At 43.6% G+C, this 72089-nt stretch overlaps 2 protein-coding genes across 3 annotated transcripts in view; one reads left to right on the forward strand and one right to left on the reverse strand.

The window, feature by feature from the left end:
• The first annotated feature begins 19952 nt into the window (after positions 1-19952).
• Positions 19953-57424, forward strand: ppargc1b (peroxisome proliferator-activated receptor gamma, coactivator 1 beta). 2 transcript variants are annotated; one of them, XM_030765686.1, is made up of 12 exons: positions 19953-20033; positions 48180-48365; positions 49699-49902; positions 51944-52066; positions 52851-53778; positions 53982-54027; positions 54583-54647; positions 55288-55864; positions 55963-56035; positions 56185-56303; positions 56822-56952; positions 57251-57424. In XM_030765686.1, exons 1-12 carry the CDS (start codon positions 19953-19955, stop codon positions 57340-57342), a joined length of 2625 nt encoding a protein of 874 aa, XP_030621546.1. In that variant the 3' UTR covers positions 57343-57424. The 2 variants fall into 2 exon arrangements, with proteins under 2 accessions (XP_030621546.1, XP_030621547.1); XM_030765687.1 differs by lacking the exons at positions 19953-20033; positions 48180-48365; positions 49699-49902 and adding an exon at positions 49956-49984.
• Positions 57425-63419: 5995 nt separating this feature from the next.
• Positions 63420-72089, reverse strand: part of pde6a (phosphodiesterase 6A, cGMP-specific, rod, alpha) — a 13409-nt gene continuing 4739 nt past the window's right edge. Inside the window, exons 7-22 of the mRNA XM_030766174.1 lie at positions 71940-72006; positions 71660-71707; positions 71228-71377; positions 69608-69751; positions 69340-69405; positions 69082-69228; positions 68671-68778; positions 67995-68104; positions 67430-67517; positions 66991-67091; positions 66730-66837; positions 66125-66188; positions 65460-65534; positions 64998-65081; positions 64240-64411; positions 63420-63502 (exon numbers count right to left, since the gene is read on the reverse strand). Of these exons, the coding sequence (XP_030622034.1) occupies positions 63453-63502; positions 64240-64411; positions 64998-65081; positions 65460-65534; positions 66125-66188; positions 66730-66837; positions 66991-67091; positions 67430-67517; positions 67995-68104; positions 68671-68778; positions 69082-69228; positions 69340-69405; positions 69608-69751; positions 71228-71377; positions 71660-71707; positions 71940-72006 (1582 nt within the window). The 3' untranslated portion in view covers positions 63420-63452. The remainder of the gene's footprint in view (positions 63503-64239; positions 64412-64997; positions 65082-65459; positions 65535-66124; positions 66189-66729; positions 66838-66990; positions 67092-67429; positions 67518-67994; positions 68105-68670; positions 68779-69081; positions 69229-69339; positions 69406-69607; positions 69752-71227; positions 71378-71659; positions 71708-71939; positions 72007-72089) is intronic.

Consider the following 72089-nt stretch of genomic DNA (forward strand, 5'->3'; position numbering starts at 1 on the left):
AACCATCCCAGCCCATATGACAACACTCCAACGCTCCCTCTGATATCATATTCCGTGCTTTGATTTGATTGGGTCTTAATTCACTTGGGGGAAAAAAAAAATGATGTATGTAATTCGTGTCTATCTGTATGGGAGTCCCTATGAATGGTCTCTGATGTATTGCTGTCTCTTTGCCCTGAGGGTGATCATATTGCCTTTACAAAGATCTGAAGCTCACTGGGCTTGTGTTGCTATTAACTGTGTGCAGTTCTAAGGTAAATGCAAAACATCCTCTGACTAAATTTAGGCCACATCTCCCTTTCATTAAACATGAGCCTGAGTCTCAGGCGTTTCACCAGCCAGCTTTTCTCCACGCGTCGCTTTGAAGAGAGCTGCATTTAAATCTGACATCAGTAGACACACCACCAAACCACACTCAGCTACAATATCCATGTGATAATTGACGTAATCTACACCTTTGTGAGCATGTGCACACACACACACACACACACACACACAAGAAAAAGCTTTAGATGGCTGGCCTCTGTATAAGATTTACCATATATGCCAAACAGTGCGACACGCTGAAATTTCAAAATGAAATTTTTACTCAGCTAGAGGGAAAATAAATCAAAAGTATAATTGCACTTATCAGTCTAAACCATCAGAAACACTTTTCTGCCTTTCAAGGATCTTAACTATAAACAAACATTTAATATTTGTGCTCCTGCAGTCAGTAGGTTTTTTTTTTTTTGGTTGTTAAAGCATTAGTGGCCGATGAGAAATAAACTCTGTCTGAGACAAGGCCAAGTTCGGGATGATTGCTCTATCAATAGATTGGCCGGCCGACTCACAGGATCAATATTACACAGTTTCCCAAGGATCATTTACCGATGGTTGCAATTCAATTTTGTGTTCTAGTAACGGTCCAGGTCTTTCAGACAGAGAGTGAAACACTGCTGTTACCAGAGAGGATGGCGTGCACATACGTGTACGACCAGCGGAGACAGAGAGTTGCGTGTGTTCTGCAGTGGATCCGCAGCTCTACCTCACTGCCGAGAGAGAGAATGAGATTCGCTCATCTCGGATGAGCCCTTAATCCCGGGAGATGGAGCAGCCCACCCCCAGCAGCTGAATTATGGATGCCGAGCTGAGCTTTGCCTGCTGCCTGTTCTTCCCAGAGTCACTGGACCTCTGTACAGCCAACCCACTCAGCCCAGCTCAGCAAGGACAGGATGGAACAGGACGGCACTCACCACTGCTCCATTCTCACCTCTGTACTCAGGGGACAGGGGACAGAAACGTTCTGACTGAGCAAAATCACACAGCCTGCTCCAGGTTTTTCTGGATACTGTTTGATGTGGCCACAGTGTACACAACAGAAATGTTACAGAGCTAGTCTAGGTAGTCATGTCACTTACATTCACACACTCTTTGTAAGCAGCTAACAGCAACTAGATGAGTTTGACAAAGATACTTTTTCACGTGTAACACAATACTGACGATCCTTGTTTGTTGGTTTTATTTAATACCATACAGACATTAAATTGTATTACTGAATGTGCAGACTGTGTAATGACACAATGTTTGTAAGTGTTACTAATGAACAAAAAAAACTATGGCAGGTCACTGCAGAACCACAGAAGGTCAACACATTACCCTCTATACGCTGCTTAAATTCTCCACTTTCCCGTTATCAAATCTTTACCCCCTGCTGCTGACCTCTAATCTGATAAGCAAGCATGCAGATGTTTATCTTTCCTCATGTGCAGGGCCAGCTGATGCAGAACATAATCCCACTGATTCTATTCTGTCACCACATACAGCCCTCGCATGAAGCTTTAGCTGTGACTCAGGAGCGCGCAGCAGTTCACGTTCTTTAACCGTAAGCCGTAGTTTACAGAGAGATTCTCTTTGATATTGGAGCTATACGTTTTTCTAAACAAGAGGCCATTTCTGTGAAAATCAGTAACCTGAAAAAAAAGGATGATGGTTAATGTTTGATGCCTCTATTGTTTTTCCTTTCTCTTTCGTTCGGACGCAGCGTGACCTTCATGCTAACGGCCGTCCACTGGTTCAGACTGGTTATTTGCTTACGGCAAGTCTTGACGCAAAGCAAACCATTAACAAGGAGTTAGACTCCTACTCCAAGATAAAGACAAAGTCTTAGTAACCCTTCCAGCAGACTTTGTAAAAGATTATTTCCTTAAGATAACGTTGACCCTCCCGCTGATAAAAGTCATTGTCAAGGAGAGTTTACAATTAGCTCGGGGAAATAACTTCATTGACATTTTAACCTGTAGAGGACTTGTTCCAAGTGAGGAAGTATGACTAGAAAAGACTAGCATGTTTTATTTCACCTCTCACACAGTTAACACTAACACACCCAAACCTTTTTACTACAAGGACCCTCGGGGAAAATTCTCTTCAGTGAAAACTAGGCAGTCTATCACAACAGACAGGAGTCGCCCCAGTCTCTTTGTCAACAAATGGAAACGAGTTCTAGATTGGTGCTTCATCAATGGGCTGCCCCGCCTATACGCTGGATCAATCCAATGTTCTCAACTGCTCAGTGACAAAACACGGCATGTTTGCATTTCACTCTGGAGCTCTAACGGCATGAGTCAGTCACATTCCTCAGGGGACGGAGTGAGAAGTTGTGTGGTTGCTCTTGCTCCTGTTTGAGAGCACTGTTTTGATCCTGTGATTGAGATAGCTGTGGGAATGTGTTGGTTGAAGAGAGCTCTGTGGCGAGGCCAGTGTGTGTTGAGTGCCTGTGTGCGCTGACTGCTGGCTATTGCTGCCTGTGCCATTGATGTGACGACCTCTGAGCTGTGGGCCAGAGCAGGGCTGCTTAATAATACATGCCTGCACTCTGCTGAAAAATGCTTCAAAGTTGAGGCATTTCCACGCAGAGCAAAGCAAAGTTTGGATAGGATGCTTTTTTTAACCCCCCCCCCATCCCTCATCCCTCACTCCATCTCGCGTTCTCTTTTGCTGTTTTTTTTTTTTTTTAAAGGTTCTGAGCCCATAGGTACATTAGTCATGTGCATTTACATTGGGAACAGCTTGCTTTTTATGGTCTATGAGTCATGGTAGCTCTTCCACCCACTTCAGACATACACACATACACACACACACACACACACACATACATATGCACAAAAACACACGAATGCACATAACATGGAAACAGAGTCTTCCTTTTCTTTCACTCCCCACCGGACAGGCATATGACTCATCAGTAAAACTTAAGACGTGTTTTAAATGATTGTCATGTCTCAGGTCTTAAGGCATGTCATTTAACCACTCTACAAAACACACGTCTTGATTCTCCAGTTTAGTGAAGCGTCCGTCTGGTGTGCGCGCGCCTGTGTGTGTGCATGTGTGTGTGCGCACGCGTGTGTGTGAACATGAGCACATGTTTGTGTATTCTCATCTCAGCAAGTCAGTCTATCCATATGTCAAACACAAGTGACAATGCAGCAGGATGTTTTGCAATATGTCCTCAGTGGCTCCTGCATGTGAGACTGTTACTTTGACTGAATGAGTTACATAAATAATCCCCCCCGCACACACACGCACACACACACGCACTCCCACACACACTCCCAAGACAAGAAGTTCATATAGATTTGCCTCTGTCATTCTGAGAACTACAGCATTGGCTGAGTCGACCAGATCACACATGCCCTTTAATCATTCCTGTAAGCCAGTTTCAAAGTCACTCACAGACGACACACGCATGTAAATTTATATGGACAGTGAGTCCAGACAGCATGAAATGATGTTCCGAGAAACAGGTGCATTAAACCCCGGCATACTGACAGAGAGGGAGTGAGAGGAGCTAGTGCACTGCTCGTTTTGCCCAGCTAACTACGACAGTGGCACAGAGAGCCAAGGTAGGGACACACTGTTCTGGGACTGGCAGGTCTCTCAAGGGGGAGGCAAGATGACTCCTTGTTTCTCCCCTCACACGATGACATTAAACTCTGAAAAACACTTTCCTCACACATGAGGCTCGCTCTTTGAACATCTCTGTCTTATCAGTGAGAACGAGAGCGTGGGACTTTTGCTGACTGACAACATGAATCTTTCCATTACGACAAATGTCGAGTCTGTGTATGGAGTTTCAGCTGTAGCCTTTGCAGAAGCCTTGACCGTGGCTCACCTGGACAGAGGGTAGCATAAAGGGGAGTTAGCAGTTGTACTGCTCCACTGAAACTCTGGTTGTCAGTCAGTTTGTGGCAACTACAGAAGAAGTTAAAGCACTGTCTGTGTATGTGTATGTGTATGTGTTTGTGTATGTATATGTGTGTGTGCGTGTGTGTGTTTGTGCGTGTGAAATAAGCACTCATGCTGCAGAAGAACAGTGTTTTTCTCAAACTGAAACACACAAGCAGAGAAAACTAATAAATCATTCAGTGCCAATGCCTATTCTCATCCTCAACCTTCAACCAGTCACTGAACTGACCCCATGTCCCCCCGCCCCCCCCCCCCCCCCCCCCCCCCCCCCCCCCCCCCCCCCCCCACTCTCTGTCTCTCTGTTTCTGTCTGTATGAAGGGTGGATGGTTGGAGTGATATTTTTGGGTCTCTGAGGAATGACATGAAATAAAATTGGGGGGGGCGCGATGTGGAGTGGGGAGCGAGGTTCACCTCTGAGAGTTGTATTTCCACCATTCCAGTGAGAGCACTCATATCTGTTCCCCTTTTGTGACAGGCGGCTATTTCCAGAGCAGATCACATGATGACAATAGGCACGTCGTGTGCCCCCCCCCAGTACTCTGTTTAATAACAGCCAGACCAGGGCCGCCCAGCATCCACTTTGATGTGTTTAAATTTTAAACAAATGCTGCTTGTATGGAGTGTGTGCAGCGGCTCCCGTGCCGTAAACAGCAGACTTCACCCACGCTCTTCCTCGCGGCCTAAATCTAGTGCATATTTCTGTGTGCCGTTTTGTGTGTTCAGTGTCCCTGCACGTCTTGACGTGACTTCAGTGAAATGCATGCGGCGTGTTAATGCTTCGGTCTCCTCATGTTACCTGCGAGCATGCTGCTGGGCTGCTCTAACGGGCCAGCATCTGTTCAGACACACCTGCTATGTTTCCCCTTTATTATTCTGTTTTGTTTTGTGTGTGTGTGTCTGTGTGTGTGTGTGCGCGTGTGTGAGAGAGAGGGAGAGTTTGTGTGTGTGTGTGCGCGCGCGTGTGAGAGAGAGAGAGAGAGTTTGTGTGTGTGTGTGTGTGTGTGTGTGTGTGTGAGAGAGAGAGAGAGAGTTTGTGTGTGTGTGCGCGCGTGTGTGAGAGAGAGAGAGAGAGAGAGAGTTTGTGTGTGTGTGTGTGAGAGTTTGTGTGTGTTTGTGGCAGTTGTGTTCTGTCTACAGCAGAGCGTTGAAGGCTGAGAGACTCTTTACACAGTGGGACTGGGACATGTAAATAACAGAAATCTTCTACATTTCTGAGACAGATTATACTCAGGTTGGTCTGGTCAGCCTCACATCAAGACTTCTCCTCTGACAGACACTCAGGGCTGAGCAATGGACATTCTCCACTTTCGCTTTCCTGAGGAGTCAGTCATCATGACACTGTGGAAAATTTATGACACTAATAGTTCAACAAACTGCTGGTGATTAGGGAAAAAAAAAAGACCAAACTGAAATTTAGGGCCAGAGTTGAGGACCACTGGTTTATAGTCAACACAGTGACAGAACTGAAGGTCTCCAGCCTGGACTGTGTGCGGGTTTTTTTTTTTCTGGGGGGGGGGGGGGGGGGGGGGGGGCAGTGTGCATGGAGATACACTGCAAGCACAGCTGCTCTGGGTGCCTGTCCCATGCTAAACAGCCACCATAGTGTTTGCCGACACCTGCAAAGGGTGCAAGACCATGTGAGAAGCTTTGTTTTCCTCCATATCATCCTTGTGTGTACGTTAAACAAACAAAGCTGGACTTAACCTTTACGCTCAGTTATGAAAACAAGCCGTGGAGGCGCGCAGCTGAGGGGGAGTGGCACCCAGCGGGCGTGGCCAAGGGTCCAGTGAGAGGACACCATATTCTTGTTTTGAATTCTGCTGTTCCAACTGTCCAAATATCCCAGTCACACACACAGGCCTGGGCTGCAGTCACTGCAGGCAGGAGAAGTGCAGCTGTGTGTGTGAGAGAGAGAGAGAGAGGGAGAAAAGCAGGGAAAGGAGGGAGAGAGAGGGAGTATGACACAGAAGAGTGAAATAGTATTTCACGTCTCTTTAAGACCCCGTCAGCCCAGAAAAACCTGTCAGAGGCAGCACGCCCTGAAATCTCTCAGTTCTACTTCCCGCCCGATTCCCGTTTTCACAGTTTGCTTCCTTGTTGGCCTTCCTTTGAAAACAGAAAAAAAAGCAAAACTTATTTTAGCTGTTACCTCACTGCATGGGAATGCATATTGATTTCAGAAGGGAAGCTGCATTGTAGGAGAGGCTAAACGTCCTTGAAATGGCCTTGCTTTGTAATTAGATGGGAGCTTATCACCTCCACCGCTCTCTCCCTCCCCTCTTTGCATGGCTATCGATCCATAGGCTAACAGCAGTCGAAGGCTGGGGTTGTGGAGATCCCCCTACTGAGTGGAGGGGAGAGACCCTTCCCAGTCCCCTTTCTCTTGAGAGCAGCACTGGAGCCACTTAAGGTAAAGAGGAAGTCGCCTTCAGCCTTAGCCTGCCTAGAGACTGCTAGGCTGCATTTGAACTCACAAGCGTGTGGCATTTGGATGGAAATGGTGCTTAGAGGTCACCCTGGCCAAGCAGCTGACTCTTAGATGTGGAGCGACACCTCTGGAATGTTTGGCCACTCATGTGAGACTAACCTCTACCAGTGGCTCTTGTCCTTGAATCATGAGAAGGTGCCGTGTTCGTCCGCTGACAGATGCTTTTCTCACCACACCGTAAGAACCGACCGAACGACCTTTGACCCGCTTCAGCCTGCAAGGATTAGTAAACAGATAAAGAGGGAAAAAACCTCAGTGTTTCCTCCAACTCGGATCAATCTTTTCGCAGCTAAGGCACTATGACAGCAGTGATTAGCTCTCAATGTCTATACAACTGACAGTGAGCCAGGACAAGTGGTCATTTTACTGATCCCTATGAGAGATTAATCGTTTTACGAGGGGGAAAAAAAACAGTGATGATGATCATGAGGATTTGCCAAAATCAGTCCACCTGCCTATGCTTGTTTTGGGTGCATTTATTACGAGAAGATTTGAGTTTTGAGAGCGCCAAAGCAAACAGTCACACCTCATTGTAAACGATAGAATTAGAACAGCTGTAAATAATTATTGGTGTCCTTTAGACTTCAAAATATGGTCCAGTTTCTGCCACTTGAACTCTGAAAGAGCCAACATTTATGAGCACGCAGCTTCTTTGAAGAGCGGTAACGCGATTTAGAAAATTTCCTCGGAAGTCTTATCTCTGAATTGATAGAGTGGCCAAGATAAGATAATGTATGCAAACATTTCAAGTCATCACCATTGCACCGAGAACGTGGCACCGGGACCTGGCTGGCTATTCGTGAATTCCACTGTTGTGGGCCAATGACATACAGTGTCCTCGGTTTCCCCTGACAGAGCAGTGAATTAATGACACGGCCTAACGACACTCAAACCAGGAGTCACTGATCCACGGCTCAAGGACGAGGAAAGAAAGCGGCGTGTCTGCCCCCAATCCCTCGCTCTTGAAGCCTCTGGAGTAGAATGGAGGCTAAGAGTTGGAGACTGAGAGGCAAAGAGCGGTAATCTTTTAGTGTGAATTCAGTGCCAGTTTTCACTGGGCTCATCCTGGTCCAAAGCTCTGCCTCTCCCCTATCAGTGATCACACCATGTAAAGCTATAGGTGCAGCCCTGTTAATACTTATTCAGTGAAAGTAAGATATTTGCATATATTGATTTAAGGTACATTGCATATACTCTCACAGACACAAATCACCAAGCCTGTATAAACAGAGAGATACGATCCTATCCTGACGGAAACGATAATCTGTCTTTCTCCTCTTACAGAAATAAATCTTTATCATCTTTATCTTTTAGTCTTTTTCCTGGTATTGGCCACTGCGCTTTAAAAAATGGGCGTTATATGTCTAGAAATATAAGCCTGTCAAATTTCACCATTTTTCCAGAAGGAAGTAAAGGAAGATATTGTGAAAAACTCGCGGTGTGAAACTTAAAGAAGGAGTGTCTGCTTTTTCTGACTCTTGTCCCCAGGCAAGAGTCCAAGGTGAGATGAAGAGCATTGTAATTCTCCTCTGGAATTTTCCTGACTTCAGTTTGATCAATACATGTGGTACTACAGAGTGATCCAAAGGTCACGTCTTCTCTCCTCATGTCTCTGTGTCAAACTTTCAACAGAACATTAACAGACAGATAGCAATAACACAACTTATGTTCAACATGAGCTTTCACCTCTTCCAGTGTCTCCAATCTGCACAAAACTGACAAGATCTCTGTGTAATTCATGGTGTTAGACGATTCACTTTTTAACAAAACAAAACGAAACAAAAAATGTTTCAGTGTGCTTTGCAAAGTTGCTGATGGTTACAAAACGTAACCAAACCCCCGAATGTAAAGAACGCTCATGACATATGAAGTGGATTCACTTCCGCCCGTGAGGGAATGTGTGTCAGAGACTACAGTGCTGCTACTTGTTCTCTTCATGGCCCAGTTGATTCCTGTATTGGCCTGGAGGGGAAAGTCCCAGTTTTATACTTGCTGTATGAAGTAGAAATACTTCAACCCCTAGTGAGGCTTCTTCTTCTTTTTGAAATCACCAGATCTTTGTCTGATGAGGTTTTGCAGAGCCGCTCTCGCACGTTGTTTTTGGATTTGAAATGAGATAGGGTCACATGCTGTATAATCTTTGAGTAACTGCCAAAGATTCTCCTGACAGTTCAAAGGCACTGCTGGTCTGTTCACTGTGCCTGCACTGGGAGTATGAAGCTAAGGCCACACAATGCAACTAATCTCGATCCAAAACAAGTTCATTTCTGTCTCTCTGCCTTATTAGTGTTTCCTTCTTCTGCTAACCTCATCATGAGCCTCTTCTTCCTCTATTTTTTCTGTCTTTCTTTCATGTTCCTCATTCTCTCTACCTCTCTCTCTCTTTGACTCAGCCTCAAGACTCCACATGGACCTGAAGCAGTGAAAAATAGGAACTGTGGAGCCAGTCGGTAGACTCTCACAGATCAGCATGTATGTATCATTTGCCTGATGATGAGAAGGGTGTTTTACGGTCAGCTCCACTGTCAGCTCCTCCCCCGTCCCCAGTCACAACCATGATTACTCCGAACGGACCGGTAAGCTGGTGTTCTGGTACGCCTCCAGGAACAGCTGTTTTGGAGAGACATAAAGACAGAGAGAAAGAGAGAGAGAGAGAGAGAGAGAAGGCTTAAACCCGAACAAATCGAACCAAGTTAAGAAACATCTCTGTTTTTTTATATTCAGTTCAACAAAGCAACGTGTTCACCTCCTCTGTAATACACACTGCAGCATGACAGTCACCTCTCCACAGACATGCTGTGCACACAGGATGGATCCTGATGGTAAACCCATTGGTTGACATTTTAGCCAGTGGGGTGTGACTCATTTACTTCGATCAGTGTACCAGCAGGCATATTTGGGGACTGAAGGCGTGTGCTCTCTCAGGGCTGTTACTGAGAAACTAGCACCGGATGAAAACACAGACACTAAGATTGCATACGCGTGCATGCGTGCGTGTGTGTGTGTGTGTGTGCGTGTGTAAGCAGAGCAGAGTGCACCATACCAGCCCTCATATTGGCTTAACAGCTTTGTTTGGTCTGACAAGGATTATCCCGGAGTCAGTCACATGGGATGATCATTTAAAATATGAATGTTGGTTTTGACTGATTTTTCCGGTCAAACTGATTCAAGTAAAAAGCACATGATTGGCTGACTTAGCCAGTTATCAAGCAATTATGTTTCACTGCAGGGAAATTTAGACACAATGTGATATTAGCAGATTCCTGTTAGCCACAAGGGCCTTTGCATACTCAAATCTTTGAAGAACACTTTGATGTGAAGGACCAAAAAAAAAAGAAAAAAAAGAAAGATCATCTTTAGTTTGGGCAACTTATGTAATGCTGTTATGAAAGAATTCATGTTTCTGCTTCGATATTTTGTGTGAAGAGTGAGTAATGCTTGCATGTGAAAAACCTCGGCAGTCGGAAGTGTGATGTTGGCCTTTTCCATCGGAATAGCAGCAGAGATCCTGCAGCCAGCCTGTGTTTATATTTAGCTCTCTTTTCCCCCTTTAAGTGCACAAGGTGGAATAGAGAGTGCTGCAACTGTTGTATAATCTCCCTATGACTAACTGGTGCAGCTCAGGGACCAGCATCCAAGCTTCAGAGCCAGGCTGTAAAGAAAGGAGATGTGCTGCTTAACTACCCATGAAGCTTTCTGAATACTTCTCCTGACTGTGCAAATGGCCCTGAACACAATGCAATTACCCAAAGGGTTCAGTGGTGAAGAAGGAGTGGTGCACATAGATAAGACAGCCTCCGTTATCAGGTCCCGCGTCTCAGGGCACGGATATGCCCCTGTAGTCCTGTGGTGCTAGAGGGTAATGCTCTCTCTCTCTCTCCCTCTGTGCGTGAGACATAGAGTGACACAGAGAGAGAGGGAGAGAGAGAGAGAGAGAGAGAGAGAGAGAGAGAGAGAGAGAGAGAGAGAGAGAGAGAAGAAGGGGAGTTGGATCTATTATTTTCATCATTGTGAGTGTGTCCTTTTGTAGTCAAACATTTACATAATTATTTGCGATTGTGTGGTACTCAGAGCCTGAGGCAGTGAGATGCGATGAGTCATAGACACTGCAGGGTTTATGGCAGTTTCTGGACGGAATCTCTCTGTGTCCAGATCCGGGCGGTGGGACAGTCAAAAGTGTAGTCTCCTCTAGTGCTCTCTCCTGAGCTGTGCTGCTGATACCTCCCCATCATGGAAATGCCAAACATCTGGGAAGCTCTCCAGATATGCCCCTGGGTTTATGTGGAGTGTACCAAAATAAAACACAAGCCATCTTCCCTCTCTCTCACCCTCTCTCTCTCCCTCTGTCAATACACTCTCAAGAGTACCACAGCTCAGAAACACAAGACCCCCCAGGTGAGACTGAGTCCAGAGGGTAGTCCCGCCTAATGTCCTTCATTCTCAAACAAACACTCATGTTCCAGTGGCTGGCTGAGTTTATTCTCTCTCAGGGCTGTGTGTATGTGTGTGTGTGTGTATGTGTATGTGTGCGTGTATATGTGTGTGTGAGTGTGTGTGTGTGTGTGTGTGTGTGTGCGTGTGTGTATGTGTGTGTGTGTGTGCGTGTATATGTGTATATGTGTGTGTGTGTGTGTGTGTGTGCGTGCGTGTGTGTATATGTGTGTGTGTGTGTGTGTGTGCGTGTGTGTATAAGTGTGTGTGTGTGTGTGTGTGCGTGTGTGTATATGTGTGTGTGTGTGTGTGCGTGTGTGTATATGTGTGTGTGTGTGTGTGTGCGCGTGTGTACACTCCTGTCTATTCTTGCGTGACTCGGCATGTAAACAGTTGTGAGCATGAAAGTGTATAAGTGAGTGCACATTGGGGGAGGGGACTTCAGCATGCAATTGTTTTAAATCCCCTTGAATAGGATCAATGTTCATTAAAACACCTCTTTAACGTCACCTCACTACCGTTACAGGGGCTACCCATCAGAGACAGTGAAACAGGGCTGACAGGAGTGCGATCTTGTGTCCTTCCTTGGTGCTTTGGCCCATAAGTCAGGCTCTCTAAGGGCAGCCAAAGACATAAAACACAGGCCCATACACGGAGCACGGAGGGGAGGAGCGCTACAACGCACTCTGCCTCCAATACCAATCTGGCCCAGTTTACCGCGGCTACATCTGGCAGTGCACTCAGCACTTCAGCAGGTGGGCCATCCGCGCAGACTCCAGCTCAACCTCTCCCATGCCCCGCTAACACTGGATCTGGGAGAAAACAAAAGCCTCCAGCTGACTCAGAACCCACAGTTTTAGATTACCTCAGAAGAAAGCCAGCCGTTTTGAAGGGTAGCATGGTGTTTTTAGAGTAGGTTACAGAAATGAAGAAAGTCGTAGCAGGTTCAGACAACTCGATTCTGACATCTCATGTGACAGTCTAGTTTTGTCACAATATGGATGGTTTGCTTTGTTTCAGTTGCCCTGGGGAAGTAATACTCTTTCAGCTTAGTGGTTTCATGTTGAAATATTGTCTTCATAACCTTCTCTCTCCTTGGCATCCTGGCCACAAAGCTACAAAATTCATACTGCAAAATTTCTCTGGCCAGTAAAACTGGCCAGTAAATACTGATGTTACAAAAATTTCACAGAAATCTTACATGACAAACGTTCCGGTCTGAATATGTCTCATACACCCACTCTGTATAAATCAAACAGAGCCTTATGCCATAAGTAGTCCAACCGACTACGTCTGGGTATTCACACGTATACAGTGAAAGTGGCATTCTGAAGAGTGTACAGGATGACTGACGCTCTCTGACCTTGTGAGGAAGTGAGTCCTCCAGCAATGGTCTCAATTACACACTTTACACCTCAAGATGGGCCTAACCATTTCTACACCCATGATGGTGTGACCAGTTTTCAGCTGGTTTCTAAGGGTGATGCCGTTCACCTCTAGGAAATTACAATAGGAATGATAACGAAAAATAGCTGTGTTTTCTATTCCATCTGTAAAGAGCTATGAGGATTAGTGGAGGCATGCAAGGGAAGAACTGATGTAAGTCCCTGTTCTTTTTGTGGAAAAATGCACTTCTAAAAAAATCCCTGTGACAACTGTGCATTTTCCCCTTTAAGTGCCTATATGTAACATTACGTGCAATAATGTACGCTTTCTTTTGGTTCAAGCAGAGGTAGGTGTGTTTTTGCAGGCTTCCTGAAGACCACAGGCGCATGGGCGGGAAAACACATCCATCCAGTCACACAACAAAGGCAGGAATGACAGTGGTTCAGCTCTGTACACACATGCATGCATGCGATGACTGAGATTCATTCACTCTGAAGTCACTGAACACACTCTCACAGGTCACTTGACCACAGACCTCCGGACAGAAAAGGCCTCTTTCTCTTATACAAACAAATGCTTTGTTTTCATAGGTATGGCCTGCTGGAGCAATCAAGCATTCCACTCCAACCATGCATCTAGACAGCTCGGGTCAAAGATGAAAATAAATTGAGGGGACCAGAGGCTTAAGCCTCTTGGTAAGGAGGGCGTAAACAACAGGCATAGTAATTCCTCAAATCAGCTCCATTTGAACTTTCATCTGCACATGGAAGGAGCATACGCCAAAAATTGTGTCAAAGTGCCATTGCTTCCTGTCAGGTTTGTGTGTGTGTCAGAGAGTTTGGCGGGAAGAATATAGGTCAATCTCATAATTCAACATGCTCCTGCAGAGAGGTGTGTATTTGGTCTGGATTAGTCTAAATTAATGAGGAGATCCTAGATCCTGGATCCTTAACGTTAATATTCCATATACAACTGATTCTCATATTCTCAAATGCAAATAAATTATAGCAAATATCACATTAATATTTATTTTTACCCCCTATGGGGGTCAGGGGGTGTGTACAGAAACGTCCTGCCTGTCACTACCGATCTCAAACTTTACTCCGTCCCGGAGTGTGTTTGTGTAAGATCAAACGACTTTGAAACCTTTTATCACCTGAGCGACCGTTCACAGGCGTTTGTTTGACTAGCACGACAATCGAGAGGACTGTGCACACTTGAGTGGCCCGCACTGTAGGAGAGCCTGTCATGTGACAGACAGGCACGTGTTGGCTTGGGTAAGCAAATCTTCAACATTAAAACAGCCCAGCATTGCCTGGCTCAGTCACTCTGTCTCCTTCTCTCCCCACTCAGATACAGAGGCAGACCTAGCCAATCACGAGGCGCCCAGCTCTGCATGTTTTGCATATCACTAGTGTGCCTGCTCTTTCCTCCAATGAGAGCGTTGCTCTGTCTGAGCCATGCTTCCCTGTTTGATGTGCTGAACGCTGTTATATATCACTATAGCTGACTGTAACTAAGTTCTTTGAGTGGTTAAACTTTATCAGTCAAGTTACTGTACACACATATCTTTGTAGTTAAATGGTCTGGTAGTTTTGTATATAGTTCAGCTTGTCCTCTGGAGGAACAATATAGTAAATTCAGGTACAAAAATTTCTCATCAGCACCTTGGAGACTCGCAAACAAATGAAAAAAATCTGCATTGGTTACTATCAGAATCATGAATCCTGATGTTATATCACAGGGAGACACACACATTAATACATGTATTTTAGGCATGAAATTTAAATGACAGTTTGAAAAGTCTACATCAGATAAACATCAAACAGAAGGATTTGAAGGGATTAAATCTCCAGTTATACCGGTCACTGCAGTGCTTACCAGTCCCATCCACACACCCACACAATCCAGTTTCAGCTGCATTTACACACTACCCTGCACCATATTTCAGCAAATCAAGAGCAAAGCAACCCCTAAAGAGCACTCTCTATTCCTACCTCCACATCACCATTACTCACTGTGACCAGCTCTCTTCCCCAAAACATACACTTACATACCAGACATGGATCAAATATTCCTCTGAAATAACCTCATGTTAAGTCTGATTTCTTAAAGAGGTGAAGGAGGCAAAGCAATACAATGCATAGCACTGCTTAGCAACCAACAGCACTGGAATAAATACTAAAATGACATTATACGCTCCGATAATCCATTTATCAGAATGTTCTCATTAAAGCAGCATATTTCGATTATTTATTATTTAGACAAAAAAAAAAAGAGCATTTAAGATTATTGGGATGGGGGATTTGTTCATCTTTAATTGACCCAGGTCTGGTTCACTTAAATATATTCTGCTTAAGGATTAGTGGTTAATTTTGGCTGTTTTGTTGTGGTAAAGGAGCTTGCTGGGGTCACTGTTGGGACTTGCTGGCTAATTTGCTCTGTTGACTGAATCTGTATGAATGCCTCCAGTATGATGTTTTGCCATTTCACATTATAAGAGATAACGTCTGATCTCAGTGATGTGCGGGGCCTGGTCGTGACCTAGCCTTCAGGGCCGATATGGGACATCCTTGGTCGATCAGTACTTTGTTTTGACTCACACAAATGGATTTTCGTTTTAATTTTTCTGCTGGGCGGTTCTATGCTTACTCATATATGTAGGAAATATCTCTCTGGATTAGTCTAGTCCAGCAGAGTTCATTTAAACACAGCCACACTAAAGGTAACAACACATCATTAGGATCATGCCCTTGAGATAAACACCATCAGCTGAAAAGAAATCCTGCTCTATCACCCAGGACAAATAGGGAGCAATTAGAGTTTAAAGGCAATGGTGCAATAAAACTGACGTGCAAAACAAGACAGTCTCATTATTAACTTAACTTAAGGTTAAGAAATAGCGTTTTCTCATTCTGAAACAGGATCTAAGATTTCCCTTTTCTGGTTTAAGAATGCCCATATTTCCAGCACATGTTTTTAAGACTGCTTTGGTAAACCTGGAATTTTCTGATGTGCAGTGCACCGAGTTAGACACACAGTTGATGTGGGTTGTCCAAGATCGTTCATTGATTTATAGCCCTTCTCCATGTTCTGTACATCCACACAAGAGAACATTAAATCATCCACGAAGGCGACGCACAGCTCAGCGCGTGTCTCTGGTCATTTGACAATGTTCAGGGGGAACAACATTTGGTGCTCATTACGGTTCCATTGATCCCACGAGAAGGAGAACACTCCCTGTCCCCCAACTCAAACAGTGGTGTGCAAGCTTCTGCCACGGAAAACAATGTGTGAATTGTATTGATTGTCGCCCTTGAACAACTGGAGCTGAACGAGTAACACTATTGACCTCTAAACATCAGGCCTTCCCTGGCTAATCAATGAGATGATAGGGTTGATGAAATGGGGCACTCTGCAGACTGATGATCAGAGTCATCCCCACCGACGGCTGTCAGAAATGCCATGCACCCAAGGCCGGGTGCTCGCTCCACTAACCTTTCACACCGATGCAGCAGGTGGGCATGTGAGCTGGGGCTGTAAGTCAGACACGGTCCCATGTCCTGTTTGTTGTCGATCCAGTAAAAAAGGAGACAGAATGTCACTGGGCTTTAGTTCTCTCTGATCCCACTGTATAAGCGAAAAGACGAAATTCAGTCCTGATTTTCCAGATTGTGATCATGCGTCCAGTGTTGATGTCTATCACTGTCTCTGGTCTCATCTGAAAATAAGAGATAACCATGGATGTCTGTACCACACTATAGACATGACAGGCCACATGCCGGGTTGTTTACATTCAAAAATGAAACAAGATGTTTCAGTAACAGTGTGAACGTCATCTAGACACACACACAAACAGCTTTGACCATATGTCAGCATAACGAAATTCCTCCACAGAACATCTTGATTGATTTTGACAGATCATTTATGATCATTTCTCTTTTCAGGTAAACACAACCGGTCTGCCATGTCAGCGGTGGAAAATGGAACTATTTGGCCTGGCCTTCCAGCACATATTAAGACGACATACTGTAGTCACAATTCAGACTTGAACTCCATAACAGTATCTACATTTTGTTTTCTTTATTTTTTGAGTCAGTAAAACATGAGGACAAATGTAGCTGGTCTCATTCAGGGATTTTGTTGTTCCCTATCTTCAGAGCTTAAAATATGAGCAAAAGGAAAGGATTTTTGACGCATGCCCTCACTAGAACTCAGACACGACAGAGAGCCATGGCTGTGGTCAATAATATGCTTTGGCAGCATGCAGTTCAATAGATTGATAGCCCTTGATTTGACTGAGATGCTGTAATAGTCCTTCAAGAGCTTGTCGATTCTGATTTATCAGAATCCACAGACATACTGTACATTGTGCTGGTTAATGTCAATGAGATGTTTGGCTTTGGCTAAAAGTGAACATGGCCTTTTCAGATTGCCTGATTGATTGACATCACTGTATATGAGTCAGGTGATCATAAACTCTGAATGTTTGGGGGGAAACATCTGATTTTTGGTCTATATATTAATGCAAAAAAAAAAAAAAAACCTCACAAAAGTGTGTTCTCCAATGTAGAATGAGAGAGAATGAAAATTCATGAAATCTCTTAGTATCACACACCATTACTTACCATTACACACCTTTCAGGAGTGCACACAAGGACTGTGTGATAAGCAGAGAGGTGCTGAGCAAGAGAGCTCCTCATTCTGTACGGCCCAGCTATTCGGAGATCACATCAAAATAAGTGAACTATGGAATACATGTCCAAACACGGCAAAACGCCTGATATTTCATCCTCTCATTGTGTGAAATATGCTGTTAGGTAGAGTGACAGTTATCTTAATCAGGACATGTTAAGAGGATCACCAAAAAATGTCAATAGCAGTAAAGTGATCTCTGAAGTTACAAACTTCATATCAAGAGAACCCATACTCAAACAATAAATCACACTATACTTACAAGCTGCAGTTTTAATTGATGACATCACATCAAATTACCACCAGTTCAAAACACATTTTATGACGCTGCTCTGACAGTACGCAAGATTAAGTGCTTTCAACAAAATCCGGGCTTTTCTTGGCAGCTAGTTTTCCTCTGAAAAAAAACTCGCATTAGTTTCCACTAGCTGTGACCCACCCCTCTTAGCACGCGACGTCGTTAGACCAACGGACAAAACGGCCACTCCTCAAAATTAACGAACATCGTGATGATTTTTGGTATCTCTGGTAAATAAAATAAGTCTTATAGTTTTAATATATTCTAGTGTTTGGAATACTTCTGGTAAAAATGAGCGACTAGTTAGCAAGTATTCTACTTTGCTACACTGTGTTCCAAGTTTTAAAACCCATTAATTTGTGGTCGTGAACAGTAGCCAGCTAACACCTAGTCTGTTTTAAGATGGCTGTTTGACTGTTGTTGTTGTGTGAACAAAACTGCCCAATAATGGTGGATTACTATTAAAACAGAAGGTGACACGAGTCACCTGAGGCGAGACAGGTAGGGTTGACAAAACCTAGATTTGATGGCTAGCTTGTTATTGAATACTTTGTTAGCCAGACAAATTAGCTGATATCAGCAAATTAGGCTACTGTCTGCAACTAGCTTCAGTAGCCAAATCATCCAGTTTACTTCAGTCTAGTGTACCCTTCGCAAACTCGCAAATTAAATGTACTGCTTAACAATTTTAGGACAAGGTTGGAAGGCCAGGGGAATTAGCCGTTGAAGGGGCTACTGCGAGTGGCCAGCCGCTAGCCCAGATTGAAGTGACGCTTTGCTGTTAAGGTTTGACTGAACAGGCAGTTTCTGGGAATGCAGCTATTATAATACTTTACTCTAATCATCAGTTGGATTATTTTCACATTTAGTTTTAATGTTTGGCCTTCTGACTTTAAGTTTCGGTTACGACTGTTATGACACATGGTAATTCTTATTCAGCTGATTAGTGTGAAATGAAAAATATTTCACAACGACGAGGGAATATTGTAATAATTCTTAAATACAAATTTACGAATTTCATATGCTGATTATTAGTAATATTATCACACAGCTCTGCTGTATGCATAACTACAATGAGCAAACAAGGTAACTAATACTGTGTAACTTGCATGATTTCAGAGTGTAAAAGTTTTCTCAGCTTAATTCAGTATATCAGAAAATGAATGTCTCGTTCTAAGTGTATTTGCACTTACTTTATAAGTTGTACTTTATAAGTCTTAAAAATTACTTACAGTTAAAGCCGATCGACTATGCTCATCATCAAGGTCTGCAATCAATAGATTGTAGTTGTGCATCAAATGGTGGCACTATATGCATAATTTAAATTATGTTACTGGAGTGAAATATCTAGTCTCACATTCTAGTCAAGAAGTATACTATATATTCGAGTCAGAAACACTCAAAACTACTGCTAAGCTCATTAGTCAGATCATGGCCGATTCCCTAAACATTACAAGTCAGTCACAGTCAGTTGATGCAATATTTCACAACTTTATTTTATTGCCCCATTTCTGATAACATTTGGTGGAGGAGAATCATATGAAATGAGCACACTGACCCGTATTTAAGTCTAACGTGGCAGTGTTAAAGTGACCTATCACAGGCGCATGAACATGTGGGTGCTGACATTTCATGCTTGAGTGAAGTTTTATTACTCAAAACACAAAATAATTCAGAGTAAAGTTGAGAGACAAAAAACAGAAAACTCAGATGTTTACAACAATTACAAAGTGGCCTAATTATCATGTGAAGAGACCCTCTTCCCTTATAAATCAAATTGTTAAATGTCATATCAGTATGTTTGATATACTGATATACCAAATAAACCTAACTGATGTTGTGTGAGAAGAACCAACTAGTCGTCGAGGATATGAAAAATGTTGTTGAAATAACAGATCGCGTGGGAGGTGCTGATTTACAGGGTGACACTGCTTCTTAGACAGTTGTATTATTCATGGACTTCAAAGTTAGAGCTCTTGCTTAAAACTCAATAGCCCACATTAGCTTCGAGGACAAGAAAGCAGCAAGTAGATTAATACTCTTGTGTTTGATTATTCCGAAAATATGCTTTGCCTTGCAGTAGATTTAAAAGCCAACTGCGATATGTTTGCCGTAGAAATGAGTCATCGGCACTATGCAGTTCATTGCAAGCAGTTAAGTGTCTTTGCAGCTATATGGTGCCTTTACTACTGAAGGTGTTCTTCACGACTGAGCATCGTTACTGATCAGACACCTTGCACTACCTGGGGGAGGTGTCTTCGTCGCGCATTCAAGTAATTGTGCCCCTTGTCACATCAACTAAGTGAGCAGTGTTTACGTTTATTTGAGCGAACCCTTTGTACTGCCCTCAGCCGGTAAAAGTGTGTCACTGCATGCGGGGAAACCTGTATACCCAGTACTCTGACTTAACAGCTCTCATTCCCTAGAAGATGGCGGACTGCGCTTCACTGTTAGATGAGGAGCTCTCTTCCTTTGTCTTCAATTACCTGACAGAAAACTCCGGGAGCCAGGTAAGCGATGAACAGATTCTGAAAATGCAGGGTTGGGGCTGTCTAGCCTTGTCTTTGTTTTTGCATGATAATCGCTGTTGCACGATATAATTACATTAATGTTGGGACAGTATCTCTGGTCTGTTTAGCCGGTGTCTTGAACCCTTGACGTCTGCGTTTCACGTGGAGTTGGGGGGGAAATAATAGAGCGTTTTCTCACATTAGTTATTTTCCAACGAAATGAATTATTGTGGTCAGTGCTGTCGATTTCCTTTCTTAATTAAAGTGGAATAACCTTCTTTTATGTATATTTGAAATGATGATGTTATTTAAGTTAGTTTGACAGTTTTCCGAAATTATGTGAATTTTTGGAGACTTCAGACACGTGGGTGGTGATATCTCGGAACTCACTGTGGATCAAATCGGATGTTGTTTTATCCCAGTGTTAAATGATCGCGTAATGCAAATTAATTGTACTCTTCTGATTCATTTAACAGCCCATGTAAGTCACTTTATATGAAGTTCCATATACACTATCCATATTTCATCGAGTAGCCCAATGCCGTCAATATGCGAAATATGAACAGAGGGTAGGATAAGCACTGGTTTCATGTGAGGGATCTGTCTGTTGAATAATTTGTTTAGAACGGGCTTACGTGTGTCCAGTTTACGAGAGTGAACACTTTAAAGCTTTGAGTGTATGGCGCTTAGATCTAATGCAGCACAAAGTTGAGCAACTTGCAAGGCAACATAAACCTGTATGATCCGGATAGACCTCTGGGGTATTATGTCCGTGAGGAGGCTGTAAAGAGTTGCCTGATATTTTGTCCATCTAAGAAATCTAATTGTGTTTTCGTAATCGTTTGCGTAACCTATGCCTGTTACAAAACGGAACCGGAGTTGGAACACCCAGAGTAACGCTGCTATCGTTAAGTGGCAAGTGCTGCTGTCATTCGATTAATCTTCAAATTACTCTTTTAAACTTGCAGCCTATATACCTGTAGTAGTCATCACACGAGGCTATTACATCACACATGTGTTACTTCTACACATACTCTCATAGAATAAACGAATTCGAACATAACAGTAAAGTTGAAACGTGTTTAAAGAGATTCATGTCAATCAACTATTTTTATTCGGTAAATAAACAAATATTTTAATGATCAGCCTTGATCATTATCAGTTTGGATGCATTAAGCGAAATATTTGATCATGATGTAGCTCCGCACATCAGTGGACATTACCGAAGCTGGGAGCTATTTTTACCCAAGTTACACGCACCATACGAACAGGGTTGGAGGATGAGCATCTTTTGTAATGTAAACGTAAACTCAGTGCATTTAAATCACTGCAGTGCTGTTCAATTCGACGACTACGACCTTGATTGAATCTGCGACTGTTTAATAGAACCCAAACATCAAACGTCAAATTTATTTGATATGAATTGAAGGTTGACGGCACAAACTCTGTTTTTCTGACGGTTATATGTTCGAATTTTGGTATCAGCATTAGTGTTGTGCACAGTGAATTTACATGGTAAAAAATCATTTGGGGGTTATAAACGTGAACTTACTGTCTGGTCAGTGTAATAGTACTCCATCCTCGTGACCAGAGTTATAGAACACGGAATTGCTGCAGTCATGTGCTCCCCGCCGTTAGACGTAGTAGTATGAGGGAGGCGGCTCTAGTGACGTGCAAACACGACGGCCACACTCCCTCCTCTGGGCTGCATGTGACTGCTGCTGCCGCTGCGCAAATTAGAGCAGCTTAGATCACGACTAATAATTCACGATTTAGCCTACTCCAAGAAGATCCAAAGATCACTCTCTTTAAACCCAGATCGTTCTGACATTGAATGCTCTCCGTGTTTTTGTGGGACGCCGCTTTCTGTAAAGATACCTGCTCCAGTTCAGTTTTACCAAATCCCGACAGGAATGTGATGAATTTTTGACGCGTTCTGTGTTGCGTTTTCATATTTGTTGTTATTTACTTTTAGGATTGACATTGCTCTGATGAAATTTTATTTCCATTCAGTGAAGATCACAACTATGGTGTTGTCAAAATGCCGAAAACAGCACCCTGAAAAAACTAATACAGTTTTAATCAGCTTGTCTTCTGTCTCAGCTGACAAATGCACTTTGTACAAATGCACCTCTTGAATTTCACTGTTGTAAACTTAAAGAGACACATAATATACTGCACCAGTTCCCTGACAGTCTTGCGAGAGAGAGGGAGAGAGAGAGAGAGAGTTGTCGTGATGTGAAACACCGCAGTGTTATGTGTTCAGTTTCCATGATATGGGCTGAGTCACCTGTCTAAAGAGAGAATAAACCAGGCAAATGTATTTACCCCATGAAATGATTCTGTCCTTTTAGCCTTGTCTCAAATAACAGGGCTGTAACACACAACTACACTGGAAATGCATGGCTCTTCAGTTTTGGTCACAGTGTTTGACAATTCAGTGTCAAATTCTAGAGTAAACATGCTTTTTGAAAGGGCTCTGACAATAGATCCTCTGTCTGAATGTTTAGCTCAATGCCTCTATGTCTTATCCACCATCAGAGTTATGATTTAGTGGAAAATCAGTTTAACTGGCTAATATAATGGTTACAGAAGTGAGCATAGTTAAGATGCCTTGTTAGAGGTTGCAGGCCTGACCTATTAAATATTAACTCACTGGAAATGATATTGCAGAATTCGCAGTAGCCCTTGTAATGTTTTTACTTACACTATTCTAATGAATGCGTTGTAGTCACTGCCTAACCTTATAATTTGTTTTTTTGTTTTTTTTCTCTTGTCACTTGAAGCTTACCATATCATTGCAACCCTAGTCATAATGCTGGTTATTATTCTTTCCAATGGATCTGCACTCTTGGCAAGGGATCTCGGGTGAGAGAACTTGTGTGATGATTAGAAGGAAGGCTTCCTCTCTCAGAGCTCTGGGGATGCGTCATCTGGCTCCGAGGCTTCTCCCCAGGGCTACAGGGAGACATGTGGGTGCACTGTTAGAGATCAGTGCTCACTTCTGACTGAGACACAGTGAGGATTAGATATCAATAATGAATACATGTTAATCCAGCATCTGCAGATTGCACAACTGGCATCAAAGGTTATTTTTCACATTGAGCCATGCTGAACTGTCTTCTGGGCTCAGTGGAGCTTTAAACATCTTTTAGCCTCACCACCATAAGGATACATGAGCCCTGATTTTGGGGTGTACACATTATTGGGCTTTAGTCATTGCATTAGTATTCAGATACACTCTCCTGAATGAATGATAGGGTATATTAAGTCATGTGGGAAGCCGTTTAGCATTATAATAGATGTAGTTTTCTGTTCCTGGCTGTTTGACCTGACCAGACTGTGTCCCCATGAATATTTCTAATTTTTCTACACTTCCTCTTTTCTACAGACCCCCACACATGGTTTTCTCAGCAATATGAGGTAGAACATTCAAATAAGCAGTACCATTTTGACCATTTTCCCCTCCTCAGTATTTTAGTGGTTTTTTGGAAGCTGTGCGTTGAATACTTTGCTTCTCTCCTTTCCATGATATGTCTTTATGGGGATCAGGTTCAAACACCCATTTTGTATGGAAGAGGGGTTTTTTTATGTATTGATTTTTGACTTGTTAACATATCTGTCTCCGGTGATGACATGTTTAAAATACAGTTAAAATCTATCAGAGCTTAACTGCTGAGACAATGCCATTAAGGATTCTGACTGTATTTGGATGATCACAACAGTAAAGTGGACTCTCCATTTTGGCCATCATTTGGAAGGTCAGAATGTGTTGTAAACATGCATGCAAACATGACTGCAGATATGCTGTTCCCTCATATTATCATCTGTCCCACTTAGGTGCGACATGCATTCAAGCTATTGTTTGAATTCCATTTAACAGGCGTGCACCTGTGACCTGTTGATGATGCAATTGGTGTTTAAGTAGTCATTTCTCTAATTTAATATCAGTGTAAATTCACTTATCTTATCCGGAGTTCACAGATGAAAAATTCTAAGCTAGATCAGTGTGGAGTTAAAATTACTGAGATCTTAAACAACCAGGAATATGCTGGCCAAATGTGGTGAACTGCTTTTTAAATATACACTGAAAGTTTGCTTCATTGTCACGGGGAACTATTTACCTTTGATCTTCTGGAAAAGAGGACCCTTTGACAATAGTAGGAAGTTTGTAAATGGGCAACTGAAGTCTGTTAGCCAAGTTGTGAATGTTGTGAATGGTTGTCTGTGTCGAAAATGAAAGTCTGGTCTGGAATGGGCTGCCGGCCAAATCTACATCAGCTTTTAAACGGACACATTTTCAGGCAAATCGTACACCACCGCAGAAGGCTCTTGCATAATCAAATCTAAGCTCGGCATTGAGTTGGCAGCAATGAATGTGTGAGGACTGCATGTGGGATAAAGAGGTGACTTCTTTTAATTCCCTCAGTTAAAGCCAGTCGACTTGGAAAGTTGTACCTTCCTACCTCATTCAGATAATCATTTCAAGTAAGCGGTGAAATAAAACTGTTTGACTTTCCCTTTTTTTTCAGCCTCATTTTTCCAGTTTAGTCCTTGAATCCAAACTTATCTGTACACAAGATAAACTCAGTTGTAGTCCCTGTTTTGGACAGGCTTGTATCAGTTCTTTTTGCTTGACTCTGCTGACTGCGAGCACTGTGAGCAGCCTTTATTGCACTTACAAGCAAGTCAGGTGAACATGGAGGACACATTTGTTAAAGCAGTGACAGGTGAAAGGAACTTTCCATGTGTTGTGAGTATGTAGATTTGAATATGTTGGCTTAGATGCCCCAAACCAACCATGGAAACATGGTATCAAGGGAGGGCAAGTTCATACTGGCAAAGGCTCACCGGGCATACAATCAGCCAGGCAGTGAGAATGATCATTAAACAATTCAACACCTTTTCTCCAGTCAAGTTATGTCGATGCCACCGTTTTTTTGTTTGTTTGTTTTTGTTTGGTTTTTTTTGGTTTAACACGATTATTACGTGACTGGTTCTTCTGGTGCCATGCTCACTCAAGGTGACTGACACACCTTTGCTCCATCGTGTGGTTTGAAGTATGCTTCTAGAATTTTGATTTTTTTTTTTTCTGGTTTGTTTTGACTTCACAATGAATTTAATGTTTGCAAGCGTTAAGAACTAATATGTTCAAACAATGTCCAATACCAGTTTGAATGGAAGTTGCTAATTGCTCCATGTCAGTTGTATACATTATTCCATGGCTGTCAGCTGTGAAAAATGAGGGTTGTTGTGAAGAGGCACCCATGTGCAACTGATCATTCCTGACATAAATTTACAAAGAATTAGTTAAGTGAGCAGCAGGATTATGTGAACCTAGCAGAAACACATCATTTCATCATTAGCCCAAAAAACCTTCTTTTTTTACCCAGTTTTGAAAGATTAGTTCAGCTTGAAAATGCACCTGTTTTTATGTTTTCTATACACTTTAGATTTATAATTACATGCTGTAATGGAACCTGATAGCATTCCAAGAAAATCAAGGGACATTTTAACTCCATGAAATAGAGACTAGTTCCTACTGCCGTGTCTTTGGAGTTTATGATCAGGTATTTATTGCTTTTGTTTTACTGTTTGATGCTTTTACGCTGGCTATCTAAGCTGTCCAAGGGTTTAATCTTCCTCATACATCTGTGATTTCATACTGAGATTGTAAGGATGCAGACCCATTTGTCTCGTCACACAGAGCTGTACTGACCTGCTTTCTCATCTGTACAGTAAAATATCAGCCTATTACCTTGTTGTCTCTTTTGACTCAGTGGTCCCAACTTTGTGATTGGTTTAATGTTGTCTCTGTGACTTTGTGTGAACTTCTGGAAAGAACACACCCAATACATACCGAACAATAGTTTTCACACCCAGAAGAATGCAACAGGAGGAGGGAGTGCAGATGGAGAGTTGGTGGATAAATGCATTGCTACGGGCTATGAGCTACAGAGGTTTCGTAAACGTAACAGAAGAGCTTGTCGAAATTGGAGGTCTGCCCAATTTACAGCAGTGTAAGTCACTCCCTGTGAGGAACTTTCCATTCACCCCAAGCAGAGTGAAACACCACGATGGGAGAGGTTACCGGGCTCTGAGGGGCTTGGTACCTCCCACAGGAACAAAGCAGTTTAGTCATCCTCCTCATGGTGTTCTGGTCGGGGAGAATACATGGGGCAGGCCTTTCATTGGTGGAGTCTCTCACTAGTGGTTCAGTGAACTCCTGACTCTCTGGGCCTCCTGCCAACCCCGAGGAGAAACCTGTAAATTTCCATTATCTTCAGCGAGGCGACTTGGCAGGGCCATGGCTGTTCACGAGATCAGCACCATTGCAGGTGAATAGAGTTTTGCCCTCTCTTTCCACCCATACAGCTTGTGACCTGATTCAGCAGTGAACTTTTATCTTCACATGCTTAACAAATAGCAGGTATAACAGCTTATAGTGTGAGCTTTTCGCTCTCAAAGCTACCTGGGATTGTCTGGGACTTGCTTTGATCCCAAGCGCACCCCAGTCTACTATGTTTGACTGCTCACATCCATTAATCTTAACCACTGTCACTTTTACATGTCATGGTGATGCTGACTAGAGCACTGCACTACACTCATTTCAGGATGTATCATACCATGCTAACTGAAGAATGTGTTCTGTTATGCTGTTGAAGTGGTTGATCAATTCATGCGTGCTCATTTCTCATGAGAGCCTTTATTACTGTGGGCCAGGAAACCTCACTTTGCTTCTCATCATGCTATTTTGTTTGTGCACTGTTTAATGTTATGAAGCAGACATTTCTGAAACACTTTCATACCCAGCACGAGTATGGACATGCCAGTTTGATCAAGGACACTCCCATGTGGTCGTTTTTCTTTTCTGTAAGTACGTCAAGCGTGTTGATGCGAAGTGTTTCGTTAACGTATGGCAGGAAATATGTGGTAAACACAGGGGAAACTATGTACTATATGTCAGTTAATCATATGCTAAGTTACCCAATAAGTTTTACCGCTTGTTCTTGCTTTGTCATAGATTTCATTATGCAAGATGTCTGTTTTTTTTTCTTTTAATGCACCAAATTAAGAAAAGCAGTTTCTTTTATCATTTGTGTACCCTCTTAGTTCCCCCCCATATTCTTTTGCTCTTCAGCTGTACATGTTAAAAATGTTATAAGAAAAATGGTTCTTTGAGTAAGAAAGGGGACACAGACTGTAGAAAGACTCAGTTTTCCTCAGAATCACAGGGGGATTCCTTAAATAGAGATTCATAACACACACTATGTTAAATTCTGTGATATGTTTTACTTGTTCCATGTATAATGTTTTTGGGCTCAAGGACTTCACCGCAATAATAAACTGACTTTGACCTGAGGAACCCTCGTCAGATAGTCAGAGTGAATTTCACTCTCCAAGACATGGCTTGGATTCATGGCTGCCAGGCAAAATTGTGACTATCAGACAGTTTCAGCGTCAGATTTGTTCCTTGACAAAGGTTTGAATTCTGCACACTCCACGGAATGTTTTCCCTCCTCCATTAGGGCTTTCATGCCCTCTCTCAGTACTCTGTGTGCTGTGTGTTGGCTCCCCTGATGCAGCTCTGCTGTACCTGACCTTATTCTCAGCTTCACTCTGCCTGTAAAAAGGCAGACCAAATCTCAGTACATTCATTCTCCACTGATAATCAAGGCATGCTATCAGCTGGCACCAACAGATCTCCGCCTTAGATTTAGAAATGAATTAATTAAGAAACTCTAACAATGGCGTCCGAGATATATATATTTTTTTTTACATGCGGTACAGAAGTGGAGTATCGTGGCTAGTCTGATCAAACCAGTATCGATATGTTGTTACAGTAATGGATGGAGATTTTCTCTGGTAAAACCCTTGATGCTAGCTCCCTAGATTATCACAGTTTATTCATTGTAAGTCTGCTAAGCATGTGGTTATACAGTCTCCCTCAGCAGAAGCTGAGATGAGAAAGCCAAACATTGTTGGTGGTGTAGATAGTGATTCAAACAGCCTCTGATGACTTATTGATTTCTCTAGAGGTATTTGTCTTGAAGTGATTTTGGTGAAGGAACACAGTCTTCACCAAGACAGACAATTCCCTGAAAATGTGTTTCTGCTGTTAGTTTAGTGTTTTGCAGACCAAAGTCAAATTTTGTTGTTTAACAGCTGTGACAGAAGTGACCTTTTTCTAGATCGGAGTTTTCTTGTTTCATTATGGTCCTCCTTGATCCCCCACAACCTTAATAAAGATCTCATTGTGCTTTGCATCATATCTTATCTGGAAATCAGGCATGTACCAGCTTGATTCCAATAATGTTCATTTTTAAAATGCGTCAAGTCACACAGCTGGAAAACTTTCCAGAGCAATTTATGACTTGATGTAATCATTTTGAACTCTGATTTTAAGTCCCCAATTTATGCTTCAATGTATAAATTGTCATTGGTGACTAAAACTGGCTATTAAGTTATCTTGACTGTGATGTTTTACTTCATAGTCAGAATTGTGTTTGTCCCTTTAACTCGGTATTTTGTGTCAGGTCCCCTTTTAAAAAGAGATCTTGATCTCAGTGAGTGTAAAAATAAGGGATGCATAAAACGAAATAAATCCACTGAAATGTGATTTTCATTGATTAAGATGTTTAGATTCATTTTGTTTCAGCCAAGCTGGTCAAATGGTAATGAAAAGCCCTGCGTGGATGATTAAGCTCTCCTGTTTTAAAAGGAAATCACTCTTTCATTATTCTCTAAAGCCTCTGACAGTATGTTGGGTTTCTGTGTACTGGGGTCGAGCGCATGATATGGAGGCCATTGCCAAGTAGTGGTATCGATTCTAATCCCTCCTACTTAGAAGTCAGGCCATGGAGAGCCCGTTGTGTTGGTCTTGCATGTGATGAACATGGCTTTGTTTTGGTGGTGTCACAACAGGATTGCTTGTTGATCTAGTGGTGGGCCAGAGAGAGGACTGAATGCTTTTGGGGGCGTCTCTTTCTGAAGGGTCATTAGGATGGGAGAGGCACACTGGAGTGTTTGTTTCTTGCCAGTAGCTCAAGGTTGGCACAAAGGCAGAATAAAGCTGGGATTGTTCGAGACCTGCAGAAAAGGTTTTGTAGAATGTTCTGGCGGTGTGTGTTTCTGCAGGATAGTAGAGCACTCACACGAAGACCTGTACTTAAAACAGCAACACTGATAACAGCTTCAACTTTGTGCGTGTAAACTCAACAAAATACACACCAGATATGTGGTTTGACGGAGTTCCATCATGAATATGAATTACTTTATCCATATGTATAGAGAGGCATGAGTATTTTTGCACATTGCAGGCAGGAAAAGGCTATTTGAGGAGAATGTACAGGATGGCGAATGAGTAATGTTGGATGCAAAAGTAGGCTCTACATCTCTTTATAAACACCCACAAATTCACACTGAAAGAAACCCTAAAGGTGAAAACTCCCACTTGCTTTTAGATGCACAAGCAGCTCTCCCAATGACACACACTACCTGCTAATCTCTGGAGGTTTTTTTTTTTTTTTTGTAAGTGCAGCAGCCACAAGTACTCTGGAACTCTCTTCCTTTCCCCCTGTTATGCTTAACTACTAATATATAAACCTGTTCTTCATGGGAGTTTTTTTTTTTTTTTGCATCAGTAGTTTAAAGAACTCACAGAGTGGAAACCCATGGTTTTCATACCCATCAGTGGGTATCTACCTTGGGGCAGCCATTAGCAGAGTGGTGTAGCTCTTTGTGGCAGGGAAGACAGTCCTCTGAACAATCTCCTGATGGATGGGGTGAGAAAGGACAGAGGGCTTGGAGATGGATTACCTGTCAGGCTCTTCCATTCAACCACATTCAACCTGGCACAAAGTCCCCTTGGAATTTCACAATTCTCCACTGCATGCCATCTGCTTATCTCTTATTTGGACATGGGAAGTAGAGTATATTGGTAGTGTAAAAACATGCTGTAAAATTTGGTCGGGTGAAACTGAAATGTGATTTGGAAGGGTCATGAAGATAAATTTCTTTTTTTTTTAGGTCACCATGTTTTAAAGTCCAAAAATTCTAAGCATTACTTACACAACCTTATTGGTAATCAGAACCTTTCCAGGAAGATGCCAACACTGGGCAGTCTCCAGTCAGAACAACATATCTGTGTTCTGTCTACTGTGTGGAAACACAAGGTCAATTGGGAGATGGAGTGGTCATACTTCACAGCCAACATGCATTATTTACTGTGGCCCAGCAAAAAAACCCTCCCAGGGCAGCAGCAGTTTTCCTTAAAGGGAGCCCGATCCTATTTGAACCTGATTCTCAGAGATTTGCTGCAGAGCTGGCAAAAATGAAGCAGTTCTGTGCAGTTTCATGGTTGTAAATTGGTGGGAGATGGAAACTAAAACCAGTAGCAAATGTCCATTCTCCTCTTGGTCAGTTTTTTGAAAGCCTTGATGACAATTTGGTCAATGTATCCCCAGTATTAAAAAAGAATGTTTTTGTATCTCTGTGTCAAAAAGGACAGGTGAGGCCATTCCCCTCTGTTTAGCAAATTATATTTACATGTGTTTGAGCTTCTGGTCTTGGGATGTAGGCTGGTGTGATTGCTGAATGTGACAGGAGGGAGGATTGGTTGTTTTCTGAAAACTCAAAGGAATAGCCTCTTTGATCAAACAGCTGTGAAGTTCAAAGCATCTCTGCTTGTTCTGATGAATGCATGTGCTTCTGTAGTCTCTGTCCTGTTAGATAGCAGCTGCATTGAGACATAGGAAATGATATCATACACTGTATTATATACCATGTATCAAATGTGCATATGGTACATTGTTCAGACTACCCCTTTTTGTCAGTCTAATTAACTCCAGATTTGTGAAAATGTCATTTTTCCACTTGCCCAAAGAGGCTTTTCTGATGTTAAAGTGAAGGGAACTTTGCTCTAGCCCTAGCTAATGCTCTTGTCATTGTTTGACTCAATCCAGTTTTTATACCAAATATGGCTTCAGTGCTCTGTGAACTGCTCAGTCACGTGTAGCTTAACCACACAGATCAGGGACGTGGTTCTCATAGTTGCTGCTGTTTCAACAGGGGTTATTCCTCAGTGTAAACAAGGGTATAGTACTCTCCCCTTATTTTCTTGGAATAAAGAAAGAGTAGAGTAGTTTTTGGTAGTGTACTTGCAAACGGTGTGGCAATACATTCATTGCAGGTTTATGTCACAGGGTTCCTTTGCAATAGATGTTGATGATTTGAGCAACAATTTTGTTTAATCTGATCAAGAGTTCTTCTCTTCCTTTTTTGGCTATGCATATAACGTTGTCTTTCAGTTGCGTTCTTTAAATCGTTTAGGAGTATCTCTCAGTTTTTCTACAAAGAGAATGATCTCTGTGGGCTTTCATAGCTAAATCAGAGAATGAGCAGTGTATTTTCTAACCCTGTGGACACCTAGAGCTTAACAACTAAGCAGTGGTTATCGCCTCACATTTCGTTAATCTTCCTTTGCTACTGCTATTTTCATTAACCCCACTTGACCTTTCACCTAGTTTGTAAAGATGGCCCAATTGGGCCCACTCAACCTGAAGATTGAGTAAAGCTGTCAACAGTATTGTAGTTTTGGTGCAGTTCATGAAAGCCGAAATAGGATGTATCTGAAAGCATTTGCTTTCTTTTTGGGCATTTGGGCTGAAACATGGGACTGGCAGTGAGTGACCCCTGCAGTAGGATGGCCCTCTGTGTATCGTCTCAGGTGAGAGGACGGCCATGTCCTTCCTGGCTTCGCCACTCCCTATCCGTGATCCCTGGTAGAGCAGGCTGTTGGGCGAGAATCACTCCACATCTCTCTCTGATGAAAAACTTGGCTCGAAAAATTAACGGACACACACTGTACTGCCTGATCTACACTGAAGATGGAACATGGGCTCCTTGAGGCAGGCAGATTGTCAACTGTCATGAGCTTCCTTATCCCTTATCACTAGTCGCAGATGCAGAAGGAGGAGGGGTAAGGCACAGATTGTCAGGGTCGTAACTCAGACCGCTGCATTGTAAATCGTTCATGTGTTTGTTTACATGTTGACCAGGTCCCTAACCACCCTGAGCTTGAGACAGAGGAAAGCTTGGGAGGAAATGACAGGCCGTGGTACACGGTGGGCTGTGGACAGGTGATGATTTAGCTGGGTTTGGTTGTTGAATGCAGTGCTAGGAGCAGTGAGTAATGGACTGGTAGCTTGGTGATGATGGGTCACAGAGGCATCCCTCAAACTGTGTTTGGGTCCCAAGGACAGCGCTGCTGATTGCATTGGCAGCAGGCCAACTAGCCATTGGCGATTTGTTAGAGGTCCCGTGCTTGTGGGATGGTGGGCATGTCATTTGAGTACATTTCCATGTGACACGTTGCTTGGCGTGCGTAATTTTAAGCTAAGGGATGCGTAAAGGCATATGGTACGTATGTTTGTGCCAGGCTAATATGTCTGAAGCACAGCATTGCTTCATAGGAAGTAGACAGTCAAAGCATTTATGCCTGAATGGTTTTGAAGTTTGATAGTCATGGATGATCAAGTGTTTTCAGCATGTCACTATTTAAAAGCATAGCTTTGTAATTATGGTGAATCTGTGCAGACGCCAACCCTGGAGACTTATTGAATTTTGGGTGAAGGCCGTAACAATTACAGCCCCTAAATAATCACTGGTTGTTTGAGGCAGACGCTGGGCTCTCTAAAACAGAGGTCTCCGATGCAGAGGGACCAGCAATGGAAACTGCAGCTCTCTGACTGACAAGATTCAGTGTGGGGGGTGAGTGGGTGGGCGGGCAGAATCATGGCTCCAGCTGCCTGTCACTGATGCAGACCTTGACAGTCATAAATAGGATGCACTCAGGAAGAAGGAACGGCATTTGCTGTGACCTTCCTGATCTCTTAAAACATGGCTCCCCCTGGATTTATTACACCGCACACAAGCATTTACCTCCACTGCTACATATGCTCTATGAGTTTTAATGTGTCACTTTCCGTGCAAACTACTGTTTCGATATAATATTAGCTTCCGTTTGGACCTTGTGATGTGTTGTTAAAAATAATCACTGATACTTGAGTGCACACTTGATTTTATTACAGCAATTTCAGTTTTTGTGGATACCTATTCAGCACAGGACAGAGTCCACCTAAGATAATAAGGGCTAGAAAATGAAAGCAAATGAAGAAATATAATGGGTGGGTTGAGGTGCCCCCCCCCCACGCACACACACACACACACACACACACACACACACTCTGTCCTAAAGAGTCAAAAGATGTGGTCCTCATTATATTGAGAAATTGGATATTGCATGTGTCCTTGTAAAGGCCATTCATAGAATAGTGCAGTGGTTACTCAAAAGGTTCTGTCATTCTGTGTGAAAGGTGAAAGTGCTGGTTTAGATGAAGGCCTTCTTCCAAAGAGTTGAACAATCTTAGTGCAATACAACTCAGGCACAGATGAACTAATGGAGATTAGCACTGGCTTTAGGTAAGAGGTGGTCATGAATAGCAAGCAGTAAAATGGCACTAAAGAGGAAGAGGATCCCTGCATGCTTCCAGGCCCGGAAGAGCACTTCATTTAATTAACTGAATCAGTAAGAAAATGATAACTGAGTCAGATGAGGAGTACTGGACCATCGGGGTGCACGCAAAGTTAAACACTGGAATGAAATAAAAACCACGCTAAAGAACCCTGACCATTTAATATGCCTCTTTTGTTTATGAGTAACTGAACACTTATTTTATCATTCCACTCTTTTTCTGTAGAACAGATTTGATGTTTTAAACTTTGAAACAGAGAGGCACAGTATTTGACAATAGATTCATCCTAGATGTTCGAAATTTACCAATTTGTCACCACCTTCCAAATGACATTTTTCAGCCAACCAAATTTAGCATGGCCTCTCCTCCACTGGCCTGTTTACCTTTACGTCAGATGTCTGACAGCAGAAGCGTAGGTGTTGCTTTGGCTCAGAGGTAAAGATTAGAATCACAAAAGAGGGTGTCCATAGGCTTCTTCAGCAGTGAATCTGGGCCATGCAAGTGTAATAGGCCTTGGGGGAGGAGGACCACTTTCTTAGCATTTCAATTACCTCCCTCAGGAGAGCCAGGAGCACAGCAAGCCTTCATCTGCCTGCTGCTGCTCAACACAGCCCGTGGTGTCCTTGTGCCGAGGGCTGTCGTGCCCTTGCTGGACTGTGTGTGTCAGCAGATTTTGGCAGGAGGTGAAACATGGTCCGTGGCTACCTGAAGAAATGGCTGACTGTCAGACATATTTGCGTTCTGGTTCGGCTTACAGGCGGCAGTTGTGTGGTTGATGTGAGTATGGGCTTTTTGCAGCCGCGCACGGACTCTGCTTTGGAGAACAGGCGAGGGACAGAGAGCATCGAGCTGTGAAAGAACAAAACGTGAGAGTGCTAACAATGGCGCAGAACGGGAAGGAGATGGACTGTGTTCTAAAAGAGAGCTAAAAAAAAAAAAAAAAAGGGGGATATAGAGGCCACACATCTCTTTCATGCATTCTCACATCATTTTGTGATCTCCTCTCTCTCTCTTGTCTCTCTTGATTCTGCTCTTCCCCATCTCTCTTCTCCGCACCCTCCCTCCTTCACCCGCTCCCTCTCACACTTGCTCTCGCTTGCTCAGCTCTCACTTTAGTCACGTGTATGTGGGTCGGCTGAGGACATGTGTGCTGCTCTCAGTCTTTTTTCTGCTGCTGAAAGGGAAGCAGATGAATAGGCAAAGGAGAAAAGATGCAGGGACGAAAAAGGACTACCAAATGAGGTGCTACTGTACCATAACGCTAACACCCACTCGCCTCCCTCAGCTGGAGAAAGATGGCCAGTGGGTTAGTGTGACCACCTCAGAGGCAGGAACCAAGTTAGTTTTGGTTCAGTTTCCTGAAGCCCCAGGTGTCCAGCCCTCCACAATGCAATTCCCAAGATACACTTGTCACTGCATGGAAATGGTGTGTGAACTGAGATCTATGTCCCATTTGGTGTACGAGATTCTCATTCAGTTTGAGTGTCTCAATGAAATGCTCATTTTTTTTATTTATGATGTTTGTTTTCATGGATTACTTGCTATCAATGATTAGCATTGTATGTCTGTCACAATGCATAGTGTGGGTGTTATTTTAGTTGCTTGGTAACTCAGGTGAAAGTGTCCCTGGAGATGAATGCGGAAAACAGCACTGAATGGCTGTCAGACAGTGAATGGGTCAAGGTGTTTTGGTAAGTTGGGTGTGTCTCAAAAGTGATCTCAGTTGCAGTTCACACTATATCACAGCCAAGATTCGTCCATTTAAAGGCCGCCAAGGATGCTCAAAGCCCACAATCAAAGCCTATTACAACTTTTTTTTCCTTTTGTACCTACCTAATCTCATGAACAAGTCCCTCCTATATTTTCACATCTCTTATCATGCAGGTGCACAAATGAAAAAGTCAGAGGAGAACACAGTGGGAGAGTGCAGAGCTAATAGTCCCCCCACTCCAGGTTAGATGCTCCCTCTAATGAATTAAAGATCTTTGTTGTTCTCGTTTTCATTCAGAAGCCCAGCCTGAGATCTGTCAAGCTTTCAAGGTTCTGAAAGATGCTTTCATTGTGTGGCCTGGGGACAACACAATAATGAAACACCTGAAGCATTGTGTTGCTAATGGATTTTGTTTTGGCCAAGTCGCCTGTAGACCTAATCACCGTCTCTATTGTTTTGTTGCCAAGGATTATATGTACAATGCAGTCACTCTTGGTAAATATGATCAAACAGGGCGTTAATATCTGAGAAAGTGTCTAATGGTATATCTTTCAAGGACAACGCCACCCACACTATTTAGAAATAAAGACAGGCTTCAGGTGAGCTGACATATGGAAACCAATGACATGACCAACAGCAGTGTCTGCATTACAGCCACTGATTTATTCATTGCCGATAAAGTGCAGACTTGCACTCACTAACCTAGCGAAGTAATGCACTGCGATGTAAAACTGTATACCTTGCAGTAGGCTTTCTCTCAACAGTCCCTACTGGAGAACCAGCTACTTTTCCTGAATGGTAGCGTTTGGTGTGGTCTATACTGTTGCCATTCCCCTGCTGCTCTGGTATTTTACATTATTTATAGGTTTTGTCAGAGAAGGAGATCATGTTAAAGGGATGGTGCTCATGACAAAAGTTTAAAGGTATAGACGTACGGGTTTGGGTAATACAGGTTGGGTGTTGCCTCTCAGGTGCTGCAATTGATCTGCAGACCCCACAAAAAGGATTTGGTGGGTTTGGTTACCCTGTGAGTCCTAGGCTGGATACCCTGCAATTTGCACTAAAAAGGTTTGACCTTTCAGATTGGTGGGATGCTGGGATAAGAACCCCAGGGGATGTGGGCTCCATATCCAGTTTTCACCTACTCACTCTAATGGTAGACAATTTTGGTGGCACACAAGTCATCTGTCACCAGTCTCATAGTATCCTGAACTGATAAGTTACAAATGTACCAATTTTATAACTCAGATGATCTTTAGAATTCAAACTTAGTATACTTAATACAGTATATTTCCTTTTTTTTTTTTTTTTTACTGTTGCGTCATGGCTGTAGTGGATTTTGGCAGAACTTGCCACAGTAACAGAAGACAGGAATTGGCAGCTATTCCTGATTAACAGTTTGAATGTCAAATGGACTCAAGATCTTGAGCCTGCTGCATCACTGCAGTATGAAAGGACTGATATCACAGATCCCTACTCTCTGTAGAAACAGAAGATGTTTATTCATTGATCAAAATTGGTAAATCATTAGAAGCTGGTCTGTCATTGAGTTAATATTAGAATCTGTTTGCATGGCTATAGGAATAGTCATGTACATAGAGGCAAATAATATGGATTGGTGGACTGCCAAGTTGGCAGTAAATAACAGTTTGTTAGAAACAGTAATTTATGCAGGGAAAAAACAAAACATGCCCCTGGGCTTGGGTTATTGAACACGCAGCTCGTTAACACTGCTGGCATATCAGGTCAGGCACCACTCTCTACAGCTCGGCACATACAGTGACTTTCGAGGAACTGGAGTGGGTCATATTTGTATTTTGCGTCATTTGGCGGATATGATGGATACAAATGGGTTTTGGTGTCATTCTGGAAAAATTCAGTCTGAAAAGTGTGTTAGGGACATCTTGAAAATATATCACCTAGGCTCTGAGAATTATATTCCCCATTATGCCTCCACAGCATTATAGAAAATGGCGAGAACTTCAGTTTTTCCACTCAGCTTTTATGGGGAAACATGAACGTTGCCATAAATGGTAAAGAACTTGGAGGAATGAACCTCTAAGAGTATTTGTTCCCCGGAATGTCCTCAAACAAATCAACCCAAATGAATGGCTAACACAGTAGATATTATGGCTTTAAATGTATTTCAGTTCAACTAAGGAAAAGTGGGAAAAGGAAGTGCGGTAATGGCTTAATTTAGGTGGATCTGGAATCAAGCCATTCACTCCCTTGGAAGCTGTCAGATAGAGGACTTTAGTGCAAGGGGAACCCCTCTAAAGAGCTCTACGGTATGTTTTATATCCTGTTGTTTAGAGAAATGGAATGCATAAATGGATTTGAGGTAGCTCTCAGAAACTGATTAACCCTGTGCCCATCAAGCGGGTCTCAGTGGGGGAACACGCTTTTTTACCTTGTGGGGGTAAAAAAGTGGGAAGTGGTCAGTGGCATTCCTCTTGGTTCAGATCCAGCTCTGCAGTTTCTCTGCCATGACCTTCACTTCTCTCTGACTGTCTGAGGGGTATTTTCAAAGCACGTGTTAAGCTGGTGCGACGTCCTTGACATGACAGCTCTCTCGTTTAGACAAGAAGAGAAACTGAAGTGGAAAAAAAACCCTGCCTTAATTACCTATAATGACTTTAACTGTTGGCTTATCCTGGCAGACTCATTAGGGACCAAAAACAGGTTGGTGTGACTGCTAACCCTTTCCTGATGTAGCTAATGACTAATCAGCCATTCTCCAAGTACTCTGTAGAACTAGATTCATGAATTGCCAGTACCTCTGTTATTACATTAGTGCTGGGCGATATGGCCTATAAATAATATCGTGATATATTTAGACTATATCGTGATACATGATATATATCTCGATATTTTGAAATTCGCCTCTAAAGCACTTCATAAATGCTCGATTTAACTCTTTGATGCATACAATCACACCAGTATGATGATTCTAGTAGTCCCTGCAACATATGTGTGCATTAAAATATTCTTGTTTATATTCATTAATGGTTTCTGTTGGAACAATTTTAAACTTGCATGCAAAAAGGGTGGAAATCGCAACCAAAATAAATTTAACAAGACAGTATTTATTCAACATCATCCTTGCGATACCCAAACCACTGCCAGATGATTAATCCAGTGCTGTTTGTTTTCGGAACCAATTAGTCCACCTCCATCTTCTGCTACTGTTCCCGAACTCAACACGTATAAACTCGCTCTCTCTAGGCTCTTTCTCTGTTCCCTCCGGATACAAAAACACACGTCTCACCCACAGTATATACGTCACACACACTTGCCCAGGAGAGTGGTCTGGGCGGGCAGTTGTGTGTGATGTATGTATGTGAGTTTTTTTTTTCCTTTTTGTGTCTGAGAGGGAGAGAGCCATAGGAGAGAGTGAAAGAAGCGAAACCCCAAAGCGAGTCTCATGCCAGCGTCTTAAAAAATTACGTGACAAATTCTACTTGATGTTCGCGATATAGTCATTTACTATGTCGCAAGAAGAACAAGCCAGGATACATCGAGTATGTTCAAAATATCGCCCACCCCTGTATTGCAGCTTAATTGTTTTCATCAGCAAAGACAAATAATCCCAGCATAGGCAAGGGGCTGACAAAAACTGGCATGCTTGGCAAAAGCCAGCTGGAGACAGGGAACGTATGAAGGCCAGTACACTCTTCTTTTAGGCTACATTTAATGTCAGAACACCCTACAGTTACGCTTTGTGCCTGGTCCTCTGCAGTAGTGGCTTAAAGAAAAGGGCTGGCAGATGGCACAGCCGTCTGTTTGAGCATTAGGAATTCAGGGTGAGTCATCTTCCTGCTTCAGAATTCACCCTGAAACCCTGAGCAGAAATGTCCTATAGACCACTCACGATTTGCCCAAAGGCCTAATACAGCAGTGCTGAGTCAGACGAACCATTCAGGTTTGTGTTTTTGTAATATGCAGTTATGAAGCATGAAGTGTTGCTGAAGGAAATTTCAAATAGATGCATGAATCAGTTTACTTTTTTTCTGAAGCTGTGTGTCAGTAAATTGTTCTGTCTATTTCCTAATTTGTTGCATAGCTGCGTCTAGTCAGATTTCTCAATACCATCGCATAGATGGCTTTTGCATGAATACATTCTGAGTTCAGGGACGGAAAAGCGCATTTCATGTTTTTAAAAAGGCTACCGTCTGTTCCTTGAAGCAGCAGGCTTTGCGTTAGCAGAGATTTTGGATAATTAACTGAACAATATGATAGCCATACAGGGAATAACGTTTCTCTCATGACCTTTGTCTTTGTCAGCTATATTTCGCACTGTGCATGCAGTAAAGATCTGCCTGAAGCCTGGTTCATATTACTTTTATTTTAAATAGAAAACAGCAGATTCTGCTGTTTGACACGGTCATGCATTAGAAAGCACACATGAGATTACATTTATCTTTAGAAAAACTAGGGTGTGAGGGTTATGGTTGGTTTGGCATTGATATTGCCCTTCCTTACCCACTCATACACATGTTCACAGCGTGAGATTTAGTTCTAGTTGTATTTTGGTCTTTGCCGTTCCCCCTTAGAACACGGCCACTCATCTCTGTGTGTCTGACCAGAGCAGCTGTATGTGAGCACTGTCCTTTCAACCTCTGAATTCTAGCAGCAAAGGTCAGGTCGGCACTTCAGTCAACTCTTGGGTTTCAAAACAAACCTCATTCTCGCAGGGCATCCCCAAAATAGAGATTGGGATATTTTCTACTTCTATTACTAGGCCACTATCAAGTGGCCAAGAAAGAAACCTGAGATCAAGATTAATGGTAGTGGTCATGGTACTTTGCACGACTCCATTTGATCGTGCCAAACTGCTCCACCCTCCCTCATTTACCCCGTTTTAAAACCCTGCACTGTATGTAGCATGACAGAGTTTGAGGAAGTCATGCTGAGGTTTTTTTTTTTTACCTCACTGCATTCAGGCGTTTTCCTAAGGGACAGCTGAGGAGAAAGAGCAAGACCATTGCAGTAGAAACTTTTTTTCCTTATTTAGACTGAGGGATGCAGATTCAGTTTTATTGGGACAGCCCAAGAGAAAATGGTCTTCTCTCAGAATGCGACAACCATGCATAAAGGAGCGCCAGTGTCCACAACCTGTGTTCCCTTACATGACATTGAATACAGCTTCAGAAACAGATGTGTGAAGCGAAAACATAGCGTCTGTATTCATATGATCTCAAGTATTTCTCATCGTGTTGTGGAACGTGTGCCCTACAGGGGCCCTTGGATGGAGTGTTTAGTGCAGAGTGGAGGATTTTCCTGACCCCTAGTGGTGAATTTAATACAGAGAGGGTGTTGCTAATACAGGTGAGTCCCACGGGCAGGGAAACAGATGGAATCAGGGGTCTCTAATCCTATTGCCCCAGTGTCAGCGGCAGGTGCTTCCCAGGTCACATGCTTTATCTGCAGTCAACTCTGGTCATCATGTCCGTGCAGATCTGCATAATGCAAGCCCCCGCCCCCTACTCACCTCTCTCTGACCCTGATTAGATCTCCTTCTTTGTACCCCCATTTCAGTATTGTGGGGGGCTGGGTGGTTTTCAGAAGCATGCCTCCATGCTCAGCGTAGCAGCCTATGATATGGTTCACAGAACACCACACAAGGACACTGCAGTCCAAAGAGTATTTCGTTTTCAGCTCAGTGGAGAATGGTCACCCAAGAAGTTCTTAATATCCCTAACAGTGCCTTCTGCCCTCAGAGCCAGCAAGAAAAGCATTTTGATTTAATTACAGCCATCCCTCCTAAGAGCAGAGCGTAGACAGACATTTACTCCTGCATGTGAATTAGACTGAGCTGGGACAGTGCCATCTTTCCCAGGGTTCCACATCTGTTTGTAGCCATCCAAATGTGAACCTCCGCCCCTCCTGTTCGCCCCCCTCCCACCCCCCACCCCCTTCCATCCTCTTCTCAGCTATAGCAATAATAATAATTTAATAATCCACAGTATAAATGTCAGTGCATGTGTGTACATCTATGAGGCAGCTATTTCATTCACTTATTATAATATGGCTTAGAATTTTGATTGAATTGAGAGAGAGGTGTTCCTGTCAGGTTGTGTGAATTTCTGAGCCTTGTTTCTGCCTTGAGACTGCCTCTTGCTTTTGTCGTGACTGCAGAGGACTAGCAGACTCCTCCTAACAGTGAAAGCGGTGCTACTGTGCTGAGCCAATGCCACTGTGTCATGCCATGTGGTTGCGCAAGAACATGTGATACACAGAGGCCAGCCAACAAACTTACACAAGGTGGTGAAATTGGAGAAAGGTTCTCTCATTGTTACAGTGCAATAGATCTGGCCTCGGAAGCTCGGAAGTGCTGACCGCCTTACGGCTCCTTTTGCTGATCCTTCATCTGCTGGGTCTTTGAGTAACCTGCAGGCAGTAACTGTAGGTTAGCCTCAATCCACGCCCCTGTTTTTTATCCTGTATGGGGAATGGTCATGTGTTTCCTTCCGTCTGCATGTTCAATCATATAATGAGCGACCTTGAAATGCTTTGCATCACTATTAAGGAATACCATTAATTTATGAAGCAGATTACATTTCTGTTTGTGTCGCCAGTCGGAGCTGGACTGTCACACTCTTAAGCTATCTACTGTGAATCAGGGCACGAAGGTCACAGTTTCATTTTGAAGTGCGGCAGATTGGCATTTGGCAACCTTTTCGTAATTTAAACAATTCCTCACCTCCTGTTATAAATAGCCGTCTAGCCATGCAATAGTTCAAGCCCAGCACAAGTCAGAAATGAGACTTTCTCTCTGCACTTATTCACCAAAAGTTCACCGCACTCATCCCCAAAAGGTGATATCTTTATTGTAATTAATCTTCAGAAGTAACTGGAAAAGAACATGTCCCTCTTTTTTTGTGTTTCTCTCATTGGTGCCTCCTCCATCTAATTAACCAGAATAGCTGGCATGATCCCAGGCTAGATCTCCAGACAGAACTGGCTCACTGAGGAGACTGACAAGCCTGACAGATCAAATCAGTGGTACTCTGTGACATTTTTTCATTTTCTGATCTGATGTTTTCCTCAAACAACCTTCAGCATTTCCCCGGTTATCCAAATCCTCTGTTTCTATAAAGCAATTTGTCGGTGAAGCTCTTTGTAAAGAGTTAATGAAGCAAGCCTGCCTTTTTGCTTGATGTACGTTATGTAGGATCTATAGTATTCATGCTGCTTTTCCTGTATCAGGCTTTTAATTGGTTTGCTTACTTCTTCTACATTAATGCATTGCCAAACAAGCACTGTTTTATAGTCAGATCAGTTGTGATATAATTTTACTCTGATAGACAGACAGTAAGCATTGCTTTTTCCTCCCGGTCCTTGGACATTATTCGGATATGATGAATGGGGAGGTTTCACAGACATCTGTAAAGATGTCACTCCTATGGCCAAATTAAAATTCATCAGTGGACAGTAACAGTTGGTGCTAAGATCTTCAGAAATATAATATAATACAAAGTACTATGACCTTACATAACCACCTTTTTTTTTTTTTTGGACAAAACCTGTCTGCTGCATTGTAAAGATGAGAATAAGCCAAAGATCAAGGCATGTGATCTTTAGTCTATGTCAGCTTAAAAGCCCTTCATTGCTCAAATCTTGTCAAGGTCTAACAAACATATCTTGAGTGCCTGTAGATTATTGAGTGATGTCATTTAAAAACAGTTAGACCAGCAGAATGAGAATCATGCCTCAAACGAGACATGTGACAGGAAAGACAGCGAGATGGATATGTGATTGGAACAGGACAGGAAATGGGAGAGTGGAGTAATGCAAATCCACATGGATTCAATTCTTACTTCCTGTTTAGGACTGTGCTTTTTAGCGGGTTAATGGTTAAGGAACTGGTTAACTACACTAACCAAAGATTTTATGGTGTTCTCCGGGGAGTTCAGCCATCATCATTCATTTGAATGCCATGAACTAATTTATTGTGCTCTGTGCATGGTGCCTAGTGGTCAGTACAGAGACTTCAGCCATTTGAAATCCCCTTTAGGGCCTCTCTGCAACCTGTTTTGCCCTTCCATTCAAATGTAAAACCTCAGTACATGAATTGTCAGTCTATCAAGGTCCATTTACTAAGTGCCAAATCCTCTTCTTAATCAGATCCCATTACTGCCCTGCAGTGCTCATGAGGATTGTTCTCCCAGGAACTAACACACAGACATCTTGCATTGTACCATCTTCCCTGAACCACTACTCTTGTCCTTGACTTGAACTTGATACAACTCATCCATAGACGCAGACTTAGTTTGACTGCTAATCTGACAACAGTTAAGGAGGATTAAAATTGGGTTTGGAAGCTGTTGAGTAGCATTTGAGGGCACTTGGAGTACATAGCCTCCCACCATAGCGTACCAGCCTGAGTTGCTGCGGTTTCCTTTGAAATCTTTTTCAGTCCATAGCAGTCTGACGTTTTTTTGTGTGTGTGTTTCTTTTGTACTTTTGATAAGGCACCTGTGATCAAATGTGGTTTGACAGCTCTCCATTTTTCCGAGGACAGAGGGAAGATCATGTTCTGATTCTCACTGAGAGGTGACTTAGTAGTGCCACAAAGGTGAGAGGGGGTCAAATGAGAGGCCTAGTCCAAACAATACTGAAATGTCCTAATCCTCGTATAATCTGTACAATCCCTCAGAATAAACAGCCGTAACATGGAAAGACAATAGCCAATACAAAGACAACAGTATGCAGGAAAAACATTTTTGACGGTGGAGCTTAAACAGAATCCATGCTCTTTTTAACACCATCAGATAGTTCCACTCAGTTGATTCACAGTTGCACTGGTAAAGCCTCTGCTTTGTCAGGGAAGCCTTAAACTTAGGCAGTAGTTTGTAAGCCCTGGGATGAGAGGATTCAATAAAATGCATAATAACACCCTTAACAATCCTACCACAAGGGAGATAAAAGTGCCTCCCTGAACGTGAGCCAAAGCCTGGTTTGGAGTTCTCAGTCAGTCACTTCCCAGAATAAAAGGAACTTCATTTTTCCAGTTATCCATCAAACGCAGTCTGTGAGACTTCACATATTGTTTCTCATTGTTACTCAACACCAAGACATTACCCTGACAGTACAGTACAAATGGCTTTTCTTTAGTAGATGGTTGCCCCAGATCCCCTTGTTACTGCCCTACATCCAGCTGTCTGCAGTTAATTTAGATTTCCTGTAAGGCAGAGGTTGAGAACTACTTCAGCATTCACACACAAATTCAATTAGTTCACACACAAATTAAGCAGTTTATGGAAAGTGCCGCCAACGTGGGATTTCATTCAGCAGAAACACACTGGTCAGTGCTCCCTCTGTTTGCAGTGGGCTAACATCCTTATCTCATTTGCTGTCATGTGGTCATTCATCAGATAGTTAGGGGCAGTTGACTTACGGGATACACATCACCTCGTAAGCTTGTTACTCTGCTGGAATATTGGCTGACCACACATATACCTCCTCAGGCAAGTGTAGCTTAGGTTCTGGCTCTGAGGTTACAAGAGACAAAATCCTTCCTGCCTGAGCCGGCCTGCTACTCCAGCCAAGCTTTTTCTGGAGGAGTTGGGAGAGAATCCATTTAATTCTAGTGGCAGGTCATTGCTCTGAGCACTCGAGAGAGCTTTTGTACGTAGAAGTGAATGTCCGTGTCTGTGTTGTCTGTGTACTGTGGGCAAGGGGGGGGGGGGGGGGGGGGGGAGGGAAAATCTCTTAGCCTGGTCCCATCTGCATTTGGCATGGGCAGCATTTAGAGCCTGGCCCGTCACAAGCAGCTTGTGTAAGAGCCAGTCATAAGACTGAGGATAACAGCTATATATAACATACCTTAGATAGCAGCAGGCTCAAAGGGAACAGGGCACCCAGATAAGAGGCCATTAGTTTTCCAAGCGCAAGAGCTGAATGAACAACCACAGAGTTTATTAAATTAGAGCTCTCACTGTGTCCCTTCACAGGCTGTCTCAAACGCCATTCTCTTTCCTTTACCTCAGAGAGAGAGGGAGAGAGAGAGAGAGAGATTCCCTTAGCAAAAGGTTCACCCAACTGTTCATTTCTGTTGTGCTTCTTTGGCTGAGATAGGTAGGAGGAGAAGCTGACATGAGAATAGGCTGTGTTAAAAGGCACTTTGAAGTCTCTCTCTCTGGCACTGTGCTATGAAATTAAGTCAAAATGTATTTATTAAGGTTTGTTTTGTCCACCTGCCCCAGTGTGATAGATATATCTGTCCTGAGGTTGTCCAGAGACCTGGTCACTAGTGAAGCTAGTCAGTGTTGTGTGTGGTGCACAGTGGGGTGACCTTTTCTGGCTGTGTTTTGGACAGCAGCAGCAGAATGAAGCAGTGGCGTGCAGCTTGTCTAGACCTCTGACATTTGTGTTACGTTGTTAATGCATAGATGGCTGTGGCTATATAGAGTATAGAATGAGTTGTTTTGTATGACACAGGTACTGGTCAATAAATACACATTCAGTAAAATGTACTGTGCTCTTGTCCATATGACCATCTTTCTCTTTTCCTCTGAGTCCTCGGAACGGATGCTTTTTTTTTTTTTTCTTTCAAAAAAATCGGCTCTCCCTTAATGGACTCTCTTGTTTGAAACATCTTGTTCGAGTCAGTGTACATGAACTTTTTACTTTTCTTTCTTTCTTTTTTTTTTTTTTTTTTTTTAATGCAAGACTCTAAACAGGAAGACCGTTGAATTCAGAGCTCTGTAAATTACTCATCATTTATTTAGGAGACGTGAATGTTCGTACACCAGCCTAGACCACAAAAGAGAGTGTGAGAATTTAGGTATTATAGTGACAGAAAATGAAATGATGAGTTGAACAGAGAAAAGAGGGGCATCTTGTGAATATGCATTTCTTAAAGCTCTGCACAATGTAATTGCCAAGCAGTGTATTCCTACTGGGTTTTCAGTTTGAATCGTCTTTTTCACAAGCTCTTTACTGACTTACAGAGTGTACAGCAATGTGTCTCAAAGAGCCTGTTTATGGTTATATGTCAGCACCCACCAGGGAATGCCTGTGTCCTCTCCACTCTGTAACACTGGACCAAAACATCTTAAGAGCAGGGCTGTGGAGATAGGTCTTGCCAAATGCACAAACTGTGGTGAGTTGGTGATCTTATCAGTTAGTTAGTGTGTCAGTGATCAGTGGAGATGAGTGGAGCCAGAGCCTCCACAAATAAGGCCAGGCCTTGTGGATGGTATGTGAGTCAAAGCCCTGTGCATGTCCGCCTCACTCTTCAGAACATGTCTGATAAAGGCCCACATGTGTGCCACTGCCCAAACACCAATCAGCATTTTTTACTCCTTCTCTCTCTCTCTCTTTTTCTCCTTCTCTGTCTGTTACTGCCCATGCAGTTATGCACAAACAGTCAGTGACCTTAAACCCTCTAAGCCCAAGGAGCTTTTTATTGATTGGGATTGAGGCTCTCTATAACAGAGAGAGAGAGAGAAGGGGGGGGGGGCAGTTAAAAAAAGACAAAGGCAGGCTGGAAATGCGAGTTGCTCTGAGTATGTGGAGATTGATTAGCGAGGTTCTTCTGTCCCTGAGAGGGTGGGGTGCGGGGTTGGGGGGTGAGTCAGTGGCACGTGAGCAGGGATGTGAGTTGAGTGCTAAAAGCAGCAGCAGCAGCAGGGCTAGAGAGAGCCTACGGATGCTGAGCAAACATCAGCTGCAGCCCGACACACACGCCTCTCACAGCACACGGCAGCCAGGACTTCCCAAGACAAGGCTCACTCTCATCATTAGCAGTAATTGCAGGAGCCTGAATAACGTGATTGCTTTGATGTTTGTCGGGAAATTCAGTAATGGAATAAGCGCATTGGCAATATAATTAACAATATCAGTTCTTTGCAAGTGTCAGGTCCAATCAGAGTGATACTGCAACAATAGCACAGTTTGTTTAGAGATTTAAAAAAAGCATTTGAATGTTACACAAAGTCTACAATACTGGGCCATATCAGTGAATCAGCAGAGTAATGCAAATAGTGTCTTTCCATGGGATGAGTTGTATTACTGTGCCTTTTGACTCCTCCCTGCTCATTGCCTTTTTCAGAACCTTTAAGCAAACACACGTAAATAGGCCTACACCTGAAAAAGCCATCCAATAGCTTTAGCTTTGGACTAATGGAATGGAATGAATGAAGTCACCGAGCACTGTACTGGTGGCCCTGTGTAACAGAGAGGGGTGAATTTAGTTTTAGCATTCATCAAAAATGTATTAGTGTGGCTCTGTAGAATATTCATGCATTGACCTCCTGCAAGCTGAGGTGTTACTATACCACCCTGTGCAGTAAGACGCCCAGCTGGACAGGACAGGCTCAGTTACCAGCATTCGGATTCCACACTCCATCTTCCACATTCAGATGTTTTTAAGAGATCGCAGTTTCCTCATTTACCCAGGGGACCCAAATCACTTCCCTTCTCACAGAATTGGACTCACGCAAACACATACATAAACAAACACATGCACACGTGCGCGCACACACACACACACACACACACACACGCACTTTCTCTGATGACACCCGTCTCTACCATAGACACATGTAATATTTTTGTAGCGATACGGCACTGTGGTTAATTTCATTTAGAGGCGGCATTTGGGCTTGTTTCAGCACCCAGTTCATTAGATGTAATAAACTTGTGCTGAGGGGTCAGAGCTGACTCGCATGACGCTGTAACGGTAATGATACCCTGTGCATCACTGTAGCCCAGCTTTACCCGCCTCAGGGCCTGTTTATTGATTTCTTTTAGCATTCAAAGGAGGAAGGTTATTATTAGACATAGTCTTAAGGGAGAATGTCCTTTGATGTAAGCTTTTGACCTTTCTCTCTCTCTCCCTCTTTCTCTCTCCTTCTCTCTCTCTCTCTCTCTCTCTCTCTCTCTCATTTCTAGTATGGGGAGGAGGAGGTCTGCACGGACCGCCTGGACGCTGACTTCCCCGACATCGACCTCTTTCAGCTTGACGGCAGTGACTACGACTCCGTCAACTGTCTTAGTGAGCTCCACTGGTGCAATGAGCAATCAGACAACTCCCCTGCCTCCATCCAGTACAGCACTGGAGACCCTGAACTCTTTGAGGTAAGAGTCTATATCTGTAAGTCCAAACTAATCGATAATCTAATCACACATCTATCACTCCTCTTCACTTACGATCAATGCGGAGTGCAGGAAAAAGCCAGCAGTCAGAACTGGGTCAGATAAGTTTTTGAAGTATTCGAATGACTGGGCCCTGGCCCAATTCTCTTACGTGACTTCTTTACTTTGTGTTCTTTTCTAATAAAGTCGCTAAATTTATAACAGGACTGAGTGTACTAAGCAAACACATTCGCTGTAGAATCTTCATCTAAACTGCCATTTTCCCACTGATTAAGAGGGCAGAGACACAAGCGTTGCAGAGATGCTCCAGTGGAGGGCGGAGCCGTCAGTAAACTTTTGTCCCTTAAACACACACCCCAGCAGCTGGGCTAGCAGTCTGAGCATCACTTGCTAAGCCTTCTAACCCCATACCCTCGGGTCAGCAAATCCAAGCACCACGGGATGAACCTGACACAAGGAAAGGGAGAAGTGAAGATAACTTAGGACTCCGGTTAGGACTCCGTTATTAAAATGTATCAGACATTGACTTGACCCAGGTCTGGCATGGGAATGGCAAATGCTTTAAGATCTGGGCCCTGTAACACTGACATTATGACCAGATCTCAGAGAATCCACTTGCAGTCATATGAACAGGATTACGAAGGTGATTCAAACACAGGTCTTAGTTACCTCTCCGTGGCCTGTGAATCAGCGCTTAGACAAGGCACCTGTCACTAATTCACTCTTCACTTTATACAGCCCCGTGCTCTGATTCATCATAGACAAGCCCTGAACACAGCACATCCCATAAGAGCCTTATTTTGGGATGCACGGGAGGCCACTGATCTCAAAGCCTGGTTCAGTTAACCTTCAGGTGGAGGGAAGCTGCGCAGAACGAAACCCCTTGGCTCTACCCATGCATATCAAAGCGTTTGTCATAACCAGAGCTCTTAGCGAAAGAGGGTCCACACCGTTGTCAGCAGAGACGGAGGACGTGTCTGCCAGTTATGCCTGTGACCACTTATCGAAGACTAGTTTTATTGTTTTTCTTGTGAAGAGCAGATTTATGGATGGTAGGGGAGAGCCTGTGTCATTTGCTAGGGGCAGACGGTAATGATTTTTGAGGAAATGGTGAATGCTGGGGTTTATGCAGGTATCAGGTGTAATCAGGTCTCCTGTCTGCCATGGCTATCTGAACCATTATACGAGTGAGGACAACAGTGACTCCAGATCATCAGTGATTGATGAGTTCTCAGCTCACGGTGCTTTCTCCTCCTCTCTCTCTCTCTCTCTCTCTCTCTCTATATCTCTCTCTCTCTCCTGCGTCTCCCCACAGATAGAAGAGGAGAATGCCGCGCTGCTTGCCGCGCTCACAGACAGCCTGGATAGCATGGTGGAGGACGAGGTAGGGGGGCTGTCTGTGTTTCCCTCGTTGGAGGGGGATCCTGAGGAGGAGGAGGAGGATGAGGAAGACGACCTCCCCTTGGACAATGAGCCCTTCCCAGGCTCACAGACCCCAGAGACAGAGGACCCGTCTCTAGTAAGAACCCTTCCTTCCTGTTTAAGGTGGATTTGGATGGGCCTCTGACTACCCCACAGCATGGGTATGATAGGCAACACAGGTCTGAATTTTTCTCATTTTGGGCTTTTCCATTTTCTTTAGCAACTACTCTAATAAGAATCCTCTTCACAGGCAGGGAGCAAGAGCACTATTATGGCGACTTGTAACCAAGGCATTGCCCATTCTCAGCCCCTAATTTTCTCTCTCTCTTTCTCGCTCTCTCTCTCTCTCTCTCCCTGTTCTCATCCTTCTGTTATCTCCCTCCCTCTCTCTTCATAGAATGGAGGAAGTGTTCATACCCATTACTGCTTCCTAGGTCCCTGCTTGCTTTTTCCTTACAAGGGCCAAAATGGACGCCTATGTCACTATAAAGTACTGTTTATGTAGCGTTGTCTCTCTCACCCAAAGCCCAGCAGCTGTTTTCACACCTGTCGGTGGGAAGACCCTTCAGCCCTTCTATCACTTACCCCTCTAAGATCTTCACTTCCAGGACAACTGTGTTTCTCTCCGCTGCACCCATCAGTCTATGCAATCCTGCTACTCTTCTCCAGCCACTGAAAGACGCTATGCTAGATAGACATCGCTATATTTCTTCTTCTTTTTTTTTTTTTTCCATTTTGGTTTTATGTTCCAGTGTTATATCCATAGAAAAAACATCAAATCTATCTAATGAGACTGTTATAGAATACCTGCTGCATTTGTGTCTTTACTGTTCCTCATTTGACTAGAGCCAGTATATCTTTCATTTTACTAAGCAAATATTTTAATAATTGAGACAAGATTATTACGTTATTGAAACACCTGAAGAAAACTCTCTCTATGTCTGAGGTCACAAAGATTTCTTTGTGTTTCTAGTACGAATGGAGCCAACCACATAACAACATGGTCTGTGCTTCAGTCAGACCTTAAAAAAAGATGCAAGTGCAAGATGGGGTGTAAAGATAGTGTACAGGTTGCCAAGGGAAGGAACAAGTTTCCTTAAATTACCGAAAATGACTGGCATATCAGTGTCTTGTAATGACCAGTGTTCTGCTGGGAGTTGGCTCTTCTACTGGAAACACAGAGAGAAAACAGGCAGGAAGCATGTTTCACCTAAAGAAAAGGGGTTTTGTGTTAGATGGTGAAAAAAATGACTGCACATCACGTTTGGATTCTGTTCACCTTGTTGTCTTTCTGCATAGCTGATCTGTAACCCATTAAATCACCCTGTTGTCCTAATGCTGCAAATGGCATGTATATAGACAGATGTGTATTCGTCTTGGAGTTTCTCTCTAATTCCCACTGTTTTTATGTGGCTCTACTCAGACAAAACCCGTCTGCCAGTGCTCAGAGCGCCCTCTGCTGTTCTTGTCTGTAACTGTGGGTTGACCCCAGTGTGAGGCCAGTCTTTGAGAGGAACAAGGGCTGCTTTTAGGAGGGAGAGCAGCACTGGGAGAAGCACATGCTTTCATGGTGTAGACAGCTTTGGTGCACCAAAAGGGTTTTGTATAGAGAGAGAGCTGCCCTCAGCGCCCCTTCTCTTTTCTCAATGGACACTGCCAGTCATCACTGACAAACGTGCCAAGTTGGCACTTAGGCCGCAACTACACAGACTCAGTTCGAGGAGTCCTCTTTACTTTTCTCATCAGTGATTTAATTTCATCATCCATGTCAGTTTGAGTCACTGTAAGTGATTGTGTCAGTCAGGAGGTGAACACCAGCGAAGCGTCTTTTCATGTCAAACTAACCCCGTACTCGCCGCCTCACTGTGCACAGGGCAGCGTAGCGTAGTAAATGGCTGCTGCAAGCGAACTCATATTGTTGAAAGATTCTCACTCAGTGCTTCCTCAGGGGTTGAGTTAAGGGTTTAAGAAAAGGCTTCTTTCCAGCCACAACTTAATGCGTTCATGAAGGTCACTTGTGTGAAACAACAAAAATGATATACATGTTGGCATTGTCTTGAGTGGATGAATTGATTTGGGACGGAGAATATTTGAAGCCTGTTAATTACAGTTGTCCCCCCGCTTTCGTCCTCCCACAGCTGAAAAAACTTCTGCTGTCTCCCCCAAACATGGCCGTGGGCGTTGATCCACACAAAGACAGCAGCCTGTTTCGTCATAGCAGCAGGAGCCAACATCTCAAGCCTGCCAGGACTGTGCTCAAGGTGAGTGGAGCCTCTGCGTTTGGAGAGTTCTTTCACTTTTTTTTTTTTTTTTTTATTTAATTTAAACCCGGGCCAAAGCAGCCGCTTCACACACGACGAGATAAACAAAACAGAATGCCGCACTCAAGACAGGAAGCGTTTTATAACAACCTCCCTGAGTTTGTGTTACTGCCTCCTCAAAGATCACCCATGCTCAGATAGTGGTCGTTTCAGGAGACATAACAGAGGAAGCTTGTGTTTCCTCTCTCGTTGTCTCTGTCTCCTGGCGTGTCCATGGATGACTGAGGCTGCTGTGGTATTAGAGCCGACTCTGACCATCTGTCACTGTACAGCTTTAGCCAACACCAGACTAAAGGCCAACACTCCCTCAAACCATGGCCTTACATAAAGACTGAATCATACTATCTCTCCACATAGCCACAGACAAACCTTTAATGACAATCCACTGGCCAGGGCCGGGAATCTCAATTTTTTTTTTGCTCTTATTTTATGTGAACAGCTTGAGAGAGAAAATTGTTCCTTTGCTTACATAGTAGTCCCTTTTAAAGCATTGTTAAAAAGTATTAAATGAAACTTTAGTATTCGTCGTTCATAAAACATCTTAGGATAAAGAGATGCATTGCATACCGTATAGACCATTAAATTGTAGTTCTGCTTTTATTGAATTTCAGACGAGAAGGTAACAAGCTCTAAATCTACTCAGACTGAAACTTCAGAGGTGTAATGTAATTTAAGTCTATGGTCTTTTGTCTTTCTCTCTCTCTCTCTCTCTTTCTCTGTGCAGAGTAATGACAGAACAAACACACAGGAGCGTAAGCCACGAGCAGTCCGGCCCGCGGGCCGCCTGTGCACCGAGCTCCACCGTCACCTGACCACCGGACGGGAAACGGAGGACACGCCCTCTGCTGAAACAGAGGAAGACGACGAAGAGGAGGAGGAAGAGGAGGATGAGGAGGAGGACAGTGACTCTGAGGAGGAAGAGGAATGTTCCAGCAGTGAGGGCGAGAGCGCAGGCTCTTTGGAGCCAGCCAGGCCTCAGTTTTCCTCAGAGAAAGAACTGCACTCGGTGGTGGAGCTGATCAAGTACATGCATACATACTGCCTCCCCACACGCAAGCAGGCCAGCTGGGACCGCAAAGAGCGCGAAGCCATGGCCCGCAAGGCCAAACCCGAGATCTCCCCAGCCCCCCGACCCCTTCAGAACTGTCCCAAAACGGCTCCTCAAACCAACGGCGGCGCCCCCCGGCCGCGGATCGCCTTCGTCCGCCAGCGGGAGCTGAAAGCCCATTCCCTGCTCAGGGAGCTTCTGGAGGCGGTCAACTCCTTCGACGTGAGCAAGCCTTACAGACTGCACAGCCCCCCCTACACCCACTGCAAAGCCCACGTGGCCAGGCCAGCCACTTCCCCCCCTGTTCGCCAGCCCAAGGCTGAGCTCAAAGACTCAGACAGCGAGAGCTCGCGGACGGCCGCCAAGCGCCCAAAGAGCCCCGAGCCTGAGGAAGAGTCCTCCTTCTCCGTCAGGCGTTCCCGTCGTCTGGCCTCCTTCCCCAGCCGCTTCGCCAAGAAAAGCCGGCCGGGCTTTGGCAGGTCGGAGTCCGCTCAGGAGGAGGTGCCGGTCAAACACCCTCCTGTTGACTCCCACGCGGAAAGGAACACCCAGAGGAGCGCCTCCCCAAAGAGCTCAGAACCCCATAACCCTTGTTGTGACAATGGTAAGGGCCCGATGCATCGAGCGTCCAGAAACACGCTCTGCTCTGTACAAGCACCTGGCTCCATCACACAGTGTGTTTGGGTTAATGTTTACCCAGCATACATAGGGTTGGTACAGAAGTCCTGCTGAGTGTACTGTGTTGATCTCTGACCATGCATTGTGATGAGTGCGACCGGTGACACTCTTCTCTTGTTCTGATTGCAGAGAAGCGCTCCTGCCTCTGTCTGCCGCTGACTCCCAAATCCACAGGGTGTGTGTTCCTCACCGTCCTAATCTACTCTAGCACCTCAGCTAAACATTACAGCACTTTACAGCAGCACTGGACTCTCCCTGTCTGCAGAATGACCTTTGAGAAGCTTTAGAATTGTTTTCACGGACTCTTAGATATCTGATAATACTCCACATGCTTCTCTAGGCAACATCTGTAGAAAACATAGAGTAGACTTCTGGAGAGTTCAGCTTGGTCATTAATTTAGTGATGTTTTCTCTTATCTAGGAGTATAGCAGCACACACATACCTCATATTAGCTGTGACATGTTAACCAAACCAGGACCAAACACAAACCACCAACACGTGTAATCACATAACCATCTACAACCATCTCATGCTTAGTCTCATACAGAGACCATAACAACCATGTCATACTGAGTCAGCTGTGCAGACTTTACATTTTCTCTCTCTCTCTCTCTCTCTCTCTCTCTCGCGCTCTCTCTTTCTCTCATGCTCACACACACTCTTGTGCTTCTGATAAGCCTTGATGTTGACTCTGCAATCTGTTTCTCTCTCTCTCTTTCCCATGATCAGAGACACACAGTATGCCAACAAACCCTTTGAGCAGACTCTCTGCGTGGAGCTGTGTGGCACAGCAGGTAATGTTGTGCTCTGGGTTAGTGCCATTTACGCCAGTGGGCTGTCCCCACACACGTCTCCACTCCTGTTCTAAACAACCAGGACAGGGCCCATCCACATTTGCTTTAGATTATCAGTTAGTTATGAAAATGTCCTGTGAAATGAATCAGTAAGGTGTGCCTTCAGTAAGGATCCTCTAAGGCAGAACATGCCCCAGGTCCTGTTCAGCTTACAAAACAAACAGTGTTAAGTCAGGGTTTAGCTCTGCTTTTAATTATTCCTCAGGAGTATGAGGGAACACAAGGTAATAATTCTTCATTAGTACTTGCCTGACACGCAGAGATTTAAATCAACATTACAGAAACAGCATGTTGCGTAACATTTCCTGTTTCCCAATACTCTTTAGTCTCATAGTCTGAAAGTGCCCGGAGTAAATTTTTAAAAATAGCCACACCTTGTTGTGAATAACATTAGGTAAGGCTACACCGTCTTCTTTGTGTCAGTAGTCTGTGCATTAGATTCAAACACTTTGAGTTTGTACTGTGTGTAGTAGTGTGTGTGTGTGTGTGTGTGTGACTTCTGCTTTTCTGGTTGACAGGTATGTTTGTAAAGACATGATGTGAATGCACTGGATATTTACTTGAAGGCTTTGTTTTTCAGGGCTTACTCCTCCCACCACACCCCCCCACAAGCCTGTCGAGGACGAACTCTTTAAGCCAGAGGGCAAAGGTGAGCCCACCCCTAAAGGGTCGTGTCTGGGCCGAGCGCACATGCGTAAGCTGCCAGAGCAGACTGAACTGTACGCCCAGTTACGCCGCATGGGCCAAATAGGCGCGGCTGAGTCCAAGAGTGGCACGCATCGCACCTATGGGGACCACGACTACTGCCTGCTCAACCTGGGAGACGGTCGCAAGAGGCCTGCACCCTCCCTAGCCATCTACCACATGGAGGTGAAGAGAGAGGAGGCTGAGAGCAGAGACAAGAAGGAGGAGAAGAACGGTGTGAATGAGCAGGATTCCCAGCAGGAGGACAGGCTCCTCTCCAAAGTCCCAGAGCATCTGCAGTGGGCTGAGGACAAGAGAGGGGGCCCGTGTGACCAGTCGCCCCAAGCCTTATCGCCCCGCAGCACAGCAGAGGGCACTGAATGCACCCCTTCACGCTCCCCCTCCCCACAGCCCCCCATAGACTCCCCCGATTCCTTCCAGCCCTGCTCCCCAAGCAGCAAACTCCATTACAGGTATGTGTATGTTTCTCCTGCCCTCTCACACAGTGCCACTGGTCCTCTTATCCCCTCTGGCCTGGTCTGTAACTCTCTCCCCTTCACTGTCTCTCTAGCTGTGAGAACGCTGATACGTGCCATGGAGACAAGCAGAGGACTAAGACGACGTCTGAGCAAGAGAACGACGAGGTGGGCGGAGCTTATACGCGCATACCTTTTGTCCGGCTGTTTTACAGTTTAAGTCTAATTGGCTATTGATTAGAGAGACTTGGGGCTTGACTGGTTCCTCGTTGCAGATATGCTTTCTTTTAATGGTCTGTAATGATTTTGTTTATCAGGACAAGTGCCAAGTGTTCTACATTCACAACCTGCCGAGCAGCGTCACACAGACCATGCTTCGCAAGCGCTTTGAGGCTCTGGGTGACCCAGAGGAGTGCAAAGTCATCATCAAAAACGAGTAGGTTCTGCTCTTCCTAAACCATCTGTCACTCTCACAGCTCAGTCAACTGGGGACGTAAAAGTAACTCATTCCTGTCTGTCTGTGTGTGTGTGTGTGTGTGTTCGTGTGTGTCTGTGTGTGTGTGTTCGTGTGTGTCTGTGTGTGTGTGTTCGTGTGTGTCTGTGTGTGTGTGTGTGTGTGTGTGTGTGTGTGTGTGTGTGTGTGTGTGTGTTCGTGTGTGTCTGTGTGTGTGTGTTCGTGTGTGTCTGTGTGTGTGTGTTCGTGTGTGTCTGTGTGTGTGTCTGTGTGTGTGTGTGTGTGTGCGTGTGCGTGTGCGTGTGCGTGTGCGTGCGTGCGTGTGCGTGTGTGTGTGTGTGTGTGTGTGTGTGTGTGTGTGTGTGTGTGTTCGTGTGTGTGTGTTCGTGTGTGTGTGTGTGTGTTCGTGTGTGTGTGTGTGTGTGTGTTCGTGTGTGTGTGTGTGTGTTCGTGTGTGTGTGTGTGTGTGTGTGTGTGTGTGTGTGTGTGTGTGCGCCCAGGGAGCGGTGTGGAGTCATCACTTTTCGGCAGGCTCATATTGGGCAGAGCCAGCGAGAGCGGGGAGATTGTTTGGGGCTGAATGGAGGGCCTGGCAGTCGCAGGTTCAACAGGAAGCGTTATATCGATCTGGGTAAGAGCAGACACACAGTCTGCGACGCTCTGTGTTGCCATATCCTCCAGTTTAATGTTCGTTATAGTCCAAAGTGCTGTGTCATGTCTCTGAGACACATTCTCTCATGCATTGTTTACATTTATGTTGGCTTTTCAGGTGTGGAATAGAGTGCTGATATCTGTGTTTGCCCAGTCTCTAAAGTTGATGATAATGTTGTAGTGACACCATGATAATCGTCTCATTTTCCCGTGTTGAAATATGTGATAACCAATGCCGTGCCAGACAGGTCTAATTGCGTAATGTTGTGATTGTTCAGATGAAGCGGGACCAGGTCCAGTAAAGAGCAAGTACGACGCGCTGGACTTTGATACCCTGCTGAAGGAGGCCCAGAGGAGCCTGCATCGCTGACATGCCTTACCCAGCTCTTACCACCCCGACACTCACCTCAGTACCTCAACCAAGGCACCTCTTCATGTTTACATTTTGAACATTGGAATAAAAAAAAAAAAAAAAACAGACCTTGTCTCCTCGAAATGAGGATTGCAGGACACTGGGGTTGGAGAAAAACAAACAAACAAACAGAAAAAACAAATTGATGAAACAACAACAACAAACAACAGCAAGAACACTGAACACAAAAGCTGCTTCCTGTGTGTGTTCATAATGTGGTCGCCGGGCCCCAACTGGCCAAGGTCTCTGTAGCAAACCTTGCTCCTTCCATTGGTTGTCGTGAAGTGTGCGTGCGTGTGCGTGTCGTTTTTTGTAACCCTTTGTCACTATCGGTGGAACTGCAAGGTGCTTTCACCATTTTGTCGTACGTTATATAAACAATAATTGCTTTGTATTAGCAAACCTGTGGGTGTTTCAACTGTGTGTTACAATGACAAAAGTGGAAAAAAAAAATCAAAAAACCAGAAAATCCTAACAAACGTAGTTTACAAATCAAAAAGGAAAGAAAAAAAAAATCTGTCTTTTGTAATTTTAGTGCTTCCTTGATTTCATCTATGCACTCAAACGAGGTAGCTTTTTTTCTTTCTCTCGCCTGTCCCCTTCCTCTGGCCTGGACTGAGCTGTGCTGCTGGCTGCCTCAGATAAGACCAAACCAGTCCAACTGCACTATCTGCAGTTACCCATAACACACCCACAGTCAAGAGCACGCGGCTCCGTACCGACTCATTTAAGAAATGAGAACCCCAGACAGCCAGAAACGCTAATGCGAACATCCTGACGCCCCAACCCGCCCACACAAAAAATAGTTTGGAGAAATTAGAATTGGACGACCGATGATTTGTGTACTCTCTGAGTGGAATGTACTCCCAACAGGTCTGAATGTAGTGTCCACTCTTCTGATCTGTCGACGTTGTGTCACTTATTGGCAAATCAGAGCATCGCCGTCTGAGCCGTCCGGCCGCACAGCTCGCGGACGCAGCACCCACGCCCCTAGGGCTCCAAATTTTGCACCCGGTTGATGTGTATGTGCTGCTGGTCAGAGCGCTTGAGAGAGAGGGGGTGGTAAACTGCGATGGTGTTTCTAAACCCTGAGAGATAGGGCAGTGTCTCCACCTTGTTTACATACACCCCTCTGTCACACAAACTCTTTCTCTCTCTGCACTCCTCCTCTCAATTTTCTACTCTCTCCTGTCTGTTAGGGGAAGGTTTGCGGGTTTTTCTAGCTCTTGCCTCGTGGCTAAAACTCTAATTTTTTGCCTGTCAGTTTTTTGGAGTCTAAACGTGTATCCTTGTGTATCTGAGTGTGTTGTCTGTGTCTCGTACGACTCGGCAGTGCAGGGACGTCTGGCCCCCTGGCATGGGCTGCGAGCTGAAGTCTTTTCGCTCTCTCCTTACGCCCTTTTTTTCTTCTTACGGGGCCCCATCCCTGCGACCCCAGCCTGTGTGTTCTGTGCAGTGGAGCCCTGTGTCTGAGGATCCTCTGCCAGCGCCCCCATCCTCCCCCCCCCACACCCCTTTTTTCTAATGAATTATCCCCCACCAGCCCTGTTCATCCGGTCGCCTCCAGGGCAACACACCAGAAACTGAATGTTTACATCACTGAATTCTCCCTCAACTTTGTTAGAGCGCACACTAAGTACAGGACGCCTTATTCAGTGTTCACAGTACCCTACCAGGATGTGTCTTCAGGGCTTACCCTCGTAGGTTACTTAACAGTCATTTCAATCAGTCAGACAAAGGCACATGCCGCGGTGCAAAAAACACTCTAATTACATAGAAACCTGGGAGATCATCCAAAAACCCATTTGGGTCTAAAAAAAAAACAACAAAAAAACAAAAAACAAAAAAACAAAAAACTGAATGAGTGTTTGTGCTTAGTATGTATACTACTAAACAAGTGAGAGAATGTGCTGGTTTACATGGTTATATGGTATATAATGTGTACATAGCACTGTGTCTAGTGTAAACATGAGATGTATGGTGATGTGGTGTACAGCGACATATAGATGTGTGTTTTTAAGGCGCTGAGTCTCTGGGGAATTGTGTGTGTAAAGGGCAGAGGTGAACTGTCTGGTGAAACATGGCTTGAGCAATACAGGGAGGAGCTGAAGGGAACATTTGTACATGGACATGGCTTCATAAGTCAAACACTGTTGTAAAAAAGTGTCCCTTTAGAAATGTCAAAATTATTTTTTTCTCTTATTTTTAATAACTTAAATATTTTTAATTATTTTATTTTATTTGTTTTTAACACAATTGAGATGCAATACATATTATCTGAGAGAGCCTTTGTGTAAAGGTGTAAGGTTTTATTTAAGAGATTGGTTGGTTTCGTGTTATAGGGCAAACTTTGACTGTGACATCCTGTACTGTAAGTCTGCTGTAGAAACATAGACAACAACATGATGACGTTGTCACTAAATCTGCTTCAAATCCCTGCAGTGGCTACCACCACCCCCTAAAAATCCAATCCGAGTTCTTTGTTCGAAAGAAACTGTTAAATATCGCCTCTTTTAGATGCCATTCAGATTGATTACGCACGATTTCAAGAAAATAATACTCTGAGTGCTCACTCGCACTGTTGGTGACTGTCTAGGGCTCCAGCGCTGGTCTGCGGTCCAATCTGCTGAAGGGGTTTTGGGGATTGATTTGACAGTCGCAGGCCGGTTCCGTTAGGAGGACAGGGAGAAAACACGGACTGCCCAGTTTCACAACGAGAGCCTTAATGTAATAGGGGAAAACAAAGCTATGTCTGGCTTTTATGAATACTCTCTAATTTCTTTTCCAAAAATCCAATGTTTTCTTAATTACTGAAGTAATTAAAACTTTTCAATACAGCCATAATATTAAAGGAATATAAATATATATATAAATACATATATATATATATTTGTGTGTTTGTGTAGATAAATATATAGATGATATAATTTCTTATAGAAAACTTACATGTTGACCATTTTCATCTTTGACTTTGAAGGCACTTCAACACATTTCAGCCAACACCATCCATCTAGAATGTATAGACTGAGATTCTCCAAATCAGTTATAGCTTCCAAAGGCAACCCTTTTTCAAATGCAATATGTCTTTACTCACCATTATTTCAGAAGTCACACGATGACATAAGGAAAAGTCACCAAAAAAAACTGTCTTTAACATGTGGCTCAGAAGTTTAAAAAAAAAACAACAACAAATCGGTAATGCATCAAATTCATTTTGCGAATGTCAAGATGAACACGTCTGACAATAAAACGAGTGTTATTTTTTTAAGTTAATTATGGCAAGTTCAATGCAAAAAAAAAAAACAACAAAAAAAAAAATTGATGAAGTCAGTTATAAAATCATTGCCACTTTAAGCACGCCACAGCGATATTGCCCTTTCAATCTTCACTAAGTACAAACATTTTTGCAAGTTTGGCGAGAATTGTCCCACTCTATCCGCCCTATTACCAGAACAGATTGACCGCGTGTCTGCGCACTTGGATAATTTCGTGTAACGGAAGTCTAGGCCACCTTAGAAGGCATGGTGACGCTGGTCAAGTCGATCACATGCACCTGATTCTCACAGACACCCATACGGGCACGTCTGATTCTCCCACCCTACCACCCACCCTACCACCTCACGGTCATAGTCTCGCTGCTTCAGGACCTGGTCTTTGGTGGAAACTGTCACCGGAAAAGGGCATACATTGTTTCTTTGTTGTTTCATTTCTGTTGATCTTTTTTCTTGACTATTTACATCTAATGACTATCAAATTCACTATGATTTATGATTTTTCCTTTTTTTAACTTAGTTTTTGGTATATGGTAAATACTGCTAGTAAGATTTTATATTTTTACATATATTGGTTTTATTTTGAGTTTTTTTGTTTTGTTTTGTTTTTTCGTTTTTTATTTATATGCCACTTAGTTTGGTTGTATTTTAATGGTGGTGTTTTTTTTTCTCTGTATTGTGTGATTTCTTATGTCTTGAGAATGTGGAGACAAAACGCATTTCAGTATTTTTGAATTGTTAAATCTAGTTTCATAGATAAATTTATCTATATAGTGGAAATTATCTGACGTTATAAATTATATTTTAATTCATGTAAGTAGTTTAAAAAAGAAGACTATGGCTTCCTTTTAAACTGAATACATTTCTCTTCTGAGATTGTTTACATTATTAAACTGTAGAAACTGATCCTCATATTCTGTAAAAAAAAAAAAAAAATACATATATTCATTGATTTGCCTCCAAAAAATAAAATGCTAATGAAAACATACGCATGTGTCTTTATGAATGACAGATGAACGGAGACAGGTCGACAGACACCAATACTGATCATGGAGCGAGATTTTTTTTTCAGACCCAAATATAATTCATTTGGGACATTCATATTGTGATTTATTTTATTTTTTCAGTCAAGTTAAACGAAGCAGTACTTCACCTCCAGTCAGCCCTGTACCTTCCTCCATATTCCTGCCTTGACTGAGCAGCTGCCGGGGACTAGAGTGTTGCAAAACCATATGGCAAATGTTTCACCATAATCTGCGGAACGGTTGCGAAATGATTTCTGGAATGAGCGTGGATTACTTCACAAGGACAGTGTAGAAACCAGAAGGCATTTTTCACGTTTTATTCACGTAACAGACTTTGGACATGAGGCGGCGGATCCGGCGTGTTTCTGTGGTGAGCAGCCAGTGGAGAGAAGGTTGGAGCTGTGCAGGGCTGTGCGGCCCAGATCAGAGAGCTGATGGCAGCACTCCTCAGCAGGAAGGGTAGATAGCGGGCGTCCTGATCCAGACCTCTGGATTCATGGAGCCTCTAAAGCAGCCAGTGGCAATTTAACGCTCTGCTGGCCAGTGATTCAGATGTCAAAATCATCATCACTTAATGCATGTCTGTCACGAGCAAGTGCGTGTGTGTGTGCATGTGTCGCAGGGGCTGAAATGCATTTGCTCTGTGTGTGTGTGTGTGTGTGTGTGCGTGTGTGTGTGCGTGTGTGTGTGAGCGAGCTGTAGTGATGTCAGCATGCTCTCTGACCATAAACAGTCAATGCAGCAGTTCCTGGCCGCAGCTCATCGCGCCAAGAGAGAGGGGCAGAGAAAACGTCACTCGTGACGAAAAACTGCTGATGCTTACAGTCTGAGTGCGTGTGTGTACAGTATGACGTGAATAGTAGTGGATGACCCCGCCCCCTCCTTCTCTGCCAATCAGAGCTCATCTGCCCGACACCCCCACTGAGCCCTGTCCTATGTTTTGTAATATCGTTACGTATGGGCCCAGTGGGACAGCTGGAAGACACACACACACACACAGACACACACACACACAGACACAGAGGCATGCGTGCAGGAGCAGTCCTGCGCGCTGCATCCTGCAGGCAGAGAGCTGTCTTAGCACTGCACACAAAATCCAGAGCATTATGTTTCACTGCGTGATTATCAATGAGGGCTTAGATCATCGGTTCAAAAGCAGGTTTATTTATTTTGTCAGCTTTGATTTTCAGTAGGTATGAAGCTCTATAAATCAAACCATCACAGAGATACACCACGGCTGCTGAAATGATTAACACAGACATTGTTCAGAGCACAAATCTGCTGACGTCAGCCTTAATATCATACAACATTTCTGCCATCCTGTTGGTTGTCTTTACGTCACTTGTCTAGATTAAACACAAACAGGCCTATGTCAAGGATTACTCCAGTTCACTGAGCCCTGCACCGGCCTGGGCCTAATTCACATTACAAAGATATTAAAATGCAACAAAATGAAACGTTCTGACGACTACATCGATATTATATTACATTTGGGGTACTAGTGTGAGACATCTGGCTTCTTTTCCAAAGGCCCAGTACCATCAAACATTGAGTCAAATTATATCAGAGTACTTATTTGATCCAGTTGGTTGGTCTGGGAATAGTTCTCTATTCATACAGTTCTCTCCTGAACTGTCAGCGGTACAGAAGCATGACAAGGTCATACTCCCACATCTAAAAATGAGAAGGAAACGTTAAAATACCATGTAAAAACAGGAGGGAAATTCCCCTAGAGAAGCGGAGGAGTAAGCGTGTAATTGCTGTCTGTAGTCTAGCAGATGACGCAGGTCTTGGATTGCGCTGCCACCGGACCGTTGGCCCCTGAAACGACAGGAGAAACCAGGCTCAGTTCAGATTGTTCTCTCGCTCTCTCCTGTCGATGTCAGCAAAGAGAGGGGGGAAAAAAAAAACCTGACAAAGCAGGTTCTTTGGGAGATGTGAGGGTGACATGAAGTCCTACGAGCCAGACACGATCGTATCTGTGTCTCTAAAATAAGAACTCTGCCTTTGAGTACATTCAGGAGTTCAGATTCAGTTTTTCACAGATTGTGCAAGAGTGGATTTAACTGTCACATATTCATCTAACTGCATCTCAGTCTGCCATGATAAGGTCCAAGACTTCACTCTGAGGCTGGTAAAGAACATCTGTCGATTTAGATGAGCTGTGATCTGGCCCGCACACTGATGTTTGATGAGTTCAGCTGTTATTCATTTTTTAGGGACTGGTTCAGAATGTGAAAAACATGACCAAGACCCCCAACCCCCGAAAGACAGAGTCATGGAAACTAAGCTATACTGATATACTCTCATTACAAAACCAGGTGAATTATCTGTTTCAGTTTTCAAATGAAAATATCAGAACACCCTGGCCTTTTCTCATGCTTTTTTCTTGTTGAGCTGGAAAAGGACGAACCAGTAGTGGATGTACCGTATCCACTCTCCAGGTTTCGTCCAACAGCTCGAGTTTTACTTTCTCAGAGGCGTTCCCTTTAACCTGGCTCTCCTCTCTAACTGTCTGTCTGTCTGTCTGTCTGTCTCTATCCTCTGTCTGTCTGTACCTCCACTCTTGGATGCCGCTGCGGCAGCTGCTGCCTCCTCCTTCTCTTTCTTGGCTGCCTCTAGCTGGGCCACCTTGGCCTCGTGGATCTCCTTCAGGGCGTTCCACTCCTTCCTGTTATTCAGCAGCCTGTCCAGCATGGGGGTGATCTCCACGTGGAAGCGGGAGAACTCCTTTACGAAGGAAAGAGGGAGGAGTGCATGAGTGAGTAAAAGGGACTGGGAGAGAAATGATGAAATCGCGGAGGTCAAACGCTGACCGAACTTTTCCAGTTTTCTGTCGTATCTCGTGACGTTTTATTTCTATTGCCACCGACGTACATTTACGCTGTTGGCACTACAAATTTTTATTCAATTTTTTTGTTTTGTTTGATTTTTGTTCTTGTTATTTTTATTAATACATTCAACCCAAACAACAATCCTACTAACAGTGGTGACCAATAAATGACCAAAGGATTGTGAAACGCTGTGTTCATCCTTAAACCACAAGAAGAAAGTCCCTGCTTAGTTCTGACCTCATATTGACCTTCCAGACGGCAAGCTCAGCATTAAAAGGTCCTCTGTGTTTCTAATTTATATCATTTTATCATTGGTCACAATGTGGGGAGACAGGACAGAGACACAGTCATGTCTCACATGTGAAGCGCTAAGCTCTTTGTGTGTAATTATCTACTTGCCTCTGTGTTTGTAAAGTAAACAAACAAAAGCAGTACAGACGAACTCGTTAAAGAAAATGTAGGATGAAAACAGAAGCTTCTACCTTGTACACAAAAGCGCAGACGAAATCAATGAAACCACACTGCAGTTTGGGCAGCTCTTCCGCTTTATTCCTGTCCATCATGGGCTAGGGGACAAAAGATAAGCACTGTTTATTCCACTGTGTTTATTCCACTGTGTTTATTCCACTGTGTTTATTCCACGATTACACCACAAAGTAATAAATTCTTTATCGTTCTGTTGGAACGATAAAAAGAGATAAAAGTTGTTTGCGACAAGTCTTAGAAACCTGATGTTACAGCCTGTAAAATCACGGTTCTGTGAAATGGGGGAGTTAGGGAATGCTCCAGATGACTGGGCCACTGTGACCAGTGTTTCTAACTCACTACACCACATAATGGGCAGTACATCACATTTGGCCCATGGGAAACTGCTCTCTCTCTGACTCCTTCTCCCTCTCTCTCCCTTTCTCTCTCTCTCTCTCTCCCTCGAGTGAGTAACTTACAATGGGCTGTTGCTCCAGGACTGTCCTTTCCAGGTCACCCTGCTCCCAAAACTCTGCAGCCACTGACAGCGCCACCTACAGGAGAATGCACAAACAGCCTCTGGTAATGTTGGAGGAGGCCAGACATAAACTACAGTAGAAAAAAAAGAGCAGCTAAATCCATGAAAAACACATTTAATTTTCAGAACTCCACTAAAACACCGCTCAAACCTCAAGTTACCTTTTAAACCACTAAGTAATTTGCCTGTTTGTGAGTCTTGCTGGGATTATGCCTCTTTGTTTTATTGCATGGTTCATGAGCTGTCGCTAGTCGCTAATTAATTAGCTGGAGTGAATGGAAGTCATATTGCCTAACTTACAACAAAGCTCTCTCCTGCTGAAGCTGCACTTATTTATTCATTAGAGGGAAATTATGAGCGTGTAGCATATAAACATACCACTAATTTGCTTCATAAATACAATTAAAATAATGCTAACATCATCATCATCATCATCATCTCACTAAACATTTGTTACATGGGCCACTGTGTACTGTCAACAGGCGCGTAGCCATCAGGTGTGAAAATTGCTGAGCGAGGTGTTCCATTGGCTGTGTAGTCACATGACTGCTATCTATAACACAAGCAGTCTAGACAGTGAGAAAAACTGTGGAATGACGATCTTGCCTTGCTCTGGATCTCCCACGGTTTAGCAATGGCAGACAAGTCACAGGCGGTCATCATCATAGCCCTGCAAGACAAACACAGAAACTTAATCTACCCCCGAAAAACCCACGGACCATCTGATTTTAAGACTCCAATCCTAAATGTTATGTGTGTTAGGTACAATCACCAGAACTTTAAAAAAAGAAGATCAAGTATTGACAGCCACAAACTGTTCGATTCATAAAGATAATAAACATAACTCTCGTAAAAATCTCATGTGACAGTGACTGTGCCCAATGCAACCCACAACTTTAGCCAGCAGCAACGTTCCTCAAAAAAAAGCTTTTACGAAAATGACATCTGCTGAGGAAAATGAGAACTGAAAAATGAAAAAGGGCGCTACCCAGTGGGCAGATTATGGAATTACAACCATGTCAAACATTGACATTTTCCCACAAAAGCATGTTGAATAGTCACATCCCTGTTTGATGTCTGTGTGGTGGGGAATAATCAAAAGCACTGACATGTTTGTACTGCATGAGTGTATAACTGCCCAGACAGCACCACAGCATGATGAAAATGACACATGACATGTGTTCGCCCAGAGAAGCGGGCGCAGTACATACATGACAATCTCTTTACGCGTCGTCTCCAACATCATGTATTTGGTCCACTCATTCCAGTCCTCATAGGTCTTGGACTGGTCGACAATCTTTTGAAACATGGTTCTTTTCCTACGGGTGGAGGACAACACCATCATTAGAGTCAATCCAGCGACAGACACTCTGTTCAACATAAACTCTCCACAGATCACTCACGCGAAACAGGACACTGTTCCTAACAGCAGCGTCACTATTTCATATCAGAGACTTAAAACAGAGACTTACTTGAAATACAAAGCCAAGTCTGTGGCTATGATAGCGATATCCATTAAGTGAATGACTATGTCATGCTGTCGCCGGTTGAGATTCTGGTAGATATTCAAAGCCTGGCGAGAATGGATTCACATTAAATGTGCTGCATTTAAAAAGATCAAACAACATATTTACACATGCGCTCTTCACTAAACTGCTTACTATATTATAAAGAAAATGCTAGGAAAAAAAAATGCTACTTCATGTCCATTAGTTGAGTGCTGAATAATGAAATAAACTATGGAACAGGCTGCTATAATCAGGCTGCTGTTTGCAAAGCAGTGAGGGACTGCTAATGCTCAATGGCCTGGACCTCGTTATGGTTCAGTTAGAACGAAATCAAACATTCGCTCAGACGAAATCAAACAGTCGCTCAGACGAAATCAAACATTCGCTCAGACGAATAACTGACCTCATCTCTCAGCAGGGTCTTTCCAAACTCCAGGTGGTGTCTCTCTAAAATGGAAGAGCCATGGAGCTTTGCCAGTGGGTTTCCAGACCTGACAAAAAAGAAAAGAAAAGAAAAGAAAAGAAAAGAAAAGAAAAGAAAAGAAAAGAAAACAGAACAAAACAAAACAAAACAAAACAAAACAAAACAAAACAAAACAAAACAAAACAAAACAAAACAGACACAGCTCAGAGATCTCGTACATGTCTTGTACATGTGTGAAAACTGGTTTTAATTAGAAAGAAATACATGCAGGATGTACATCATAAGGTCCGATTTATCAGTGACCTACACCTGCTCATGTGACCCATGACCTCCTCATGTGACCCATGACCTCCTCATGTTACAAAACAGTTTGTCCCACCTCATATTCCATTATGAGGTCAAATAAAGGATATCACTGTACTGTTGAAACGTGTTGGCTGTGATAATGCTGTGATATTGTTTGACTTGCGGTAGAGACCTGCTCTGAAATCATAATGTCAGACAGCTCAATAACACCTAACTATCTTAAGCATAAAGGTCTCACTTCATCTGGTAGAGGTTGTTGGTGCCGCGGTGGTCTATGTCGTGACAGAAGCCAGCTGTAACCATTGCCATGGTCTCCAGGTCTGTGTAGTAGCGTTTCAGGTCACCTGTCTGAAAAACACGCAGGATTAATGGGAGCACTGGTGAACATGCGTGAGGTGGCCAATCTGAAACCGATAACGACGGGCATCTTCTGGCCCCTTCTCAGGCGGAGAGGGCTGACTCCAGAGAGCTCATTAGACCCAATGATGCATGGGAGCAGCACTGAGGGACGTCATTACGAGCTTGGCACGCTTTGACTCCTCTCCTCTACTCCCTCCTGACTTATGGGGAGCTGGGCGTGATTACAGACGAGGCGTCAAGCGCTGCAGTCATGCTTGGCCACCTCATTAGATTGGAGAGATCTCCGTCTCAGACGCTGCTGGATGGAGGAGGATCCTTCAGCTGGACATATTAGACCAACTTAACAAGGTCCCTCTGAAGGGATGCCCATTACACAGATGGATTAAATCTATCAAACACCAGGGAAATGCCGCGGACTTAGTCGGCTAAGCTGAGGCAATGAGGTACGCTGTTTATTTGTGGACACTTGTGATGTTTCTCACACTCTGATGATTCTGACCTTGCATTCACTCATCAGTCATTCTGTCTGTGTTTTTAATGTGAAACTCACTCACCATCAGCAGTGTGAACATGGTCTGGCCCACGTTGAAACCATGCCTCCAGTTGTGGTAAGTGATTCTCCTGTAGCCTTTGCTGAGAGAATACATGAACCTCACCAGGACCTGCAGGGAAAGCTCTCAGGTTGACACGTGACATCATGCTAAACACGCTCAGCATAGCACACCTCAGATACATTATCACCTGTGATACAGGGAGTTGTTGTCATGATCCATTCCAGAGATCCAAAAGACGGACATATGGCCCTTGAACTCTCTCGCTGATCAGTGTATTGCCAGACACAGTTCTGTAGGTCTTTAACTTTAGAACTTTTGCTTGGCAGGGGTTCGAAAGAGTCAGAACTGAACTTCTTAATCAGACTTGTGTATAATTTGACTCTGTAATACGTTTATTAACAGTGGACTCACCTCGCGAGGAATGTGGAACTTGTCCACCACTTTCAGCTCATAGTACATTTTTATTCCACACTTCACCAGGTCCAGCTCTGAGAACTCAAAGTCACAGAAATGAAACTCAAAGATCTCAGATTGCTTAGAGTTGGGCAGAACCTCTTTCTAAGGACAGAGAAAAACATGGAAACATGGGCTTTAGAGGTTGAGATCAAGAACTCTTCACGTCTTACACATTTCATATTGATGATATCTTGATTTTTTTTTTTTTTTTACCAAAATGTCTTCCAGCTCGTCCTCATCACAGTCGTGCGGTTCCTTCCCGTAACGTTCTCGTGTGTTCTACACAGTAAAAACAGTCCATTTAACCTTGGTGAGACAGAAAGACTTGACCAAGCTATTTTTTTCTACATGGGCTATCAATCATAATTTCACGGATGAGAGCTCTAGTCTGTCCGTCGGATCAAGATGTCATGGAAGGTACGGATGAGGTGTTTTATAATTATCTCTTTTCATCAGGATGTGCCATGTGAAAGTGACCCACCAGGATATTCTGAATCTCATCCTTGCGACACTTGACGTGGTAAAGCACCATGTCCTGAAAGATGTCTTTACGGTTCTCCAGCTTGTTCATTTTGTCGTAGGTGTCTGTGTTGAGCACTGACCAGCCCAGGAACTGCGTTAGAGACTAAATTGACCAGAGAACAAGCGTTATGATTAAAACCCATTCTGTCTGCTCCATCTGTCTCTAAGGATCAGATTAGATCAGGCTAAAAGTGATGGGCAAATGGCAGAAAAAATACATTACTATAGTCCTGCACCGCTCTGCTTGGGAAAAATACCAAGAGCATTCAGAGTGCTAGACTGCAGCATAGATGGAGGAGGCCAACAGGGCATAATGATAGAACACCATCAGCTCCAGAGAGGCATAATGATAGAACACCATCAACCTCAGAGAGACATAATGATAGAACACCATCAGCTCCAGAGAGGCATAATGATAGAACACCATCAGCTCCAGAGAGGCATAATGATAGAACACCATCAGCCCCAGAGAGGCATGATGATAGAACACCATCAGCTCCAGAGAGGCATAATGATAGAACACCATCAGCCCCAGAGAGGCATAATGATAGAACACCATCAGCCCCAGAGAGGCATAATGATAGAACACCATCAGCTCCACGGATGCATAATGATAGGACACCATCAGCTCCACAGAGGCATAATGATAGAACACCATCAGCTCCACGGATGCATAATGATAGAACACCATCAGCTCCAGAGAGGCATAATGATAGAACACCATCAGCCCCAGAGAGGCATGATGATAGAACACCATCAGCTCCAGAGAGGCATAATGATAGAACACCATCAGCTCCACGGATGCATAATGATAGGACACCATCAGCTCCAGAGAGGCATAATGATAGAACACCATCAGCTCCAGAGAGACATAATGATAGAACACCATCAGCTCCAGAGAAGCATAATGATAGAACACCATCAGCTCCAGAGAAGCATAATGATAGAACACCATCAGCTCCAGAGAGGCATAATGATAGAACACCATCAGCTCCAGAGAGGCATAATGACGGAACACCATCAGCTCCAGAGAAGCATAATGATAGAACACCATCAGCTCCACAGAGGCATAATGATAGAACACCATCAGCTCCAGAGAGGCATAATGATAGAACACCATCAGCCCCAGAGAGGCATGATGATAGAACACCATCAGCTCCAGAGAGGCATAATGATAGAACACCATCAGCTCCAGAGAGGCATAATGATAGGACACCATAAGCTCCAGAGAAGCATAATGATAGAACACCATCAGCTCCAGAGAAGCATAATGATAGAACACCATCAGCTCCAGAGAAGCATAATGATAGAACACCATCAGCTCCAGAGAGGCATAACGATAGAACACCATCAGCTCCAGAGAGGCATAATGATAGAATACTCGTTGCTGTCAGTTGAAAATTCTTTACTGCAAATGTACCGTCTCCATAAAGTATTGGAAACAAGGCACTGTTCCAGAGGTAGGGTACTCTTCCTGGAGGAAGACTAGAGGAATGAAGACACTGTTTCTGCTTCCATTATAATACATGCACTCAGGTGTGAATCAGCACTCTACCATTAGTCATTCATACTCAAGTACCTCCATTAGTGCTTCATCCATTTCATCAAATGGCTTTCCATCTTTCCTGTTGTAGAACGTGGCCACGCCTACAATCTCTTCTTTCTTGTTGACGATTGGCAAAGAGAGAACATTCTTGATTGTCCAGCCAGATTCATCCAAGGGCTCTTTCTGGCAAGGCAGAGATAAAACATCTAATTAAATCTCAACACTGAAAAATATTACTATTTATAAAATTAATTACAGTCAATAAATATTACGGTAGCTTGAATATCTCTGCAATATCAGGAAGAGAAAGTAAAACTTAGATTTAATTATCTGGCTCCGTGGAGACGTGACAGTCAATGGAAATTTACTGAAATGTGGCCAAACTGCCCTTTCTGTCTGGTACATCGGAAACTAAATTAGAGGAAATTTTCCATGTAGATTACAGTGTGAGCTGGCTGATCTTACTTGGAAGCTAAAGAATTCGTCTTCAGCAGCGTTCATAATGTTGCAGATCTGTAAGACAGAGAGAGAGAGAGAGAGGGAGGAAAGGAGCAGTCAAACAGAAAGATGCCATTGTATTAATTATGGTGTCTACAGAATTGCCACTATCCATCATCTCAGTCAGCGAGAGCAAACTCCATTTCCAAGCCCTGTGCACTTGACAGCTGCATAATACACCCTAATGGCTTTTGTTCTTGTCGCTCTCTCACGAGGCAGAGAGGATGGAGGTCTGTCTGTGTCTCACCAGCCCGGTCTCCGCCACGTAGGTGGGCAGCCCGCTCAGGAGAGCCCAGTGATCCGCCGGAGGGGATCTGGGAAATACAGCATGTATGTATATATGAGATTATACATAGATATGTTCTTAAACACTCTTCAAAAGTACAGTATTCTGTGT

This window comes from Chanos chanos, chromosome 2, assembly GCF_902362185.1.
Source record: "Chanos chanos chromosome 2, fChaCha1.1, whole genome shotgun sequence".
In the NCBI taxonomy this organism is placed as follows: Eukaryota; Metazoa; Chordata; class Actinopteri; order Gonorynchiformes; family Chanidae; genus Chanos; species Chanos chanos.

What these genes read in the sequence shown, in the direction of transcription:
- ppargc1b (XM_030765686.1), top strand. Translation starts at nt 19,953, where the DNA reads ATGGCGGACTGCGCTTCACTGTTAGATGAGGAGCTCTCTTCCTTTGTC. An exon ending in AGCAGCAAACTCCATTACAG is followed by an intron (nt 55,865 to 55,962) that starts GTATGTGTATGT and finishes CTGTCTCTCTAG; the next exon opens with CTGTGAGAACGCTGATACGT. An exon ending in GAAGCGTTATATCGATCTGG is followed by an intron (nt 56,953 to 57,250) that starts GTAAGAGCAGAC and finishes GTGATTGTTCAG; the next exon opens with ATGAAGCGGGACCAGGTCCA.